Genomic DNA, 71,912 nt, shown 5'->3' with positions numbered 1-71,912 from the left:
ATAAATGGCCCTGGCCGAGAAAAAAAAAAAAAAAACTCGCTAAAAACGCAGTTATTCTCACCTAATTGGCCCATCGCAACTTCTGTAGTGTTTCACATCATTCAGTTGGTGTTAATTTGAAATAAGTGTCAGTCAAAACTGTTGTAAAAGCTCGTTGATTTAATAAATATACATATATATATTGTATAGATATAATTGGTAAATATTTGATTTTATTTTTATCAATATTAAACTCTTTATTAAGTACTTCTTGCATCGGGGCTAGAAAGCACTAATATTTTATAAATATTATTGGGGCTATAGTAGTGCATGCATGACAATTTTAATTTTAGAAGTATAAATTTCCAGAAAATTTTGTCAAATGGAAAAAATATAGATACCTTTTGATTTGCGGTGGTAGTGTAGTAAATGTGTTATATCCATTTAAATAAATATGAATTTTTTGTATACGTTTACTCTATTTTAACACATATTTTAATATTAGTTTTTGTTTTTTTTTTTCATTTTTCTGAAGCTGGAAACAGGGAGAGACAGTCAGACAGACTCCCGCATGCGCCCGACTGGGATCCACCCAGCACGCCCACCATGGGGCGACGCTCTGCCCACCAGGGGGCAATGCTCTGCCCATCCTGGGCGTCGCCATATTGCGACCAGAGCCACTCTAGCGCCTGGGGCAGAGGCCACAGAGCCATCCCCAGCGCCCGGGCCATCTTTGCTCTAATGGAGCCTTGGCTGCGGGAGGGGAAGAGAGAGACAGAGAGGAAAGCGCGGCGGAGGGGTGGAGAAGCAAATGGGCGCTTCTCCTATATGCCCTGGCCGAGAATCGAACCCGGGTCCTCCGCACGCTAGGCCGACGCTCTACCGCTGAGCCAACCGGCCAGGGCAATATTAGTTTTTGGGTTTTTTTGTTTGTTTGTTTGTTTTTTTAATTTTTTTTTTTTTTTTTACAGGGACAGAGAGTCAGATAGAGGGATAGATAGGGACAGACAGACAGGAACGGAGAGAGATGAAAAGCATCAATCATCAGTTTTTCATTGCAACACCATAGTTGTTCATTGATTGCTTTCTCATATGTGCCATGACCGCGGGCCTTCAGCAGACTGAGTAACCCCCTGCTCGAGCCAGTGACCTTGGGTCCATGCTAGTGAGCTTTTTTGCTCAAGCCAGATGAGCCCACACTCAAGCTGGCTATCCTGGGGTCTCGAACCTGGGTACTTCCGCATCCCAGTCTGACGCTCTATCCACTGCGCCACTGCCTGGTCAGGCAATATTAGTTTTTAATTGATCTTATTTTTATTTCTTATAGCCCATAGTAAAATGAGTGGTGCAAGCAAGAAAAAAACTCGTCAATATTCGGAGGAATATTTAAAATTTGGGTTCATACCCGCTGTTCACGATGAGTGGATTCCTTTTTGTCTTTTATGCCAGCAATGCTTGACCAACGAATCAATGAAACGAGGTCGTCTTGAGGCGCATTTGAAGGCGAAACATAGTGCTCATATTTATTCAGATTTGAGTTACTTTAAAACTTTAAAGAAAAATTTTGAAAAAAGAACAACATTAAAGTCTCTGTTTACTGCTCATACTTCAACTAATAATCGTGTTCTTGAGGCTAGTTATCAAATTTCTTTATTCATTGCTAAAACTGGAGAAAATCACACTATAGGAGAGAATTTAATAAACCGTCAATATCAGCATTTCTTAAAACGGTTCTTGAAAAAGATGACAAAGATGTAAAAGCTATGCCACTCAGTGACAATACTGTTAGCAGAAGAATAGACAAAATGAGTGAGGATATTGAAAAACAACTTATTGAAAAGCTGAAAACAAGAAAATTCTCCTTGCAAATGGATGAATCAACTTTGAGAGACAGTGAGGCAGTATTGATAACTTACGTAAGATATATTGATAAAGGACATTTTGCTGAAGAAATGTTGTTCTGTAAAAGATTAGAAAGCACCACTACCTCCAAAGATATATATAATAAGCTAAAAAACTACTTAGATGTCAATGATATACCAATGAAAAATATAACATCTTGTGCTGCAGATGGTGCTCCCAATATGATGGGCAAGAAAAATGGCTGCTTAAAATTGATGAAAGATGCGAATCCAGAAATGATTCTTGTGCATTGTGTTATTCATAGGGAAAACTTGGTAGCTAAAAACATCTCGCCTGTTCTGAATGAAGTATTACATACAGTAATAAAGTGTGTTAATGCTATTAAAGCTAGTGCCAAATGTGAGCGTCTTTTCAAGCTATTTTGTGAAAAACAAAATGAAGACCATGTGAGACTTTTACTTCATACTGATGTCAGATGGCTATCTAAAGGAAACTGTTTGAAAAGATTTATGGAACTGTTTGATACTCTTAGTGATTTTTTAAGCGACAAACCTGAAATGAAGTATCTGTTAACAATAGATGGTAAAGCATTTGTGAGTTATTTAGCCGATAGCTTTGAAAAACTAAATATATTAAATAAGCAAGTTCAAGGAACAAATAAAACTCTTGTCGATGCAAAAGCAAAGATATTTGGTTTCATTACCAATATTGAGTTATGTCAGAAACATATTAACAACAAAAACTTTAAAGTTTCATTGGCTCCAAAAATGTGAAGTAACTGATACCGCTTTACTTGTTATTGTCAATCATTTGAATATTCTATCAGCTGATTTAAAAGAAAGATTTTCTGATTTAAAACAAATTGATTTCCCAACATGGATGATGCAGCCAATGTTAGTGGATTTGTCTGATATATCAAATATGCAGTATCAAGAAGAACTCGCGGCCCTCGCCGGTTGGCTCAGCAGTAGAGCGTTGGCCTGGCGTGCAGGAGAACCGGATTCGATTCCCGGCCAGGGCACATAGGAGAAGCGCCCATTTGCTTCTCCACCCCCACCCCCTCCTTCCTCTCTGTCTCTCTCTTCCCCTCCCGCAGCCAAGGCTCCATTGGAGCAAAGATGGCCCGGGCGCTGGGGATGGCTCCTTGGCCTCTGCCCCAGGTGCTAGAGTGGCTCTGGTCGCGGCAGAGCGACACCCCGGAGGGGCAGAGCATCGCCTCCTGGTGGGCAGAGCAGCGCCCCTGGTGGACTTGCTGGGTGGATCCCGGTCGGGCACATGCGGGAGTCTGTCTGACTGTCTCTCCCCGTTTCCAGCTTCAGAAAAAAAAAAAAAAAAAAGAACTTGCAGAATTGCAAAATGATGAGTCAGTTAAAGCTTTATTTAATATCAAAGGAGCGATGGCATGGCTTTGTGAGGAAACAGAAATCAAATACACAAATTCAACCAAATGTGCAAGAAAACTATTGCTATCGTTTCCATCTTCATTTTTAGCTGAATGTGGATTTAGTGCTGTAAATAATTTACTGGTAAAAAAAAGAAATCGGCTGGATATAACACAACATGGAGACTTGAGACTAAAGCTAACCAAATTGGAACCTAATATAAAATCTCTGTGCAGCAAGCATCAAGTGCAAGGATCACACTAAATTAAAATAATAAATTAATATAGAAAAATCTGTATTAAAATTATTTGGAATTTAAATTTGTTTTTCATTATATGTTTTGAAATTTTACTGTGTTTTGTTAACAATTTCATAGTGATTTCTTCCTAGAACCTATCATTTATGTTTATTAAGTGAAAAAATCAATTTTTTAATGTTAAAAATTATGTATGTTACATAGGGGGGACATCAAAATTTTAGAAAGGCCTGACCTGTGGTGGCGCAGTGGATAAAGCGTCAACCTGGAACGCTGAGGTCGCCGGTTCAAAACCCTGGGCTTGCCTGGTCAAGGCACATATGGGAGTTGATGCTTCCTGCTCCTCCATCCCCCTTCTCTCTCTCTCTCTCTCTCTCTCTCTCTCTCTCCCCTCTCTAAAAATTAATAAAAGAAAAATTAAAAAAAAAAGAAAAATTTTAGAAAGGTTAAGGTGGGGCATGGCACAAAAAAGGTTGGGAAACACTGCAATAGAGCAATGCCCCGGAGGGGCAGAGCATCGCCCCCTGGTGGGCATGCTGGGTGGATCCCGGTCAGGCGCATGCAGGAGTCTGTCTGACTGCCTCCCTGTTTCCAGCTTTGGGAAAATGCAAAAAAAAAAAGGCTCTTGTTGCAAGGGAGCAACAGCCCCAGATGGGCCGAGCATCACCCCCTAGTGAGATTGCCAGGTGGATCACAGTTGGGTGCATGCGGGAGTCGGTCTGCCTCCCCACTTCTCATTTAAGAAAAATACAAAAATAAAATATTGTATTGCCTTCTTCATGTTCTTAATCATTTTCATCCAAAGCCTATCGTCTATATCTGATCATTATTTAATATTCTTAGGGGTCTAATTTTTCAGTTTGTTGTGTCTGTTGACATTCCCTCCTGGAGGATTCTCATGTGTTTGTAATTTTACATTGGGAACTCATCTTTTTTTTTTTTTTTTTTTGTATTTTTCTGAAGCTGGAAACGGGGAGAGACAGTCAGATAGACTGCCGCAAGCGCCCGACCGGGATCCACCCGGCACGCCCACCAGGGGGCGACGCTCTGCCCACCAGGGGGCGATGTTCTGCCCCTCCGGGGCGTCGTTCTGTTGCGACCAGAGCCACTCAAGCGCCTGGGGCAGAGGCCAAGGAGCCATCCCCAGTGCCCGGGCCATCCCCGCTCCAATGGAGCCTCGCTGCGGGAGGGGAAGAGAGAGACAGAGAGGAAGGAGAGAGGGAGGGGTGGAGAAGCAGATGGGTGCTTCTCCTGTGTGCCCTGGCCGGGAATCGAACCCGGGACTTCTGCACGCCAGGCCAACGCTCCACCACTGAGCCAACCGGCCAGGGCCTGGAGCTCAACTTGAATAGGGCTTTATCATTGTCATTCCTCAAATTGACTTGTGTTGACTTAGCTTCTGCCAACACATCCCAATATTATTGTTTCATGACTGTACTTTATGTTAGTTTACAGAATTTGGGGAATTCCTAAACTATAAAGATAATAATGGGTATGAAGAACAAAGGTATGTGCCATGAAGATAACTGATGTTCCTGAAGTAAAGACCCTATAACAAATAAAGCAGACAAATTATTCAAAGAAATATTTTTTAATTTCTCTTTTATAAATGAAGAAATTAGTAATAGATGGAAATAACAAATCACGTTCCAGAAAGAAAAATAAACTGACACAGAATGGTAGACACAGATCTCTGTCCCAGTCGAGTTCGCAAACATAAAAGCTAAAGAAAGAACTCTTTGGCCTGACCTGTGGTGGCGCAGTGAATAAAGTGTCGACCTGGAAATGCTGAGGTCGCCGGTTCGAAACCCTGGGCTTGCCTGGTCAAGGCACATATGGGAGTTGATGCTTCCAGCTCCTCCTCCCTTCTCTCTCTCTCTGTGTGTCTCTCTCCTCTCCCTCCCTCTCTGTCTCTGTCTCTCTCCTCTCTAAAATTGAATAAATAAAAAAAAAAAAAATTTAAAAAAAAAAAAAAAAAGAAAGAACTCTTTGGACAACCAGAGAGACAAAGCAAGGTGACTGAAAGGGTTGAAGTGAAGTTCGGAATCAGGCTTGTCTCAGACTTCTCGAAGGCAAGGTTCAATGCCAGAAGACAATGAAATAATGCCACAAATTTGAAAAGAAATAAAATGTAGCCTAAGAAGCCCTGGCCGGTTGGCTCAGCGGTAGAGCTTCAGCCTGGCGTGCAGGAGTCCCGGGTTCGATTCCCGGCCAGGGCACACAGAAGTGCCCATCCGCTTCTCCACCCCTCCCCCTCTCCTTCCTCTCTCTCTCTCTCTCTCTCTTTCCCTCCCGTAGCCAAGGCTCCATTGGAGCAAAGATGGCCCGGGCACTGAGGATGGCTCTGTGGCCTCTGCCTCAGGTGCTAGAATGGCTCTGGATGCAACAGAGCGACGCCCCAGAGGGGCAGAGCATCGCCCCCTGGTGGGCATGCCAGGTGGATCCCGGTCGGGCGCATGTGGGAGTCTATCTACCTCCCCGTTTCCAGCTTCGGAAAAATGAAAGAAAAAAAAAATGTAGCCTAAGAATATTACACCCAGTCAAGATATTGTTCAAATAGGGAAATACAGATATTCTCAACATGAAATAAATAAGGGAATATAGGACAACCTAAAAAAGCAGGGAATATAGATGCTTTTCTAAAAAAAAACTTGATAAAGACCTAATTTAATGATGGATCAAAACAATGGATTCAGTAATGGGAAACAGTGCTGGTGGTGAGCAGCGATTCCATTTAAATATAGGACTGAGACTAAACAGGACATAAAATGTAATAAACTTCAATCAGTAATAACAGAACTACCAAAAACAAAAACAATGGGACAGGGACAGAAAATGGAAAGTTTATAAGTGTTAAACTTTTCGGCCCTGGTTGGTTGGCTCAGTGGCAGAGAGTCAGCCCAGCGTGTAGATGTCCTGGGCTCAATTCCCGATCAGAACACACAGGAGAGGCACCCATCCACTCCTCACCCTCTCACTTCTCTCTCTCTCTCTCTCCCCCTCCTACAGTCATGACTCTATTGGAGCAAGTTGGCCCCAGGCGCTGAGGATGGCTCCATGGGCTTCACCTCTGGCCTTTAGAAGAGCTAGGTTGCTGAGCAACGGTGCAATGCTGCAGATGGGCAGAGCATTGCCCCCTAGTGGGCTTGCCATGTGGATCCTGGTCTAGGCACATGCAGGAGTCTGTCTCTGCCATCCCCTCCTCTCACTGGATAATAAAAAAAATTTTTTTTCATCTTTCCATAAGATGTTAAGCAAACATGTAGCTTAAAAATACACTGATTCAGCCCTGGCTGGTTGGCTCAGCGGTAGAGCGTCGGCCTAGCGTGCGGAGGACCCGGGTTCGATTTCCGGCCAGGGCACACAGGAGAAGCGCCCATTTGCTTCTCCACCCCTCCGCCGCGCTTTCCCTCTCTGTCTCTCTCTTCCCCTCCCACAGCCAAGGCTCCATTGGAGCAAAGATGGCCCGAGCGCTGGGCATGGCTCTGTGGCCTCTGCCCCAGGCGCTAGAGTGGCTCTGGTCGCAACATGGCGGCGACGCCCAGGATGGGCAGAGCATCGCCCCCTGGTGGGCAGAGCGTCGCCCCAGGTGGGCGTGCCGGGTGGATCCCGGTCGGGCACATGCGGGAGTCTGTCTGACTGTCTCTCCCTGTTTCCAGCTTCAGAAAAATGAAAAAAAAAAAAAATACACTGATTCAATTATTTAATGGTTTCAGTATTCCTTTTATTAACTTTGAAGAGACAATCTGGGGAAAATAGGATATAAAGTGATGTGATGTATAAAGTTGAAATGATTAAATTGCTACCTCAGCTGTCTTTTGGTTACTATATTCCTGGTATAGATTTTCCTATTTAATATTTATGTTCTCTGTGTTGTTTTACATGTGTCTCTCTTATTTATTTATTTTGTTTTACAGAGACAGAGATAGAGTAAGAGAGATGGATAGATAGGGACAGACAGGAATGGAGAGAGATGAGAAGCATCAATCATCAGTTTTTCGTTGCAACACCTTAGTTGTTCATTGATTGCTTTTTCATATGTGCCTTGACTGTGGGCCCTCAGCAGACCGAGTAACCCCTTGCTCGAGCCAGCCACCTTGGGTCCAAGCTGGTGAGCTTTTGCTCAAACCAGATGAGCCCGCGCTCGAGCTGGCAACCTCGGGGTCTTGAATCTGGGTCCTCCGCATCCCAGTTCGACGCTCTATCCACTGCGCCACCGCCTGGACAGGCTGCTTTTACTTCTTTTGACTTCTGCCCTGCCCCAATATATCCACCATGTTGAGATGACTGGAATTATAGTTCAGAACTACACTAAAACTTTTTATTCTAATTAATATTTGGACAATAAGTTCCACTAATTTATTTGCTCACTATTTCTTATACCTCATTTTTTCCTCCTACTTTCATTTCTCTTCTTGTAGAGCACATATCAAAGAAATCCATAAGTGTATATTCTATTCCATAGGTGTATTCTTTGCATGCACCAGGTTGAAGCATTCCTAAGTTGAAGCAAATGTTTCACTTCTGAATAAAACTGAACCTGGACTCTTGTCCCCAGAAAATGTAAGAGTGAGTGTATAAATGGCAAATATTCTAAGCTTATGTGTGCCTCTAATTATTTACATTTCCTCCCCAAATTTGAGTAATGATTTGGTTAGAATAGAATTTCTAGTTGTCAACTTTCTTTTTCTTTCAGCACTTTGAAGAAAGTGTTTATTATACTAGAAAGAAGAATTCTGTCTTAAATAAGAAAAAGGTGACACAAAAAGATTTAAGTCTCTTGTTGAAGGAAGCGATCTGTGGGCCTAAAAACACTTTGTTTATACAGGAGTTATAATATGTGTTGCCATTTTTTATATAGATAAAAATTGCAAAGATACAAAATATAAGGTCTACTAGAAAGTTCTGTCTGTTTTTGGAATAAAACAAAATACAAATTTTTCTTACCATCAATAAACTTTATTAAATAATTGCCATTATTTTAAAGATTTCTTGCCAGCGTGAGGGCAATTTGTATATCCCATTTTTGAAAAATGTTTTATCTGTTGATGTGAAAAATTGAACCAGTGCTTGTTTGATATCTTCTTCATTTTTGAATTTTTTGCCCTTCAAAAAATTTTGTAAGGATGCCCTGGCCGGTTGGCTTAGCGGTAGAGCATCAGCCTAGCGTGCGGAGGACCCGGGTTCGATTCCCGGCCAGGGCACACAGGAGAAGCGCCCATTTGCTTCTCCACCCCTCCGCCGCGCCTTCCTCTCTGTCTCTCTCTTCCCCTCCCGCAGCCAAGGCTCCATTGGAGCAAAGATGGCCCGGGCGCTGGGGATGGCTCTGTGGCCTCTGCCTCAGGCGCTAGAGTGGCTCGGGTCACAACATGGTGACGCCCAGGATGGGCAGAGCATCGCCCCCTGGTGGGCAGAGTGTCGCCCCATGGTGGGCGTGCTGGGTGGATCCCGGTCGGGCGCATGTGGGAGTCTGTCTGACTGTCTCTCCGTTTCCAGCTTCAGAAAAATGCAAAAAAAAAAAAAAAATTTTGTAAGGACAAGAACAAGTGATAGTCGGAGGGTGCTAAGTCCGGGGAATATGGTGGATGCGACACACATGCTTCTGTAGCATTTCTTCCTTGTTGAAATTCGTAAAAATTACAGTGGCATAAATGAACTTTCTCAGTAGCCATGGGTACACTATGGCTTCACACATAAGACTAACGTGAATCAACGTTGTTTTAGTTAATTTGCTACGTCAGTATGTATACATTAAGTGATAAAAATAGAGAGGCACACATGCACCAAATAAACATGTGCTTACGTGTCGAAAGTTGTGATAGAAACGGACAAAAGTTTCCAGTAGACCTTATACATATTTAGTACTCAGCCAGCTAAAGAGCAAGCCTTGGTCAACCAAATTTTTTTGTTTGTTGTTGTTTAGCACTCAAGAGAGCCAATAAGCTCCAGACAGACAGCGAGAAGATGAAAAGAATCAACTTATAGTTGCGGCACCTCAGTTGTTCACTGATTGCTTTCTCATATGTGCCTTGATGGGGGGACGGGGGTGCTCCAGCTGAGCCACTGACCCCTTACTCAAGCCAGTGACGTTAGGCTCAAGCCAGCGACCTCTGGGCTCAAGCCAGCAACCATGGGGTCATGTCCATGATCCCATGCTCAAGCCAGTGACCTCATGCTCAAGCTGGTAAGCCCGCACTCAAGTCCGTGACTTCGGGTTTTAAACCTGAGTCCTGCCTGACCTGTGGTGGCGCAGTGGATGGAGGGTCGACCTGGAAATGCTGAGGTTGCCGGTTCAAAACCCTGGGCTTGCCTGGTCAAGGCACATATGGGAGTTGATGCTTCCAGCTCCTCCCCCCAGTCTCTCTCTCTCCTCTCTCTCTTCTCTCTAAAAATGAATAAACTAAAAAAAATTAAATTTAAAAAAAAAAAATTAAATTAAAAAAAAAACAAAAAAAACCCCTGAGTCCTCAGTATCCCAGGTCAATGGTTTATCCACAGCGCCATCAGGTGGGGGGGTTGATTTTGATAATGAAAATGTTCTAAAACTGATTGTGGTGATAGTTGGACTCTGTATTTATACTAAAAGTCATTGAATTTACAAATTAAATGAGTGATTTTTATGGTATGTAAATTATATTTCAATAATGCGGTTTAAAAAGAAGGAACTAAAAAATAAAAAGGAACTACAGTAGTTGCTTACACACCTGCCTCTTTGTGAGGAGTATCCAGACTTTTCCTTGGGCTTCTACAATTACATTCTATATTAGGAAGGCTACTTTGGAAACTCATCCTGTGCAAGAAGTATGACATTATGAGCATCACACCATTTATGAAGGGCTTCACGATGTCCATAATTTGCTCCATTTGTTTTTCCTCCACTTGGTAGAAGTCAGACGATTAAAAATAAAGATCACAGGTAAGGAAAGAACCCGAAATGCTAGTGCTATTGTTGCTAGAGGCCAGCAGTGAAGCAACATTATACTCCCCCAACTGTTGCAAGAGCTCCTTAGCATGGGGAGCTTATCAAGTAACTGATAGTAAAATTTTCACATCTATTACTTCACTTGATCTTTAAAACAACCTTTAATAGCAGGTAGTGTGGAGCTGTGTTTTACAGATGGGGAAACAGACTATCTTAGAGAAGCTAACGAACTTGCCAAGAATCCACAATTAGGAAGTTGTAGAGTCACTGTAAAGCAACAGGGAATTATATATCAAAATTCAAAGAGTGAGAAGATATGAACTTACCTCCCTGAGGACAACTCCAACAAACAAAGACAATGAGATGTCACCATTCAATGCCTATGTTCTTGCCAGCCATTTCCATAAACAGGCATTTGGTAGCTTTATCTTTTCTGGAAGTTACCATTTCTCCTTGATTATTCTTTTTTTTTTTCAAAGACCTTTTTTTCTGGCTTTTTTATTACCTGTACTCGTCAAAAAAGCATTTCACTGTCCTTTTTATTTTATTTTTTTAAGCAAGAGGGACACAGAGAGGGACAGACAGGAAGGGAGATGAGAAGCATCAATTCTTCGTTGTGACACCTTAGTTGTTTTTTGGGTTTTTTTTTTTTTTGAATTTTTCTGAAGTTGGAAACGGGGAGGCAGTCAGACAGACTCCCACATGCGCCCGACCGGGATCCACCCAGCATGCCCACCAGGGGGCGCTGTTCCGACCATCTGGAGCGTTGCTCTGTTGCAACCAGAGCCATTCTAGTGCCTGAGGCAGAGGCCATGGAGCCATCCTCAGCGCCCGGGCCAACTTTGCTCCAATGGAGCCTTGTCTGTGGGAGGGGAAGAGAGAGACAGAGAGGAAGGAGAGGGGAAGGGCTGGAGAAGCAGATGGGCGCTTCTCCTGTGTGCCCTAGCTGGGAATCAAACCCGGGACTCCTTCACGCCAGGCCAACGCTCTACCACTGAGCCGACTGGCCAGAGCCGTGATACCTTAGTTGTTCATTGTTTTCTCATATGTGCCTTGACTTGCAAGGGGGTGGGGTGGGGGTGGAGCTCCAGCTGAGCCAGTGACCCCTTGTTCAAGGCAGTGACCTTAGGCTTTAAGGCAGCAACCTTGGGCTCAAGCCAGTGACCTTGGGCTTCAAGCCAGCGAACTTTGGGCTCAAGCCAGTGATCATGCGGTCATATCTATAATCCCACATTCAAGCCAGCAAGCATGGGGTCATGTCTATGATCCCATGCTCAAGCCAGAGACCCCATTCTCAAGCTGGTAAGCCCGCACTCAAGGCGGAAGAGCTCATGCTCAAGCCAGCAACCTCGGGGTTTTGAATCTGGGTCCTCTGCATCCCAGGCCAATGCACTATCCACTGCACCACCACCTGGTCAGGCTGCACTGTCCTTTTTTGAAGAATCTTTTCAGTCAAATAATTTTTCCATCTTTACCACAGGGTCTGGAGCAAACTAGTAAATTCCAGGGAGTTTTTAACCTGCCTTTGCTTCTCAGGACCTGATAAACATTTCTTCAATATATGTCAACATAGAATTACCAGTATAGCGTTAGATCTGTGAAGTCTAGTCAGGATATTATATATCTCAGGGTGGGGGCACACAAACCCATGTTTATTTTAAGGAATTACAGTGAGTCTGCTGTTCTTTACAGATTGGATGTTACTGCTTTAGTCAGTCTTAGCCATTTTTAGTAACTTATCCCCTCACCCCAACACACACTGATATACAGAGTTGTAAGGTTTTGTTGTGCACAATGCTTCTGATCAGCTTATATTTTACCATTGTCTTTACCACAGTAACAAAACCCGTATAATAGAGGGATGTTCTCAGATAACATCAGAACTTGAGTCCAGTTCTTAGGACTGCTAGCCCAGGTTCACTTTGCATTAATCCACACTGCACCTTATATAGATGATTCTGACAATTATGAGTAAAGTCTTGATAGAACTGCATGGTTATGAGACAAATAAGAAGTTTGCATTAAGTCAGGTAAAACTACAAGCTATGTTTTCAGAATATTTCTCTTCTCACTTGTCTAATTTAATAATACACATATCAGCCCAAATTTTGAGCAGGAATTTTGTACTGTCAGAATGAATTTTCTAAGTAGAAATTGTTTCTAGTACAAATATTGGTAGCATTTCCATTATATAATGTATATCATAAATGTACCTATAAACTGAGCAACGAATGACAGCTTTTCCTGATATCACACTGTATTTCTTTTTTTTTTTTTTTTTTTTGTATTTTTCTGAAGCTGGAAACGGGGAGAGACAGTCAGACAGACTCCCGCATGCACCCGACCGGGATCCACCCAGCACGCCCACCAGGGGCGATGCTCTGCCCCTCCGGGGCGTCGCTCTGTTGCAACCAGAGCCACTCTAGCGTCTGGGGCAGAGGCCAAGGAGCCATCCCCAGCGCCTGGGCCATCTTTGTTCCAATGGAGCCTTGGCTGCGGGAGGGGAAGAGAGAGACAGAGAGGAAGGAGAGGGGGAGGGGTGGAGAAGCAGATTGGCGCTTCTCCTGTGTGCCCTGGCCAGGAATCGAACCTGGGTCCCCCGCATGCCAGGCCAATGCTCTACCGCTGAGCCAACTGGCCAGGGCCGACACACCTAGGGTTTTAAGGAGGAAAATAAAAAAAAATATTCTGAACCAAATGGTGTGTTAAAATACTTAATAAAATACTGTATTTTTCGCTCCATAAGACGCACGGGCATTTCCCCCTTCACTTTTGAGGGGGAAAAGTGCATCTTATGGAGCGGAAAATACACTAGTTTCTCTTTTTTTTCATTGGTTTAATCAGTCAGATTGAAAGATGGAGATCCTATATATGACTCCTTGTACACTTGGCTTTTCAATTCTATCCAGTATCTATACATTTCTCCTTTCCTTTCCAAACTACCTCCTTAGTATCCTTAGCAGAGAAAAAAGAACAGAAATTCTGCACCATTAGACTGTAGCCTGCAGATGGACAAATGATGAAAGGTACTTAATCTTCCTAACAACTCAATGGAATTAGATATATGACAAAAAGACACACTGCTAGAAAAGATAAGGGCTAGTATTCAAATCCACATATTTCCAACCTAGAAACTCTCTACCATAATTTATTCATTTTTTTTTTTTTTCTTTTTACAGAGACAGAGAGAGAGTCAGAGAGAGGGATAGACAGGGACAGACAGACAGGAACAAAGAGATGAGAAGCATCAACCATTAGTTTTTTTGTTGTTGCGCATTGTGACACCTTAGTTGTTCATTGATTGCTTTCTCATATGTGCCTTGACCGCGGGCCTTCAGCAGACCGAGTAACCCCTTGCTGGAGCCAGCGACCTTGGGTCCAAGTTGGTGAGCTTTGCTCAAACCAGATGAGTCCGCGCTCAGGCTGGTGACCTTGAGGTCTCGAACCTGGGTCCTCAGCATCCCAGTCTGACGCTTTATCCACTGCGCCACCGCCTGGTCAGGCTCTCTACCATAATTTAAGAGCCAGATGCATTCAGCCCTAGCTGGTTAGCTCAGGTGGTTAGAGTGTCATCCTGAAACACCAAGTTGTGAGTTCGATCCCCAGTTAGGGCACATACGGGAAACAACCAATGAATGAACAACGAAGTGGAGCAACAAAATAAATTCTCCCCACCCTCCAACCCTCTCTCCCCTCCCTCTCTGTCTCTCTAAAAGCAATCAATTTAAAAAGAGAGAGAGAGAGAAACATTAAGGTTGTAGGTTCAATCCCCAATTAGGGCACACACTGGAACAGATTGTTTCTCTCTCTCTCTCAAATTAATAAAAAAATTTAAAAAGAATACATAGTTTTAAAAAGTGGAAAAATTGGTTGTTACAGAATAGTCATGGGGATGTGAAGTACAGCATAGGAAATATAGTCAATAATATTCTAATAACTATGTATGGTGTCAGATGGGTATGAGATGTATCAGAATGATCACTTAGTAGGTTATGTAATATCTAACCCCTGTGGTGTACAGCTGAAATTAATAAAATCTGTATGTCAACTATAATTGAAAAATAAAAAATGATTAAAACAAAAAACATGAAGTAGAAGAAGCCAGTCACAGAAGACCACACATTGTGATTCCATTTTTTAAAAATGTCTAGACTAGGCAAATCCAGATTTAAAAAGTAGATTAGTGGTTGCCTAAGTCTGGGGTGAGATGCGATAATCAGGAGTGAATGCTAATAAGTATGGATTTCAAAATAAATTTTCTTAAAATAAAGAACTAAGCATTTGCTGCTAACTTGAGTAACAGGTTCTAATTTGCCTTCTACATCTGCTTCAAGCTGTTCATCCCTCTGAATCCCTATAAACTGAGATTCAACTAGACCTCTCCAGTGCCTTCTAGTTCTAATATCTTATAAGTCTACAAAGACAGTGGTTGTAAGTAGGATAATACGAACTCCAGTCTTCAAACCAGATCAGTAGTTCTAATCTCAAGTTTAAAAAATTTAAGCCTGGTAGGGTTAACCTAAAATACAAGCTCCATGTGTCTCCCTCTCCTGGTGGGAGGTGGAAAGAACCAATTCAGGTGTCTAGGGTTCCCCAGGCCTAAGGGTTTCCCACCCCTAGAGAACAGTGCTTCTCATCAGAGCCTCACGCAGGAGAGAAATACCAAGGTTGAGTTAGAGGAACGATCCAAAGAAGGCAAAAGTAAAGATCAGAGACACAAGAGCAAAATAAAGGCAATATGAATAAATATCCAAGTAAATATCCTAATAAATATTTCATTTTGTAGATAACAAGTATTCTAATATTTTATTTATTTATTGATTGATTGATTGAATTTTTCTGAACTTGGAAATGGGGAGGCAGTCAGACAGACTCCCACATGCGCCCAACCAGGATCCACCCGACATGCCCACCAGGGGGCGATGCTCTGCCCATCTGGGGCATTGCTCTGTTGCAACCAGAGCCATTCTAGCACCTGAGGCAGAGGCCATGGAGCCATCCTCAGCACCAGGGCCAACTCTGCTCCAATGGAGCCTTGGCTGTGGGAGGGGAAGAGATAGAGAGAGGAAGGAGAGTGGGAGGGTTGGAGAAGCAAATGGGCGCTTCTCCTGTGTGCCCTGGCCAGGAATCGAACCTGGGACTCCTGCACGCCAGGCCAATGCTCTACCACTGAGCCAACTGGCCAGGACTATTTTTATCCCTTTAAACTACTTCCTACCCACTGTTTTGAAGTTTCCTTTTTTTTTTTTTTTACAGAGACAGAGAGAGAGTCAGAGAGAGGGATAGACAGGGACAGACAGACAGGAACGGAGAAATGAGAAGCATCAATCATTAGTTTTTCGTTACGCATTGTGACACCTTAGTTGTTCATTGATTGCTTTCTCAAATGTGCCTTGACCAAGGGCCTTCAACAGACTGAGTAACCCCTTGCTCGAGCCAGCCACCTTGGGTTCAAGCTGGTGAGCTTTTGCTCAAACCAGATGAGCCCACGCTCAAGCCGGCGACCTCAGGGTCTTGAACCTGGGTCCTCGGCATCCCAGTCCAATGCACTATCCACTGCACCACCACCTGGTCAGGCTCCTTTTTTTAAAAAATTGATTTATATAGAGAGGAGTTGGGGGGAAGCAGGAAGCATCAAGCCATAGTAGTTGTTTCCCATTTGTGTCTTGACTGGACGAGCCCAGGGTTTTGAACCAGGGACCTCAGCATTCCAGGTCAATACTTTATTCACTGCACCACTACAGGTCAGGCTTGAAGTTTCTTTAGGTGATAATGAAACACCTCAAATTTACTTTTGAACTGTGCAAAGGGACTCTTAAATATGTTTGAATGAAAATCAGAATTCTGTCTATATCCCTGAAATACAGATTTTTTTTCCCCCTTTTACAGAGAGAGAGAGTCAGAGAGAGGGATAGACAGGGACAGACAGACAGGAACAAAGAGATAAGAAGCATCAATCATTAGTTTTTCATTGCGCGTTGCAACACCTTAGTTGTTCATTGATTGCTTTCTCATATGTGCCTTGACCACGGGCCTTCAGCAGACCGAGTAACGCCTTGCTTGAGCGAACGACCTTGGGCTTAAGCTGGTGAGCTTTTTGCTCAAACCAGATGAACCCACGCTCAAACTGGCGACCTCGGGGTCTCGAACCTGGGTCTTCTGCATCCCAGTCCGACGCTTTACCCACTGCGCCACCGCCTGGTCAGGCTGAAATACAGATTTGATAAAAATTTTCAATACAGTCATCCCTTGCCATATTGTGGTTCACTTTTTGCAGTCTCACTGTATTGCAAATTTTTAAATTTTATGTCTAATTTTGTATCACAGATTTTTTTGTTATCGTGGAATTTTGCAGTATATAGGCATTTTTATATATTATTTTAATTATTTTTTTGGTAAAATAAACATTTTTAACCTAAAAAACTGAAAACAATATAAAAACTATTTATTAGACCCTGGCCAGTTGGCTCAGTGGTAGAGCATTGGCCTGGCGCGTGGAACTCCTGGGTTCAATTCCCAGCCAGGGCACACAGGAGAAGCACCCATCTACTTCTTCACCCCTACCCCTCTCTTTTTTATCTCTCTTCCCCTCTCGCAGTCAAGGCTCCACTGGAGCAAAGTTGGCCAGGGTGCTGAGGATGGCTCCATGGCCTCTGCCTGAGGTGCTAAAACAGCTCTAGTTGCAATGGAGCAACAACGCCCCAGATGGGAAGAGCCTGGCCCCCTAGTGGGCGTGCCAGGTGGATCCCAGTCAGGAGCATGCAGGAGTCTGTCTCTCTGCCTCCTTGCTTCTCACTTCAGTAAAATACAAAAAAAAATTTTAAACTTCATCATTCAAGTTGCAGTATTTTCACTGGTGAGTACCCATATAGAATTTTATATGTTGTTAAAATTACGTAGGATTAAGAGTGTAAAAAGTATTTGACCAAGTGGTGGTGCAGTGGATAGAGCATCGAACTGGGACACGGAGGACCAAGATTCAAAACCCCAAGGTCGCCAGCTTAAGCACAGCTCATCTGATTTGAGCAAGGGGTCACTTGGTCTGTTGTAGCCCCCCGGTCAAGGTATATATGAGAAAGCAATCAATGAACAACTAAGGTGCCACAACAAAGTATTGATGCTTCTCATCTCTCTCCCCTTCTGTCTGTCCCTCCCTCCATCTGTCTCACACACCCAAAAAAAGAGTGTAGGAAGTGTTTAAGAGCCTGACCTGTGGTGGCGCAGTGGATAAAGCGTTGACCTGAAAATGCTGAGGTCGCCGGTTCGAAACCCTGGGCTTGCCTGGTCAAGGCACATATGGGAGTTGATGCTTCCTGCTCCTCCCCCCCTTCTCTCTCTGTCTCTCTCCTCTCTAAAATGAATAAATAAATTAATTTTTTTTAAAAAAGAAAGTGTTTAAGAGCATAAAAAATGTTTGTGAGTGTGGGAAAGGTTAATAACAGTATGGGAAAGTATCTTACCAATAAGACCAAGTTTGCAGTTTTGATCCCGTCAGGGTATTTACAATAATCAACCAAGAAATGCATAAATAAGTAGAACAACAAATCGATGTGTGCGTGTGTCTCTCTCTCTCCCGCCTCTGAGTCCCCATTCCACTCCCCCTCCCTATTCTTCCCTTTCTCTCTCTAAAATCAATCAATCAAAGAATACTACCCAATGGAAAAACGGGAAAAAGGTATCATCTGACAGTTCACAAAGGAGAATAAAATGGCCAATATGAAAAGATGACTCAACTTCACTTGCATGAAGATGCAGGTTAAAACAATGGAAAGCCATCACAAAAGCCTATCAATTGGACAGAAATTAAAGTCTGATGATGAGAACATGTTGGCAAAGATATTGGAACAACATACAGTCTTTTTTGTGTGTGTGATTTTCCGAAGCTGGAAACGGGGAGGCAGTCAGAAAGACTCCGGCATGCGCCCGACAGGTATCCACCCAGGATGCCCACCAGGGGGCGATGCTCTGCCCCTCTATGGTGTTGCTCTGTTGCATCCAGAGACATCCTAGCGCCTGAGGCAGAGGCCAGAGTCATCCTCAGCGCCCAGGCCATCTTTGCTCCAATGGAGCCTTGGCTGCGGGAGGGGAAGAGACAGAGAGGAAGGAGAGGGGGAGGGGTGGAGCAGATGGACGCTTCTCCTGTGTGCCCTGGCCAGGAATCGAACCCGGGACTCCTGCACGCCAGGCCAACGCTCTACCACTGAGCCAACCGGCCAGGGCCATACACTCTTATATACTGCCAATGGGATTGTTTGGATACATGTTCTTGCAGTTACAACAAAAACCCAACTGTGGTTAATAAGGTGGAAGTTTTCTTTCCTGGCAGTACCAGCATAAGGCCAAAGTGTTTGTGACATAGATTCCTTTCAATTTCTTGATCTGTCAACTTTAAAAGGTACTTTATTTTCTGGTTTCATGATATCTACTCGTTACATTATCATATTCAGAAACCGACCAACAAGAAGGGAAGGGTTCATCTTGTATTTTTAAGGATATAGCCTAGAAGTGGCCCAATTGCTTTAACACATAACCACAGTTACAAGAAATGATGGCCCTGGCCAGTTGGCTCAGTAGTTGAGTGCTGGGCCGGCAGGAGTTGGTGAGATTTCAGGACAGAGTAAAAGGGGTTATTAGTCATAAAGAATGGATACCTAGTCCAAAGCACTAAGAGTGTAAATACAGGTTTATAGCTGTATTATGTAAAAGTTAAATACTTTGGGCTTTTACTGTGTTCATGAATTAGAAAGCAAAGTCATCAGGCCTGACCAGATGGTGGTGCAGTGGAGAAAGCATTAGCCTGGGATGCTGAAGTCCCAGGTTCGAAATCCCAAGGTCACTGGCTTAAGCCCAAAGGTTGCTAGCTTGAAGACCAAGACCGTTGGCTTGAACAAGGGGTCACTGGCTCAGCTGAAGCCCCCCCCCCCCAATCAAGGCATGTATAAGAAAGCAATCAATGAACAACTAAAGTGTTGCAATGAGTGGATACTTCTTGTCTCTCCCTTCCTTTCTCTCGCTCATTAAAAAGAAAAAAGAAAGCGAAGTCATTAGATAAGTGCACGTGTGGTGGCAAAGTGATGCAAGTGAACAAAGATTTGGAGAGATGTGGTACAAATGAGTGGAAAAGGTGACTACTGTTATAAAGTATTCCTTTGTACCATCATGAACCCAGCAAAGGTTGAAATGTATGGTAATATATGTTCTACAATGTATGATTATCAATTGTTAGAGACACCAATTTGCAAGGTTATATGATTGACTTCAGTAGTATGGGACTATAGGCAATGTTCTTCAAAGAGAAAAAACACTCATTTAAAACATTTATTTAGCACCTGTTACATAAGTAATGCACTGAAGACTTCAAAGAACTTCCAGGAGTCAGCAGATTAAAGCAGAGGGGTGAAAGATGCCGAGACCAAAGAGAATACAGTGGCACCTTGAGATACGAATTTAACTTATTCTGTAACCAAGCTCGTCACTCAACTCATATATCAAACTGCTGACACTGGATCCTTGCACCAACGCGCCAACTAGCGGCAGCTCCCCGAATCGACTTATCTCGGAAATTCGCTCAAATCTCGAAAAAAATATAACCCGAGTCGCAGCTTGTATCTTAAAAAAAATTGCATGTTGGTCTGTCCGTATCTCAAGGTACTATTGTAAATATATTTATAATTAAGGGCTTGTTTTGGGTAATAAGAGGCTCACCAGACTTTTCAAAGTCCAGGTACAAAAAATCTGAAAGAATGAATAGCACATTCACTTCATACCAGGCCAGTTGGCTCAATGGCAGAGCGTTGGCCTGGCGTGTGGATGTCCTGGGTTCAATTCCTGGTCAGGGAACACAGAAGCGCCCAACTGCTTCTCCACCCCTCCCCTTTCTCTCTTTCCCCCTCCTGCAGCCATGTCTCAATTGGAGCGAGTTGGCCCCAGGTGCTGAGAATGGCTCCATGGCCTCCTCTTCAGGTGCTAAGAAGAGCTCGGTTGGAGCTGTGGAGCAACTATCCTTATGGGCAGAGCATCGTCCCCTAGTGGGCTTGCCGGGTGGATCCCAGTAGGGGAGCATGCAGGAGTTTGGCTCTGCCTCCCTTCCTCTTACTGGAAAAAACAAAACAAAACTGCAACTTCGTGAAGAACTAGTTATCAGTAAGGTTCTTTGACAAATACTACTAAAGGGGGATTGTTATATGAAACTGCACTCACGTGAGCATTACCAATTGAAGGGAGTAGTGTTACAGTTAGGAGAAAATGGAAGAAAAATCAAGTTATTTATACGAAGGTGACCAAGGAAAATATAGGTCTAAGATATAGAGGGTTTCCAAAAACATTTTCAGGTAGCCATGGTGAAAAGCAAATTAATTTTATTGATTTTTAAAAATATTTTGATTTTTAGGGAGAGAGAAGGGGGGAGAAGTGGGAAGCAACTACTAGTGCCTTGACCGGGCAAGCCCAGCACATCGAAATGGCGACCTCAGCATTCCAGGTCGATGCTTTATCCACTTAAACCACCACAGGTCGAGCCCAGGAAATATTATAACCTGACCAAGTCACTAACAATCAGGACCAATTAGGTTTAGGTCCTGAATCCTGTTACTCCACATCACCAGGCCAGTAGTGATGAAAACAATACCCCTGGCCAGTTGGCTCAGTGATAGAGCACTGATCCAGCATATGAACATCCCAGGTTGGATCTAGTCAGAGCACACGAGAAGTGACCATCTGCTTATCTCCCCCTTATCTCCCTCTTCCTCTCCTGCAGCCAATGGCTCAATTGGTCCAAGTATCATCCTGGATGCTGAGGATGGCTTGGTTAGTCCAAGAATCAGCCTCAGATGCTGAAAATAGTTCAACTGATTCAAGCATTGGACAGAGACAGGGTGGGGGGTGGCTTGGTGGATCCCGGTTGAGGTGCATGTGTCTCTCATTTAAAAACAAAACAACCTGACCTGTGGTGGCGCAGTGGATAAAGTGTTGACCTGGAATGCTGAGTTGCCGGTTCAAATCCCTGGGCTTGCCTGGTCAAGGCATGTATGGGAGTTGATGCTTCCTGGTCCTCCCACCCTTTCTCTCTACAAAATAAATAAAATCTAAAAAAATTATAACCAAAACGAACCAATGACAGCCTCTGGTAAAGCGAATACATTTTGGATGGTTCCAGAGAGATAGAATTCAAAACCTTATCTCTAGTCAGTTTTTTTTTGCTAAAAATCAAAGGCACTCCTAAGAGAAAATTTTTATCCCTATGTAGTGTTCAAGGACTTTTACATGTTAGCTCAAATGATCTCATCTTATCTCACTTTCTAATAACTTTTATTCATATACCTCTATACTGTTGTTTTCCAGTCTTACCTCCAACAATTTCACTTTGTCCCAAACCTTACAATTCATCAAACTGTTCATTTGCCACCTTTCTCACCAACAATAAAGGTTACTTTTCTCTAAACTTGACTTCTGTTAGTAGCATTTTCTTTTCTTTTATTCAGTGAGAGGAGAGGAGGCAGAGAGACCCCCAAATGTGCCCTGACAAGAATCTTCCCCACTGGGACAGTACGAGATGATGCTCTGCCCATTTGAGGTGTTACTTCATTGCTCAGCAACCAAATTCTTCTTAGCACCTGAAATGAAGGCCATGGAGCCATACTCAGCCCCCAGGACTTAACTTGCTCCAATTGAGCCATGGCTGTAGGAGAGGGAGAGACAAAGAGATGCAACAGGGAGAGGGATAGAGAAGCAGAATGGTATTTCTCATGTGTCCTGACCAGAAACAGAATCCAGGACACCAACTGCCAGGTCAATGCTCTACCACTGAGTCAACCAGCCAAGCCACAGGGCATTTTCTTGTTAGCATTTCTTTCTTAGACTTATGAGGAAGATGTGTATTTAAAAAAAAAAACACAGCCTGACCTGTGGTGGCGCAGAGGATAAAGCGTCGACCTGGAATGCTGAGGTTGCCGGTTCAAAACCTGCACTTGCCTGGTTAAGGCACATATGGGAGTTGATGCTTCCTGCTCCCCCCCCCCCCAAAATGAATTAAAAAAAAAAATTAAACACAAAAACCTCTCATCTTACTATTAAAAAACATTTCCTAAAGCCTTAAAGGTATGGACTAACAACCCATGTGTAAAATAGGTTTCCATCTTTTCACCTTTTGGGTTTCTTGTATTGAGTACTAGCATCATCTCATTTCCAGTCACAGTAATTCATAACACCAATTGTTTTGAGCCAGGTTCTTCTAGCCTTGTAACAAGTCCACCCACCAACCAACTACCCTCACACAACTTAGAATGAACCTTTAAAAAATCATAAACTGTGTATTACTCACCAGCTCACAAAGTCCTTCAATGACTTCCATTGAATAAAATTCAAACCACTGTCCTGTGTGCTTTGGTCAATCTGAGCATTCCACTTTCCTCTCACACACACCCTTCCAATCCACCTCTCATGCACTTCATCTTTCTGTTCCTCTAAGATGCTATTTCTGCAGCCATTATTCCGACTGGAATACTGTTACCCAACCAACACTTTCTCCAAGGACTGACTTCTTAAATCCTTAGTTCTAAAATCCCTTTCCAGGGACCACTTCCTGTCTATCTGTACATAGGATAAATCTCTAGGTTTTCAGTAACTGCCTACATCCCCACCCCACTCCTATTTCTACTGTTTGACAAAGTTAACTTTTTACATATACTTTTTCTCACAAGCCTAGAAAATTTATAACCATCATTTTAGATGTTACTTGATTAAGGTCCTAAAACTAGTAAATGATTAAGAATCTAGATTAGACCCTGGCTGTTTGCTCAGTGGTAGAGCATCGACCCACCTGTGGATGTCCATCTGTTTCTCCACCCCTCCTGCAGCCAAGACTCAATTAGAGCTAAGTTGGCTCCAGGCACTGATGGCTCCAAGGCCTCAAACGCTGGTGCTAAAAAAATTGACTCCAGTTGCAACTGAGCAAGGGCCCCGGATGGGTAGAAGATCACTTGCTGGGTGGATCCCAGTCGGGGCACACGTGGGAGTCTGTCTCTGCCTCCCTCTCTCCTCTCACTGAAAAAGAATTTAGATTGCAGGCTCTGATTATGCTTAGTCAAAACCACCATACTACTTCTGGCTACATCTACCTTCAATCTCAACACATACCCAATATATCTGCAATCTAAACACCTTCATTTACCCATACCTGCTCCCAATAGGCATTCCCTATTTAATAAAAACAACACTCTGCCTTATATTTTCCAAGGCACACCAAAAACTGCTCAGTTTATGTTAACATTAGAATTTACTCTCAATATAAATTGTTCAGAATCCAACTTAATAAAATGGGCTCAGACAAGTATAAATAATAAATGAAAATTTTTATTCATCTTTGTAAACAGGCATTCAAATGTTCTTAATGTCCAACCATAATCTTGGAACAAAAAGATGCTTGCTTTTAAAAATGCACAAGTAAAAACCCTTCAATTTCCTTTTTTTCTTTTAAAGAGACAGGGAGACGAGAATCATCAACTCATGGTTGCATTACTTTAGTTGTTCACTAACTGCTTCTCATGCGTACCTTGGTGAGGAGGATAAGGTTGCTCAAGCTCAGCCAGCAACTATGAAACCATGTCAATGATCCTGTGTGTTCAAGTTGGTGACCTTGGGATTTCAAACCTGGGACCTCAGCATCCCAGGTCCACACTCTATCCACTGGTCAGGCAATCCTTTAACTTTTAAACACACAAACTGAAATTGTTGAGGCCATGAAAATAAAACAGCTTATTTTCAAATGGTAGTTCTGGCTTTCTCAAAGTACTACTAACATGCCTGGACCACTTCAAAAGAGAAACAAAAAAACTTCAGTGCCTTGAGTTCCAGTTTTTTACACAGTGCCACACACTAAGGAACAGCTCTCCCCTCTAAACCCTACCAGTAGATGAAAATTCAACATACAAAAACACTGTCAATGTGAGTGATCATTCATTTTTTTGCATTAGCTTCCAAGTGATACATCAAAGTGACAAAATGCACTATATTACTTGTGAAGAAAATCTTATTTAAAAAAACTCCCACAAAATGAAGTTATTGCTAGTCAATGTTAATTTTAAGCTACTTAATTACAACTTTGTTACAAGTTCACTTACATTAAAAATCATGCCACAGGCCCTGGCCGGTTAGCTCAGTGGTAGAGCGTCAGCCTGGCGTGTGGGGGTCCCAGGTTCGATTCCCAGCCAGAGCACACAGGAGAAGCGCCCATCTGCTTCTCCACCCCTCCCCCTCTCCTTCCTCTCTGTCTCTCTCTTCCCCTCCCGCAGCCAAGGCTCCACTGGAGCAAAGTTTGCCAGGGCGCTAAGGATGGCTCTGTGGCCTCTGCCTCAGGCACTAGAATGGCTCTGATTGCAGCATAGCTACACCCCAGATAGGCAGAGCACTGCCCCCTGGTGGGCGCGCGGGTGGATCCCAGTTGGGTGCATGCGGGAGTCTGTCTGACTGCCTCCCATTTCCAAGTTCAGAAAAATACCCAAAAAAAAAAAAAAAAAAAAAAAAATGCCACTAATTCATTTTTTGTTTGTTTAGACAGACCACTTAATCATAAACATGGTGTAGCCATTTATCCTCCCTCGTTTTGTTCAGGTCCTCCTTACCATCATATCCCTTGTATGACTTGCCAGTACAATGCTGGAGTGAAGCCTGGAGACTAAACTGAGGAGTGGGTTCCCTATAACCCTTTTGGGTACTGTACCCTTATGTCACTTTCCTTGATGAAGCAATTAAATGTTCTCACTTTAACTTCAATATATGTACTATCTTCTTATTATTAAAAACGTTCCAGGGAGGAGGAAAGGACCCCAAGTCTTATCACCTTTTCTTAATTTAAAAAGCACCGTTTCCATGAAAACCAAGCACTGGATTAACAACATTTTACTCTAGTTCAATGATCCCTACAAATATTCCCCACAAAAAGCACGAAGACCCTCTCTCCCGTTTTTGCGAGCAGCTGCCTATTGTCAGTTTTAACAGGAGCTAGAAAACAGAAGGCTTAAGTAAACTGAAAGTCATCACTGGGTTTTTTAATTGAAACATTTAAATAATTCTTCTTGAAGGTATTTTCTTTACCAGCCACTTATTTTTACCCTGAAAGAAGCTTGAAATATAAAATTAGTATTTCAAGTACTATACAAAAGAAAAACAAGCCAGACAAAGGAGTAAGATACATTTCAATTTAATCAATGTGCACACAAGTTTATAAAACTGCTAGCTAAACAGGCAGACATTAGGTTGCAAAGGAGACTCAAGAATTTTTGTTCACATCTAAATATTATCTTAAACTACAGAAATTTGGCTACTTACTCTCATCACTATCATGCATTTAAAGTTAAATACTTACCAAATTTTCAATGTCTGTTTATCCTTGCTAGGAAAGGAAAGGACAGAGTTCCTTAGGAATTTACTTCATTTTAAATCTTAAAGACATAAATTGAGGGTCCATACTTTGTTTAGTACTTATCTAGAAAAATACATCACCATTACCACATACTTATATTTCAATTTTCAGATTTATTTTAGAAAGCTATCATTGTTCATACTAGAAAGTATTAGAATTGACTGTTCATTATTGGTTTACAAAGATCAGGAGATAGATACAATGTGAAAACATCCTTAGTGTATATTACATTAGCTAGGATGTAGCAAAAACACTAGAGAGGAAGTTATTAAACAGGATTTAAATTAACTAAAAATATACTCAAGAGGCTAATTTTCACTGAAACCAGTATTTCTCACCCATGTTTTTCATGCAAGGTTATTTATTTAAGGATGCACTGGAATTTTTCAAGCCTCAGTCAGAAAGAATCAATTAGCCTCACTCCAAGAGAATCAATCAGCCTGTATCACCACCATATTTTAGGTCAGCCCTCCTTCAATCCTATTTATCCTCAAGCTTAACTGCTCACAGATCATTGCAACAACTTCAACAACAGACAAGAATTCTAGTATTTAAGTTTTAAAGCAATGTAATGTAGGAGCCAAAGATATAAGAGAAAAATATTTTGGTTGTCAACTAAAGATATTAACCTTAAAATTATAAATGCTAGACAGTTTTGAGTAAAAACCTTTTTTTCCATCTCACCAAAAGGAAATAATTTATGTTAAAAGTTTTTGCAATTACAGTCTTTTACGTGGAGGTCAGAAGAAATGTCAGGAGGTAAAATAATTACCATCTTATTCCTACTGTTCCCAAATCAGGTAATATCTGGAGTGTTAGAAATTCAGATTGCTCACTCTTTTGATGACAGTGTCCCCTTTTCCATTAAGTGAAAAAAAAAAACCCCCACAAACCTGTGATATACCAATGTGTAACATAGTACTCACCAGAAAGGCAGCTTTAAAGAGATGGTTTTAAGGAAAACCATTTCCAATTGTATCTATGCCATTTTTGGTAGATTAAACTGTGAAAGGTAATGAAACTTAAGCCTTTAGGCAATTTTATATTAAATACCAAGTGGATCGCTTATAAACTACATTTTTCAACAATGTTTTTTGGGGCTCATCACCATCCCAGTCAGTTTAACAGAGGTACAAATCAGTTACTTTTATGAACTGTCTTGTTCAAATTAGACAGCATTACACCTAGACGGATGGTTCAGTCTTTTATAAACTAAATATATGCTTTATTCTTCTCGATATTTAAAATTTTTTATCAACATAAGAAAGAGCACAATATCTAACGGCTAAAAGAAACCTCTCGTTGATGGTTCAAGACAACAACGAACTCTGGTAAAATAAATGAAAATAAAAATAAAAACTTTAACATTTTTTACAATCCATTACATCCCTGCTGCCCCTCAAAAGATATACAGAAGAATCTATCTAAGTTTATTGATGGGTAGTCAGCTTTCATTTGAATATTAAAAAGTAAGGTTATTCTTGGTTCAAACTAAAAGAAACCCATGGTGGTGGTACACCACAAGATAGGTTATAGCTTACAAAAGATGAACAAAGTTAGTACTTACTTACAGCAAATTACTAAAAACAACTTATGACCAACAGAAAACCACTTATCATTGCTAGAGGTGAGGAAACTGGATTTTTAGGTTGATTCATACTGTAAAAAGTTAAAAGACAAATGAATAACACCATAGAAGTAGTTTAAGTAAAAAACTCTGGACTCAAAGCCCTGTCTGTACTCATGACATACAAAAATGAACATATAGCCAGTAATAGACATTTTACTGTATTTTCGTTTATGTACAATATATCTACTTAGGTTCAACCAAAACCAAATAATAAAGAAGCAGTACTACACCTTTATTATAACTGAGGTTAGCAAACTTAAGAGGTAATCCGCCCAAGTACTGGTGTCTGAAAGTGTCCAATGGATCTATTATAACTACTCACATTTAAGCAACTGCAGCTTTCTTCCTTGTGTGGGTTATATGGATATGTTTGAAAAAAATAGGAACATCAGGTACTTACAGATTAAACTAACCTGTACTGGCAGGGCTGTGGGATTTTTCTTCTCTACCAGTAAGTAGCAAATGCTGAAATTCTGCTGCTAGTTAACAAAAACACAAATTGTATTAAACTGAGGAGTTCAATCCATACTTTAAAAAGTCAATGTGCATTAAATTTCCTCAGAGCCTGACATTAATACATTTTTTTAACTCTCCCTATTTCTTACAAAAAATCAGCTTAAATTAGCTATTAAATTTAGAGTGACCTTAAGAGAATGAGTTAATAACACTGTATATCTCTTGGGCACAGCTGAAATGTAATAAAACTATGTACCCCAATGTGTTATGTGGAAAATTTTCTTACTCTAAAAAACGGGGGAACATATCTAGAAAAAAATATTTCTTCAATGTGGTAATTTCTAAATTTAAGTATATGTAGACACACCCCAGCAGCAAATAATTTTCAATAGTTTATAATTTAATTCAGAAAAAAAAATTGATTTCTTTCTCAGAGACTTTAAATTATAAAAACATGGGCTGGAAATTAAATTTTATTGCTTCTCCTGGAAATACAGAAACAAATAGCTAAAAGTGAGGATCTGCTCAATAATTACATGTCCCATTTTTTTTAACTCAAACTTTATTAACTCTTCCATTGGTTCGCTTGGGTAGCTAAGCAGTCTTGTTTTATTAGTAGAGACTGGGAAATGATGTTGCAAATCTTTTAAGTAAAATATTGAGAATGAGCTACATTATAACAAATGATTTGGTGAAATCTTAACCTTAACAACAAATGCAAACCAATAGCAAGAATGCTGTTATCTTTCATTACATTTAAAGTTCTTTTAAGTCCAGCAAAACTATACAATGGCCTCTCCCAAAAAAATCACTATTGGTCTGTATATAATATATGCTGGGGAGAACATAACATTTTTCATTTTTATTAAAGATGGGCATCAATGAATTTCATTGCCGGTTACCCAAAATTAACCAATGGTGAAGGATACAGATTCTTTAAAAATCCCAGACACAGTAAGAATGCCAAAGGGCTTCGAGAATTCCAGAAGGACTTTTTTTTAAATACACATAGCATTAAACAAATCTCTGACCAAATGCATAGCATATTGTCAAAGTTATGCCATATTACCACTTTACACATCATTAAAGAACTTAAATAGGTGGGGTCCAAAAGTTTACTCACATGTATCTTCTCTGTAGTTAATTTCATCAAAATAAAACATAGTCTCACAATATAGCAGATTATATGCCTCCTAAAGAATCTAACATGAACTAGTCTTGATTTATATTAAATTTATTTCAAACAGAAATAGTTCAAATTAGCTTCACTGAAGATCTCCTTTGCATCTCCAATATTTGCCTTAATATGACACTTCTACATCTTGCTTAGTAAAATCAAGATATTTCCCCCTGCAGATACATTAATTGAAAAGATTTAAAGACAAAATGGTTCAAAAATTTGAAACCAATATAGTTTCAAGCTATTATTTTTCCAGAGTTGGGAAAATGAAAAGCTCTTCCTTTTATGGCCAAATTATGCAAAAATATATAGAACCCAGGAGGAGGAAAAAACAAGAACAATTCTCTTCTGAGCCTTACTAAAAGAATATAGCTTTGGTTTTTCAGGGTTTTTAAAAGATTTTGATTTTAGAGAGAGGAAGGGGAAAGACAAGCAGAAAGCATCAACTCGCAGTAGCTGCTTCTCGTATGTGCCTTGACCAGGAAAGACAGTAGTTTCGAACTGGCAACCTCAGCTTTTCAGGTGGACGCTTTATCCACCACACCACCACATGTCAGGCAGGAATCTAGTTTTAAAAATACTACTTTCAAACCTATTATGTCCCAATAAAAATGTCAAGGAAGAACACAACATGGAAAAGTTTTGAAGATACTTAAAATATAGGGGGCTCAAAGTCCTGCTTTCCTCATCTGCTACGCATTACTATGAATTAGATTCAAAATAGGGAAATACGTAAGAGCCAAGATAGTTCTGGAAATTCAACATTACAGAATTGTGAATATGACCATGTTCATGACACTTATTATACATCATTAAAGCAACTGCTTATTTTGCCAGGAAGTATCACACAGAAAACTTAGTTTCTATGCTAGAAAAACAAAAGTTGTTTATTAAAATGATCCAGATGACAAAATACTAATGGTTAAAGGGGGGTGGGGGCAGTAACCTTCACTAAATATTCAAGTAATAAGAGAGCAAGCAGAAATATAATTAGGGGACTGTTTACTTAACAAAAATCTGCCCTTAGTCAGTAGTCTTAGAACTGAACCCCTTCCTCATTTTAGAACTTTTCTGTAAATTACAGCAAGAGAACTGGTTTCATTTTAGAACACACAAAAGTCATTGAATATTTAGGTAGGTAAATACCACCTTTTTAAAAAGAGATGCCAGGCCCAGGCCAGTTGGCTCAGCAGAACATCGGACTGGCGTGTGGAAGTCCCAGGTTCGAATCCCAGTCAGGGCACACAGGAGAAGCAACCATCTGCTTCTCCACCCCTCCCCTCAACCCTCTTCCTTTCCCGCAGCCCTGGCTAGAATGAGCACGTTGGCCCCAGGCACTGAAGATGGCTCCATGGCCTCACCTCACGCACTAAACAACTTGGTTGTAGAGCAATGGAGAAGCGGCCCCAGATGGGCAGAGCATCAGCCCCAGATGGGGGTTGCCAGGTGGGATTCTGGTCTGGCCGGATGTGGGAGTCTGTCTCTCCACCTCCCTGCCTCTCATTTGATATTAAAAAAAAAAAAAAAAAAAAAGCATGCCTGATGTATACAAAATTTTGGGTGTATACGTTTAATTTTTTAAAGTCTCCTAACCAATACAAGTATATATTTTATCTCAGTAAAGAGGTGACTTCACTATTTCCTTCCATTTACCAGGTTTTACCAGTAGATATAATAGACACACTTGAAAATTGTTAATTCTTAAAATCGAATTTGTTTGAGTCACAGAACAGTGTCGTCAAAGAAATTACATCTTAAATTATATATCTGTATCATCTCCAACAAATTATACCGTTAAAAAATTCCTTCTACTCCTAAGTACAAGTATGTAAAGAACTTATTTCAATTATAATTATTTCAATTATAACTCTTAGAATTAGAACAAGCAGCTTCACTCTTAAATATTTCAGAATATTGGGGGGATGATGTACAACAAGAAAACTCCAAATAGGAGTCTTAAAGGGTGTAATTATTTAGGTTATAAAATACTCCAATGGGTTATTTTTGTGACAAAATTCTTTTCAAACATTAAAATCCTTTTCCTCCATGATCCAGTTACAGAGAAAAGCATATGAAAGTTAATTAAACAGGTAAAAATTTGGAGTTCATTTAATGCATATTTTTTCTTTATGCTTCTAAGAATTAAAACCACATAGAAATACAATCCCAGGTTCGCTCAACATTGTACTGTAAGTTGTTACTGTTAGTGGAAAATGCTATCTGGATTGAATGGTGGTTCAAACACAGGAAGGAATAAAATCCATGTTTATGTTTTTGCCTGTCTTCCAGTTTCCTCTTTACCCCCTAAAATATACAAATATAAACACATCTTTTCTTACCAAATAAAAGCAAACTTTAGTTGGGTACAAATACAGATACTTCTCATGTTTATGCAGATTGTATTAAATACTGTTCAATAAGGCTGAAAATGAACCTCAAAATAATCGATTCAAAATCACAGTTCAATATACTAACTTGACAACATAATATAATTTTCATTTGGCTACCTGAAAATTAGTACTCTATCCACACTGACAGGTCTGTAATACCCAAACTCATTATCTCAAATGTGTAGTGTATACTCGTACATACCACACACATAGCACCTTCCCACTTTTTACAGGGCTCTACATTAACATTTGCTCTAATGTGGTGAGGTTTGAAAAATATTAAAAATTACAAGCATTTCCAGATGACCTTTCAACCTTAATGTTCAATGCATAACTTTGGGATTAAGAATGCATATATCTCAGTATCCAGTAGCATTTCCAATAATTAAACTTATCCTTGTAGTTAAATTTAATAGTTTGAAGAGAAATAACCAGTTAAGATTTTCCTGAAAGTGAAAAGTGGAAAATTTGATTGAAACATTTCATGCCTCAAATCAAGAACAAATTTTGTCAATACTAAACTGCAATACAAGCTTTACTGAGGCTGTTAAATATTATGTAACAATGCAAATTACATGTATCAAATACTTATTCATGTTTACTAACACCACAGTCAAACGTGAATATTAATATAGAGCCTTCTCTGCCAAAAGAGTATAAAAATCCTACGTTTAATTAAATTTAGGGGCCTTCACCAAACTTGCTGCAAGTTTGGGGACATAAATATCCAACAGCCATCAAGCTGTGAAAGCCCCTATAAGGAATAAAATAAATCCCACTTGCCTCAGACTGAACAGGGCAACACTGAGACTCAGCCTCAGCCTGTCCTATGGCAGGGCTATAGGAAGAAAAAAATTTTAATTTTAGAAAAACATTACCCAATTAATTTAAGACATGCAAATAAAAAAAATCCCAATGATCAAGCAAGCAAAGAAAAAAATGTAGCTTTAAAAAAAACAAAAATAACTATTGTCCACTATAATTCTAGTCTGAGACCGTAATTGTTTTTGAGATCTATTCCCAAATACCTGTTTAATTAGGCTGAGTTTAAGTTCAAAATGTAACTTGATCAGTGGAATAGAAGCACACTAAGTATCTTCCCCATTCCTACTAGTAAATGTGTGAGATATTACTAATATAATAAGTACTCAAATAAAATAGTTCCAACAGCCACTCAAAAGTTGTTCCTCACCTGCTGGTCTTGTTGTACAGTCATACAGTAGTAAAATCTATACAATAGAAACTAGTGCCAGACAAATGTTTAAGTCATTTCTTTTCAAAAGGTAATAAAGAGTAAACGTAAGGCAGAGCCAGAGCTGGCAGTGCCATTAATCTCGCAACATCCTGAAATTATACAATCACAATGCCTGCCTAAAAATACCAAGTCTCCAAAGTCTTCTGGGAGGGCAGATGAAGTTTACTTCATTTAACTCTTATTTAGGGAGGCATGTGTCAAAGTAAGAGTTAATTATTTTAATGTAATTTGTTCCACTTGCGATTTAACCACACTATGGACCCCAGAAGCAGTTAGGTAAAAGGCATTTTCTAGAAGCTTAATTATGCTCTGATGATGCAGATATTATACTTTGAATATATCAAATGAGCACCACCTGAGCCATATACCTACAAAACTCAAGAGGTGGTGTAAGTTCTTAAAGTGCCATGCATAACACTTTGAATTGTCTTTTAGTAACAGTTTACAATTACTTAAAAATAGTATTTTTCTCCCTTCAGACCTCAAAAAGCAATTAATGGTGACATAAAATATCAGGGTTTTTTGCATTAAATACAGATAAAGCTTTGCATAATTTCTGAAACTTTATGCCATTTTTACCACAAAGATTTTCAACAGGTTTTTCTTTGGCAGTATAAATGTGCTGTCAAAGTCCAAAACTATTTTAGTAGGCAGGCATTTGAGGATGGGGGGAGGGTATAAGGCTTGGCTGCTAGAAGGAGAATGAAATGCATCTCTTTGTGATACAAGCAAGGATGCTGCCTTTTCCAACTATGGAATTTTTTGAACCTCAATGGCACCACAGCACATATAAAACCACTGGAGCAAAATATCAGATTTAAAATATCACTCAGCTCTATATAATACTTGTAAATGTTTTGTTTAAACAAATGCCTTTTACTTGTCTTTTAAATACATAGATCCTTTTATAATGATTAAAAGAGTTTCCAAGGAGGTTAATGCTTATACCTGTGTAACGTTTGTATCATAAAAGTTAAAAAGAAATGTTGCCATTGTCTTAGAAGTTTTATCTTTGAATTGAGGAAACATTCTACTTCTGGTCCATATATTAATAATTACACTTTGTACAAGTTATTTGATATTTAAATAAGCATAAATCTACCCTTTAAAAGATTTTTTTAAAAATGGATGCCAAAAAAGGTCAACAGAGATTATTATGAGACTTGCAACACAAAATAAAATAGCAGTCACACTTACAGAAAAGTTCTCCATAGGAACACAGTAAAGCCATTTAGGCTTAATAACAGAAGGTATCCATCTAATCAAAGATACAGTGCAATCTGCCAAGTATCTAATGTAATAAAAAATGCGAATCTATCTCTTAACCATGAGAAACACATTTAGATTCTCAGCATTACAGTTAGAATAGATACCAATCAATTAACAGCTCAAAAAGCTATTTCTGCTTGCACCTAATCTTCTAGCACAGGTTGAGAATCGCTGTTCTAGAAGTTTGCACCTGAAATGCTTCTGAGGTCCATGTAGTACTGCAGTCTCATAAACAGAAAGGAAACCAGTGGTCTGGCACTAGGTTCTAAATATAATCAGCAGGAAGGAACATTAATTACATTTTAATTATCTATGACATCTAATGAGTACTGACACCATGGGAGTAAAAGGTGACTAAGATTTCAAACCCATTATATAAAAATGACTCATGTATCTGAGTTTTTCTATTAACTAAAGCACTAATATACAACTATATATACTGCCTAGTTTAAAACATGCAGCTAAGAAACAATCTATAATTCAAAGACAGAATCCAATGACGTATCAAAACTGCACTGGTAACTATTAATTTTATTATGTGGACATCTAATGTGGCATGCATCTGTACAAACCTTTCAGGCAGTGGTCCACAGCTGGGTTATGAATGAAAAGGCATAAATTTTTCTCTCATTTTATTACAATGAAGTTTAACAGTACAGAAAAGTTACATGACCTTGGTGGGTCAGATTTTGTAAACCCTGCAACATCAGGAACTCTAAATACATTAAATATCGTTACACATTCAGACTTCTAATGTACAGGTACTTGGAAATAGTTACAGCCCTCACCAAGCTAGGTTGGGGACATGAAGTCCAACAGCATCTGAAATGCTGTGAAGGCATAACTTTACAAATAGCAATGTAAGCTTACAGAACTTGCCTTTATTAAGATGGTATGTTCATGTAATTCCAGCGCCTTCACAATATAACGAACCAAATTTACTATACTTCACTTCTAAAACCTAGATGAAACATGAAAAAGAAGCCATACAGTATAAATCGCAACTTCAGGAAAAGTTCCTGCTTTATTATTCCAAATAATTTTTCCCATGTAAAATAAATGTCCAATAGTTCCTGGTATGTGGGAAGATAATGTTTGTTAAAGTCACAATGAAGCCTTATTGACGGAAGCTTGGCTATATAAACAGCACAAGTTGAGAAAAGGTTTAATCTCCAAACCTATTAGATTGGATGAAGTGAGATCAGTAACGGCCACCTTGCGACATTACAGGAGGTCTCATTCCCATCGGAGGTCGAGGAGGCCCACCTTGGTAAGGCGGTACCATTGGCGGTCCCTGCCCATATGGCGGCATGGCACCAGGAAGGTAACCTGGCATGCCTTGATGATGACCACCGTACTGACCTAAAAAACATTTAACACAAAAATATAGACTGAGTTAGTCCATGCATTGTACCTTTAAATACAATATATTTTGCAGATAAATCTATTTTTATGTGGATACTCAAAAGATCCACTAAAGACAATAAACAAATCAAGAGGAATACCATGAGGCGGCATTGGGGGTCTCATTCCTTGTTGCTGTGGGATGCCTGGCTGTGGTGGCATCATACTTCCTATTGGTCCAACTGGTGGATTACCAATGGGAGCCTGTCCTGGACGAGGAAGATTACGCTGATATTTAGGTAACTGTGCCCTTCTCTCTTCCTAGAAATAAAAATAAGCACAATGTTCAACACCCAAATGCAGAGACTCAAGTATAAAGGCAAGCAGCTAAAACCTTATTTACAGAATAATTTTTAAAATAATGTATCCTTACTTTCCAACAAATTACTTTTACCACACAGTGTAAGTTCAACTACTTAAAATTGCAATGCCTTAAGAAAACCATGTCTATTTTTAAATTTTATTTTGAGAGTACATTTATTAAAGCTAAGGACAGTGAAACAAGGAAGGGCTTAGGACAGAAGCCGCACCAGAGGAAAGACTATGCAGAGCTGCCTTGGCTCTCTAAACCAGTGGTTTTCAACTGCCAGCCTGCCAAAGAGTTAATGATGTATGAAGACCACAGAATGTATAAACATTGGATCTATAACCATACAACATCAAATGGTCAGCTCATTTTTACAAAAAATTATTTGATTTGAGAGAGAGAAAGAGAGTGAAGCATCAAACTGTTTCTGTATGTGCCCTGACTGGGCAATGGACTTGGTATATCAGGCTGACTAAACCACCCAGTAATGAAGGACAGTTAACTCTTTCACAAACCTGCACAAAATTTCTGGCAGATTAGCATGATCTCAGAAATTTCTCACAGACCAATGGTTAAAAATCACTGCTCTAAATCTCATCTATATGTATACTTAAGCACAGATAAACACTTTAGGATACACACAGTTTCAGTAAGAAAGTGTCTAATGAAGACAAATGGGCTTCAAGGGATCTGTAGATTCCCCCTTATACTTCACCGTTTCTTCAATTTGCAAATTTATGTCTAAATTAAAATGACTTTTAAGAGTAAGAGCCCAACTTACTGTCTTCTTTTAGAAATAGTCTGGTGGGAGGGAAAGCATCTAAGATCAAAACATGCACTGTTCACTTCATTTTGTGGTTCTCAATAGAATGGTAAAAACCAGTTAGCTCTAAATCAGATCAGTAAGAACATCGGTATACATATTTACTAACACTTCACACGGACAAGCTGCTACAATATTTAATCAAACTCAGCTATTTAAAAAATGTAAAATAACTTACCAGCGATATATCCTCATCTGGATGGATCAACTTACTGGTTGCACTGGTTGTCGTAAGAGTAGCTGGCTTACTTGTTATGGAAGCTGCTGGTTTAGCTGCAGTGCTATTTGTTGTACTAGTGGTTGAAGCTGTAGACTGTGTATAAGCAGGGAATGTAGGCTTTGGGGGTTCTGTAGTTGTTGCAGGGGTACTATTTAAGGGCTTGAAATCAGTACCAACAGGTCCTTGGACAGCTGCCTGAGCCTGTAAAACAGTGTTTCATTAATAAAATTCAAAGATGAGTGTATCTATTAACAACTTAAAAATAAGACACCAACATTTAATAACCAACCAAACTTTAAATAAATGAAATTAAAGTTTACATGATAAATGCTCCACAAAATTCAAGACAACATATTATATCAAAAGATGCTGGGTGATTCATATCCAAAACACACAGCATTTGGAACAATCATAAAGTAAGACTGCATATTTTTAACTTATCAGAAGTGATCTACCTCCTCCTCACTAAGTTCTTTAATTTAGAAAGCTTTATATTTATTCCAGATTGATGAACTATATAACATAATAACTTATTTCTATTTTTCTATTCTAAATTATTTGTTTAATCTATGAAGCAGCTCAAAAAAAAGGTTAAAAATTATAGAGTACAAATGTTTGGATAAATTTCAGCTACTAAGCATATCATAATTATTATCTATGGTGACACATTAAAAATGTCCTTCAGAGATATTATTTATATAGTAATACAATACCCTCCCCCAATCAACAATGGCTGGATGATTATCATGGTCAAAAGGGTTTAAAAGGATCTGTTAAGTATAAAATTATCAATAATGAATGTTACTTTTTGTAACATCAAACATCTGAAACATGTAGACTAGGACAACTATAAAACCAAATGAAGAATACTAATTTCCTTACATTATATGTGATGCATTAGATTAAACAGCATAAATCAAAATAGCTTAATCATGCATCAGGCTAACCATTGGCTACTATAAGGCATTTACTGCTTTCATGCTTTTAACCCTTTAGAACCATAAGCTTGAGGTATTTTTTTTCTGAGTTCAATTTTTAAAATATCACTGATTTGTATACCATTAACCTTACATTAAAAAAATTAAGTAGTATATTTTGGGGGAAAAAATTTAGTTTTAAAGTAGGGTCTAAAGGGTTAAGTTATAAAGCCATTTTAAAAACTTTAAACTGCAACTTCCTGCGTACTTGTGCTGTGCTAGGAAACAGAGCTTTAGAAGATGCAGACAGACTTTCTGAATTGGATGAAGCTGTACTTGAGCTTGTTACAGGTGTCCCCATCTGTAGCATAAAAGAAAGGAAACAATGAAAAGTCTCCAAACAAATGGGTGAAAATAAGCCATGTGGTAGACTTTTTTTTAGTATAGATTGCATATTTGTAAATGCAAAATATAATGCGATCAAGTATTTGTTTAATGAGGAAGGCAGTTAATAATGCATTTACATTAAACAAAGTGACAGAATGAACCTCAAAAAAATTTAATTCTACATCAATGAACCTAGTTAACCAGTTTCTTTTCTAAAACTGTTTTTTCAAAAGTGACCTCAAACTGAGAATAAAGATTAATGACACTTTAATCCAATTCTCTATCAAATGACACCACAAAAGATTTTTGCTAAATTTAATATCCCTCAATAAACAAAATCCCTACCCACCTCAAAAGCATAAGTTAATGTGCATAAAGGGCACTAAAAAAGTAATGCTCTTAATTTAGCAACTACAAACAAAAAATTGAAAAAAGAAACATCTAAAGGATAATTTTAAAGTGAAAAAAATAAAGAAAATACATCCTGATCATCTAAATTCTGAAATACATGTTTAATTCTGAAACTGAGTACAAAAAAAGAAAAAGGTAACAAACATTATTACATATTATGCATAACAGAAACAACTTTTGCTTCTGAGTTCTGAAGACAAAATCAGTACAAAATTAAATGTGACTAAGTCAAAAGCAGTTAAATGATGCCCTTCCAGCAAATGTACAGCTATGTATTCTGTCACTGTTCTAGATTATAAGAGCCCAACAAATGATTTGCTACGGTCTTAGAATGTTCTTTGCTTTCATTCCACTTACAGTTCAATAGGTAAAAAAGGACCACTAAACATTATCACATATTGAATTCCCTAGAAACTAAACTTTCATTTCTAACTAGAATAACCAGTTCATAGCAATGAAAAAATAACATACTACACTATTTCTGGCTCCAATATTTTGAGAAAATCAATGTATGCAAACATGAAAGAATATAGGCCCCTTCTTAGCACGCTTAATAAACTATACTAAAATAATAAACAGAAAATTGACCTATGACAATTTCAAAGATTTCTATAAATGACTGCATTTTACCTTTAAATGTAAGTATTCTCCTTTTCAGAAAATTCACCTTACCTGTCCAGCACTGGGGAAAAGAGGCTTAGTTACTGGAGGCTGTGGAGCAGGTACTGTCGCTGTTGGTGCAGGTGGTCTAGTAAGAATACCTGGTGCTGAAACAGCCTGTGCTTGAGTCATTGGAGGAATTCCAGGTCGTGGAACAGGAGGAGGCATACCTGTAAAGAAGACATGTTAGAACGGGGGACTCAGTTGCTGAAGCATTTAATTCAGAAAAAAGTACTCCCCCAAATATTTGTTATTACAATATACCATACTAAAAATGCTCCTGCGCTGGCTTGAGCACAGGCTCACAAAATTGAGCGCAGGGTCACCCGTTTGAACATGGGACCATGGACATGACCCCATGGTTATTGGCTTGAACAAGGGGTCACTGGCTTGGCGGAATCACCCCAGTCAACGCACACATGACAAAGCAATCAGTGAACAAGGTGCCATAACAAGGAATTAATGCTTCCTTCTCATCTCTCTCCCTTCCTGTCTCTGTCCCTTTCTGTCCCCCTCTCTTGCTTAAAAAAAAAAACCTTTCAGACTACAATGTTACTAACAATTGCCTTATGAACTCAATGAAAACCAAAAAACGTAGTTATTAGTGTCTTGGAACAACCTTTCCTCAAACTTTCTATTCCTTTGCATCTCCTCAGAATTTTGGGAAGTGAAAGATAACAGCAGAGACCCTGCCTGTATGAGGGCAAAGCAGCAGTTCAGCTTAACTGATAATGATTTAGCAAACCTTTAATTTTTTGAGACAGAGAGAGATGATGAGAAATATCAACTCCTAGTTGTGTCACTTCAGTTCATTGATTGCTTCTCATGTGTCCCTGGTGGCACTTAAGCCGAGCCAATAATCCCTTGCTGAACTATCACTCGGGTACTTCTAAACCTTCTGTAAATTACAAACCGAACTAGTGCATTCTTTAAGCTACTTCAATTTAACTTAAAACTTTTTCTCCACATTATCAAATGAACACTGGTTATTATTCAGTATCATTTTAAAAGCCCAAAATTAACGCCCCTGGTGGGCGTGCCAGGTGGATCCCGGTCGGGCACATGCGGGAGTCTGTCTGACTGTCTCTCCTCGTTTCCAGCTTCAGAAAAATACAAAAAAAATAAATTAAAAAAAAAAAAAAGCCCAAAATTAAGAGTACAGTGGCACGTTGAGATACGAATTTAATTCATTCTGTAACCGAGCTTGTAAGTCAGTCAACTCATATATCAAACTGCCGATACTGGACCTGTGCGCCAACGTGCCAACTAGCAGCAGCTTCCCAAATCACAACTTGTTATCTCAGAATTTCACTCGGATCTCGAACAAAAATAAGAACAGAGTTGCAGCTCATATCTTAAAAAATTTGTATGTTGGTCTGTTTGTATCTCACTGTATTATGTATGCAGAGCTGTTGCCTATAAATTAATGACTGTGGAAGCAATTATTACAATTTTGCTGCTGCTAGATTTTTCCTTTTTTTTTTTTTAATTCAGTGAGAGGGAGGCAGAGACAGACTTCCGCATGTACCCTGACTGGGATCCACCTGGCAAGCCCATTAGGGAGTGATGCTCTGCCCATCTGGGGTCCTTGCTCCGTTGCAACTGGAGCCATTTTATACCGCCTGAGGTGGAGGCTATGGAGTCATATTCAGTGCCCGGGCCCAACCTGCTTTTTTTATTTTAGAGACAAGAAAGAGAAAAGGGGGAGGAACAGGAAGCATCAACTCCCATGTGTGCCTTGACCAGGCCAGCCGAGGGTTTCGAACTGGTGACCTCAGTGTTCCAGGTTGCTTTATCCACTGTGCCACCACAGGTCAGGCCCAACTCGCTCTAATCGAGCCATTGGCTGCAGTAGGGTAGGAGAAAAGAGAAGTGAGGGGGAGGGGTACAGAAGCAGATGGGTGCTTCTCTTGTGTACCCTGACTGGAAACTGAACCCGGGACTTCTACACGCCGGGCTGACATTCTACCACTGAGCCAATGAGCCAGGGCCTCTGGTTCATTTTATATCAACTATCGCTTGAGTACCTCTAAACCTGCTGTGGATTACAACCCAAACTTGCTCTTGCTAGGATTAAATATAAAAAAGCAAGGAAATTGACTGAGAGCCTTTTGAAGAGCTCTGTGACACTTGTTGGCTAACCAAATCCCTTTCCCAAAGACACTTCATTTCCCATGCTCCCTTATAAGAGTCCATTAAACCTATTTCTTGTCAATGATATATAAGGGGCTAAGGATCTTCTGGGAAAGTTACTTTGCTCTCTAGGAAAAGAAAAAGGAAAGAACATTGCTTTTGATACCCTTTCTTGCCTGAGTCATCTTGTTATTGCTGAGTGACATGCTTGAGGGAGAAAAGTTCAAGTGGCAAAAAAAAACTTTGTTTAGAGAGAGAAGGAAAAGGGGGGGGGGGAAGAAAAGGGAAAGAGAGAGAGAAGAGAAAGATACAGATAGGAACAGATCTGTTCCTGTATGTGCCCTGACCAGAGATTGAACCAGCAACCTGTGCATTTTGGGATTACACGTTTTAACCAATCAAGCTATCTGGCCAGAGCATTTTAAACATTAAAAAAAAAAAAAAAAAAAAAGAAATATATAAATATATGTATATGTATGTATTTTATTGCCTGGGCTGTGGTGGCACAGCACTGACCTGGAAAAATGAGGTCGCCAGTTAGAAACCCCAAACTGACCGGTCAAGGCACATACAAGCAAGCAACAACTAAAGTAAAACAACTATGATTTGATACTTCTCTCTCTCCCCACCTCTACCCCTTCTGTAAAATCAATAAAATCTTTAAAAACATATTTTTAATGAAGTAGAAATTTTTTAAAACATGGGTTCTTGACATCATCAAGCCATTGAATCTACCACTTTTTTTGAGTGAGATGACCTCTTGGAGTTCTCTATTACTTGTTAAAAAGAGTTTCTTATCTAAAATAGTCCTAACAAATATAAGTACTCTTAAATACATGAGCTTCAGGGCACAGGCTCTGTGACTCATTTTGGCTGCCTTGAAGCCGATTTTTACTATTTTAAAACTAAACCAATCACAGAACACAGGAGAAATAACCATTTCCTTCTTTCTCTTTCTCCCTTCCATTTCCCTCTCTCCCTCCTGCAACCATGGCTTGACCGATTAGAGCAAAGTTGGCCCCAGGCACTGAGGATAGCTTCAGGGCCTCACCTCAGGTGCTAAAATATAAAATAGCTCAGTTGCTGAGCAACGGAGAAGCAGCCCCACATGGGCAGGGCAAGCATTGCTAGTTTAGAAGGCTTGGCAGGCAGACTCCAGCCAGGGCACATGTGCAAGTCTGTCTGTCTGCCTCCCAGTCTCACTTCATAATAAAATATATATAATATAAAAAAAGGGAGGAAAAGGAAGGTCCATAATAACATTTATGGTCATTTAAAAAAGAAGTCACCAACCTACAGAAACTTTAAAATAACACTGCACCAGTGCCCACAAATCTATTGTCTAAAATACTTAAGAATAAAGCATGCCAGTCATATGAGAAAGGAAACCATCTAATATTTCATACCTGGTGGCATGCCAGGCATTAGAGGTGGTATTCCTGGTCCAGGTGGCATCATTCCACCCATTGGCATCATTCTGTTAAAAAGAAAATGTCAAGAAACAACTCAAGTCAATTAACAGTATAAACCATGTAAAATATTTTGGCTAAATCCTGAAACAATAGGTAAGACTTGAATTTGACCCTAATATTGAAATCAAGCTGAAAGAACAACACACTAAAACAATCCCATCAAAATAAATCCTCTAAAAACCAGCACTCGAGTTTATCAGTAAGATGGGAGAGAAAACTTCAGTTTTTTGTTGACAAAATATTTTAATACATGTAAAGACAGAAATATTGTATGCTAATATTGTACTCTCAATATAGATGAGAGGCTTCTAAAGTATGCAACCGGGAGCTTTTTTTTTCCACTTGAAAAATTTCCACATAGAATGTCTATATATGAAAAAGAAATCTCTATTTTAGAGTCATCAGATTTTTCAAAAGGAAAATACTAAATGTACATTGTAAAGATTTTTTAGATGGGCACAGAAAAATGAGAACCAATATTAAAGATAGTCAAAAGTAAAATCAAAAACCAATGTCCAGTGCACTTAAAAAATCACAACTTTGTGAGTCCTTGATTTAGGACTTTTTTAGAAGATTAAACTTGTATATATAAATTTTACTAGGAAAGAATCAAAAGCTTCCTATAATAATAAAGCATATAATTTGGCAACATATTATAAATTCTTCCTTAAATACCAACCCTTTTTACTAAGTCCCATTACTTTTACCAGTTAGGAGAAAATAGCTACATATTTAGAAAATACTCTGTTTACATATGGATTTACTACTATTGCCTCAAAGATGTTTTACTTTCCTCCTTTCAGAGACCTGTGTCAACTAGCTTGCAAGTTGTAGAAAGTCTGGTGAGGAAGATTAGAAAATTTCTGAAGTCAACTGAATTGATACCATTACACACACAAGAAAATGACATTATGATTATACCTCCTGAATTACATCATGAATGAGATGCTTACATGTTTTCACCGCAAAATGACTGGGTGTATTTTCTCTGATGATGCAATCTGTGAAAATGTATGACAAAATCAAAATCTAACTGTGATTTTCAAAATACAGTGGGAAAGTGTATTTTTTTACCTGTCACATCCAACAACATTTAAGTGATGGGCACAAGCACCTCATATTTATTTCAGTTCTCGATGATTTGATAAACATTTAAATCATTTACAGGATTTGCTTCTTGTCACAACTAGGAAGTGTCATGGACAGCCCTGAACCTCAGAAACTCAAATCTACAACCTACTACTTTAATTATATCAGCTGCAATTGAAGCTGATGGTTGCCTGCATACATCCTAAAACCCACAAATCTATTCTCCACAGAGACAAATTTATATATTCCTTAAACTAACTGATAGACCCCTTTATTAGATAATTTTAATAGTTACAGAGCCCATACCTTTTAGAAGCAAAAAAATGGAAAGTCATATTTAATTCATTTAACACCCTAGTTGAAAAATTATTACTAGGTACAAACTATTTAAAATAGTTTTCTTACCCAGGTGGCATGCCTGGCATAACTGGTGGCATTCCTGGCATCAGAGGAGGAACACCTGGCATTAATGGCGGTATCCCTATAAACAATTTCAACAAAAAAATAAAAAATTAACATTAAAGAGTTAGGAGAAAGAATTTAATACTTCCACACTGTATCAATAAAGTCCTAAGAATGTTAAATTGTAAGAAACCCTATATGCTACCTGGAGGCATTCCTGGTGCTCCTGGAACTGGTGGTAAACCTGGCTGTGCCATTGGGGGGATATAACCTTGCTGAGGTTGAACAGGCTGTGGCTGAAATGAAGTAGAAGCTGCGGAGTCATCATCATCATATTCATCAGAATCATCTTGTTGTTTCTTTTTTTGACTCTCTGTTTCAATTGATTTTCCCATAAAGTGAGAGAGGGGGGGAAAGAAAAAAAACCTAAGCAAGTTTAAGACATTCAGCATTTTAAAAAGTTATTTCAATGCAATTAGCTCATGAAATTTTTCTTCCAAAAACTTTTCAGTTAATATTGTTCTTTATTCTTCAAATGTATTTTCAACATATATTAAGCAATCATATAGTCTATGACAGGTAAAAATAATTCTCCAAAATCTGTTTTATTAAAAAAACAGCTTTCTATTCCATCCCAAAAGATGGAAGGACAAAAAGATCTGACCTCTCTGTAACACTTTTCAAAACAAAAATTTTCATGGGTGATTAATAACAGCTCCTAACTGGATCATACATGGTTGCAAATTCTAAGAGAAATTTTAAAAATATATATGCAATTAGTGGCTACATAAATCAAAACAAGCTACCTTCATTTTCAAAGGCCTCAACACTTATTCCACTTGGAATTCAGTTATGAATAAAAATATTATAGTAAAACATTTGCGATGATCCAAATAGTATTATATATATACAAATCAACACACAACTTCAAAAGACAAAGAAAAAAAAAGAACTCAAAAATGGAATTCTGATCTACCATTAAATTTATACTTCAAAGTAGTAGTAATAATTCTCTCACTAATGAAGCTTTATTAAGAAAAAGTATACAAAAAAGAAAAAGTATCTTAATATTTACCCTGTGTTTTCTGTTCAAGAAGTCGCCTTCTCTCGTCCATGTCTTTTTCTGGAATACCTTCCATACCATATATTTCCAACTCTATGTCTGTTCTCCCAGGTATTGCATTTGGTACAGCGTCTATTGTCTCTTTATGCACCTAACAGTTAAAAAAAAAACAAAACAACTTCCATCAAATAGGCAAAAATGCCAAATAAAAGTTTGTTAAAGAGTAATTTCAGGTCCTGGCAGTTGACCCAGTGGTAGTGTTGGCCGGGAGTGTAGATGTCCCAGGTTCAATTCCCAGTCAGGGCACACAGAGGAGTGCCCATCTGCTTCTCCACTCCTCCCCCTCTCACTTTTCTCTCTGTCTCTTCTCCCTTCCTGCAAACACGGCTCTACTGGAATGAGTTGACCGTGGGCACTGAGGATGGCTCCATGGCCTCTGTCCAGATGGGCAGAACATCAACCCTCAAAGGCTTGACAGGTGAATCCCGGCTGGGGCACACTCAGGAATCTGTCTCTCTGCCTCCCCTCCTCCAGTAAAAAAAAAAAAAAAAAAAAAAGAGTAATTTCAAATTACTCTGAGACCACTTACTATGATAGTTAAGTGGCCTGACCAGGCGGTGGCGCAGTGAATAGAGTGTCGGACTGGGATATGGAAGACCCAGGTTCGAGACCCCAAGGTCACCAGATTGAGCGAGGGCTCATCTGGTTTGAGCAAAAAGCTCACCAGCTTCAGCCCAAGGTCGCTGGCTCAAGCAAGAGGTTACTCGGTCTGGTGAAGGCCCGTGGTCAAGGCACGTATAAGAAAGCAATCAATGAACAATTAAGGAGTTGCAACGCACAACGAAAAACTAATGATTGATGCTTCTCGTCTCTCTCTGTTCCTGTCTGTCTGTCCCTCTCTATCCTTCTGACTCTGTTTCTGTGTAAAAAAAAAAAAAGGGGGGACTGGATCTAGGGAAAGAAAAAAGTGGCTCTATAGTGAGACTATGTGGATTCAATCTCCAGTTTTGCGGCTTACCAGCTATGTGAGATTGGACAAATCATTTGACCTCTCTAAACTTCAGTTTACTCCACTTATACAGTACCCAATCTCTAGAGTAATTTTTAAGACTAACTACAATGTATATAAAAAGCACTCAGCCCTGGCCGGTTGGCTCAGTGGTAGAGCGTCGGCCTGGCGTGCAGAGGTCCCGGGTTCGATTCCCAGCCAGGGCACACAGGAGAAGCGCCCATCTGCTTCTCCACCCCCCACTCCTTCCTCTCTGTCTCTCTCTTCCCCTCCCGCAGCCAAGGCTCCATTGGAGCAAAGATGGCCCGGGCGCTGGGGATGGCTCCTTGGCCTCTGCCCCAGGCGCTAGAGTGGCTCTGGTCGCAACAGAGCGACGCCCCGGAAGGGCAGAGCATCGCCCCCTGGTGGGCGTGCCGGGTGGATCCCGGTCGGGCGCATGCGGAAGTCTGTCTCTCCCCGTTTCCAGCTTCAGAAAAAAAAAAAAAAGGGCACTCAGTAGGATGTCACACACTAAGGGCTCAATAAACATTATTTTTAATTTACTGTGCAATTTTACTTGCTTGAATTATCAGTAATTCAAGCTGATAAAACTACCCAAATCAGAGAAATTTCAAGTATATTTAAGTACAGCTTATGGAACAGCCTCATTTTATTGATAACTAGACTAAGTAAAATTTCCAAGAATGGGTCTTGAGACAAGCCTGTAGTTACAAACCACACAAGTGACATTCACAATTAGCATCACCAATAACTAATAATGAGCCACCTGTGACACTTAACACTGACACACTAGTGAGCTGGTCAGTATGTGATTTTATTTCCCAGGTCAAAAAGAGGAAAAGAAGCCCTGGCCGGTTGGCTCAGCGGTAGAGCGTCGGCCTGGAGCGCGGGGGACCAGGGTTCGATTCCCGGCCAGGGCACATAGGAGAAGCGCCCATTTGCTTCTCCGCCCCCCTCCCCTCCTTCCTCTCTCTCTCTCTCTTCCCCTCCCACAGCCAAGGCTCCATTGGAGCAAAGATGGCCCGGGCACTGGGGATGGCTCCTTGGCCTCTGCCCCAGGCACTAGAGTGGCTCTGGTCGCGGCAGAGCGACGCCCTGGAGGGCGTGCCGGGTGGATCCCGGTCGGGCGCATGCGGGAGTCTGTCTGACTGTCTCTCCCCGTTTCTAGCTTCAGAAAAATACAAAAAAAAAAAAAAAAAAAAAAAAAAAAAAGAAATAAAATTACATTCACATACACAGTAACCAGTCCTCACTACATTTCGAAGTGATAAGGGCAAGAATATACTCATTAAAAGGTGTTGGGGTCCTGGTCAAGTAGCTCAGTTGGTTAGTGTCGTTCCAACATGCCAAGGTTGTGGGTTCAATCCCCATCCAGGGCACATACAATCAACCAATGAATGCATAAATAAGTGAAACAACAAATTGATGTTTCTTTCTCTTTCCCTCCTTGCTTCTCTAAAATCAATGAAAAAAAATTTAAGTTGGAAAGAGAAAAATAACATGATTTACTTAGAATTTTTCTTGCCTAGTATGAGTTAGGATGCTCTCGGTTGAAAAGATAGGGGCAAGTGTTATGTGAGCCATCTAAAATACTAATGTCCTAGGTTTATCATTATTTTAACTGGAGAATGTATCTGAATTAACATGCTCATTTAACAGACTATGAAATTATAGTAAGACTATATAAAAACAGAAGCACTTAGTCAATTAAAGATATTACTAATAGTTTCTAACAACCCTTTCAGCTTCCATTCATCTGCTCTCCTCTACAGCAGTGGTCCCCAATCCCTGGGCCGCAGACCAGAACCGGTCTGTGGGCCATTTGGTACTGGTCCGCAGAAAAAGAATAAATAACTTACATTATTTCCGTTTTACTTACATTTAAGTCTGAACAATGTTATATTTTTAAAAAATGACCAGTTTTCCGGCCCTGGCTGGTTTGCTCAGTGGTAGAGCATCGGCCTGGCGTGCAGGAGTCCTGGGTTCGATTCCTGGCCAGGGCACACAGGAGAGGCGCCCATCTGTTTCTCCACCCCTCCCCCCCTCCTTCCTCTCTGTCTCTCTCTTCCCCTCCCACAGCCAAGGCTTCATTGGAGCAGAGTTGGCCCGGGCACTGAGGACGGCTTCTGTGGCCTCTGCCTCAAGCGCTGGAAAGGCTCTGGTTGCAACAGAGCAAGGCCCCAGAGGGGCAGAGCATAGCCCCCTGGTGGGCATGCTGGGTGGATACCGGTTGGGCGCATGCAGGAGTCTGTCTGACTTTAGAAAAATACAAAAAAAAAAAAAAGAGACCAGATTCCCTGTTACATCCAAGACTCACTCTTGACACTTGTCTCGGTCACATGACACATTTATTCATCCCACCCTAAAGGCCAGTCAGTGAAAATATTTTCTGACATTAAACCAGTCCGTAGCCCAAAGATGGTTGGGGACCAGTGCTCTACAGCCCTTCTTAAAAGAATGCCTCTCCTTTCTCATTCCCCCCCCTTTTTAACTAAAGAACAATTTGTATATAAGCAAAAACTGGAAAGAGCTGTAGTGTCCAAGGTAATTGGGCTTAAGAATATTAGTGATCTCTACTTTACCAGATCTATGAAGAAAATATGAAAAAGCGGTCATAATATAAAATAACTCCCAGTAACTGCAAGTTTTATCTTCTGAAGTTGACTTAATTCAATATGCTTCATTATTGGAAGGCAGATCAAAATTCTCCACAAAACCTGCCTGACCTGTGGTGGCGCAGTGGATAAAACGTCGACCTGGAAATGCTGAGGTTGCCGGTTCGAAACCCTGGGCTTGCCTGGTCAAGGCACATATGGGAGTTGATGCTTCCAGCTCCTCCCCACCTTCTCTCTGTCTCTCTCTTCTCTAAAATGAATTAAAAAAAAAAATTCTCCACAAAACCTGGAACTTCATATTCATTCCCTCTGATAGCAAGTGGTGCTTTCCCACCCACAAATTGTTTGGGCAGTTTCAGCCAGTCTTCTTAAACTAGTCAGACTGTCTGCATCATACTCGTTTAAGATGCTGGATAGCATTTCTCTCGGCATGGCCTATAATGGTTAAAAGGGTTTGCACCAGAGATGCCTGAATTTTAAGACTGTTAAAATGGACCACTATTCGGCCCTGGCCCGTTGGCTCAGTGGTAGAGCATTGGCCTGGCGTGTGGAAGTCCCGAGTTTGATTCCCGGCCAGAGCACACAGGAGAAGCACCCATCTGCTTCTCCACCCCTCCTCCTCTCCTTCCTCTCTGTCTCTCTCTTCCCCTCCCGCAGCCAAGGCTCCATTGGAGCAAAGATGGACCGGGCACTGGGGATGGCTCTATGACCTCTGCCTCAGGCGCTAGAATGGCTCTGGTCGCAACAGAGCGACGACCCGGATGGGCAGAGCATCGGCCCCTGGTGGGCATGCTGGGTGGATCCCGGTCGGGCACATGCGGGAGTCTATCTGACTGCCTCCGTTTCCAGCTTCAGAAAAATACAGGAAAAAAAGAAAAGAAAAAAAAGGACCACTATTCTTTGGTTTGCAAACACATTCACCTCTTCAGTACACTAACATCTTTAAGGATAACTGAATTAGTCTTTTTATTATCTGCTATAGCTATTCTGTGAACCACCCTTCTGCAAGCAGTTCCTTTCCCACCACTGTACACTTGTACCCACAGTTCGACAAGTTTTTCCTGGTTCATGCTAGTTCCTTTCATCTTGCTGGAGAGGAAATGGGGCGGCACTGGAGACTAGGGTTGGTGTTCAAGGACTTTGGGCAGGCCAGCTGAGAATAACCGCACAAATGCAAGGACATGAGTTGATGGCTCTTATTTTCTCTCTCTTTTTTTTTCACTTTTCCGAAGCTGGAAATTGGGAGGCAGTCAGACAGACTCCCGCATGCGCCCGACCGGGATCCACCTGGCATGCCCACCAGGGGGCGATGCTCTGCCCACCAGGGGGCGACGCTCTGCCCCTCTGGGTCATCTCTCTGTTGCCTCTAGAGCCATTCTAGCTCCTGAGGCATAGGCCACAGAGCCATCCTCAGCACCCGGGCCATCTTTGCTCCAATGAAGCCTCGTCTAAGGGAGGGGAAGAGAGACAGAGAGGAAGGAGAGGGGGAGGGGTGGAGAAGCAGATGGGCGCTTCTCCTGTGTGCCCTGGCCGGGAATCGAACCCGGGACTCCAGCACGCCAGGCTGATGCTCTACCACTGCGCCAACCGGCCAGGGCCTCTCTCTCCTTTTTTTGAGCAGAGACAGAGAGAGAGTCAGAGAGAGGGATAGATAGGGACAGACAGACAGAAACAGAGAGAAATGAGAAGCATCAATCATCAGTTTTTCATTGCGACACCTTAGTTGTTCATTGATTGCTTTCTCATATGTGCCTTGACTGTGGGCTACAGCAGACCAAGTAACCCCTTGCTTAAGCCAGAGACCTTGGGTCCAAGCTGGTGAGCTTTTGCTCCAACCAGATGAGCCCGTGCTCAAAATGGCGACGTCAAGGTCTCGAATCTGGGTCCTCCACATCCCAACCTGACGTTCTATTCACTGCACCACCACCTGGTCAGGCTCATTTTCTCTTGAAAGCACTCCAATCAAGCTTTCATCCTCATCATTCTAGGAAACCGTTCTGGGAAAGTGACCAACAGCATCTACTTTAATCTGATCTTAGTCCTGTTTTAGTTGACCCACCATCAGCATTTGACTCAGTTAAATAACTCACTCTAAAACATTTCATTTGGGGCCTTGGCCAGGTTGCTCAGTGCATAAAGTGTCATTCCAGAGATTCAAGGTCACTGGTTGAATCCCCAGCCAGGGCTGTAGTACAAGAAGCAATCAATGAATGCATAACTAAATGAAACAACTAGGTAGAACGAAAAATTGATGCTTCTCTCTCAAATCAATTAAAATTAAAATTAAAATAATAAGAAAACCACACAACCCACAATACACACACTTCATTTGGCTTCCAGGGTACTACTCTCTTGGTGTTCCTACCCTTTCAATCTCCTTGGCTTCTTTTAAATTTCTAATCTCTAAATGCTGGGAATGACCAACATGGGAGTCCTTGTACCCCTTTCCTATTTCTAAGAAGAAAAGACACGGCTTCAAATAGCCATCCTTATACTGTATCCTTCCAAATCTCTATCTCCTCCTCCAATTCTTCTGAACCCCAGATTGTAAATCCAAATGCTTGTTTAACATCTCCACCTGGATATGTTTTGGGTTTTTTGGGGGGGAGGGAGATAGACAGGGACATACAGACAGGAAGGGAGAGAGATGAGAAGCATCAAGTCATAGTTGCAGCACATTAGTTGTTCATTGATTGCTTTCTCATATGTGCCTTGATCGGGGAAGGGGGGGCACTTCAACTGAGCCAGGGACTCCTTGCTCAAGCTGGCAACCTTGGAGTTTCAAACCTGGGTCCTCAGCATCCCAGGCTGACGCTCTATGCACTGCACCACCGCCAGGTCAGGCTCCACCTGGATATTCAATAGACCTTAATCTTGGTATCTTCATCCCATAGCCTATTCTCCCTGCAGCTTTCCACATATTTAGTATATGGAAGCTTCATTTTTCACATTGCTCAAGTCAAAAACCTTCTGATCGTCCTTAACTTCTCATTTTCTCTCATATTGCACATCTAATCCATCAGCAAATTCTGGCTCTGCCACCATCATCTTTAGCCCGAATGGAACACTTGTCTCCCACCTTGTCTCACTACACCCTGCAGTCTATTCTCAAGGCTGCAGCCAGACAATCCTTTAAAAAAAGTGTACCAGAGCTCGTTACACTTCTATTCAAACCTTCCATTTCACTCACAATGAAAATAGCCTACACTAGCCTGCAAGGTCTCCAATATAAAGTAGCACAGTGCTGCCTTTTCCATTTCCTTCAATGTAGAAGAATGCTCCTGATGTTGAGTGAGGGCCTTTCATTTGCAGTTCATTAGAAGCTCTCCCTCACATCCTTTCAGATGTCAGCTTCTCATTCAGGACTGTCTTGTGGCCTTTCTTATTACCCCTACCTGGTTCTAATTTTCCTTATTAATTATCACCATAAAGGCAAACAACGAAATATTTACAGGTTACTGTCTTCTACAATGGTGACTATTTTATTCACTTCTGTATATCTAGTGTTATCTCACAGGTGAACTTTCTGTGATAAATGGTAATGTTCTGTACTTCTACCATCGAATACAATAGCTATTCACCAGCCACATGTGGCTACTAAGCACTGGACATGTGGTTGAGATTGAGGAATTGAATTTTTAATTTTATTTTAAATAACCACCTGTAACTCAGTGACTGTCTAAGCATGTAGTATGCTTTCAAATATTTTTGAATAGATATTAAATTGTTGTAGTGACATAACTAGACTGAGAAGATCTATATAAACTTATTTTTAAACATCTTGTTTCAATTTACCCCCTCTTCTTCCTACCAATAGTAGTTTCCAATAAACAGAGATTTGCTTTTCTCAAACCTAACCTCCAATCAGGCAAAAATTCAGGAAACTCTAAAACTGGCAAAAGTAGAATAAATAATGTTCAATAGGACATTAAGGCACTCTTTACATCTTTAAAAATCACAAAGCTCTCCCTACCTGGTAGTAAAAGGACCCAAGAAATCAATTATTTGAAACAATGTTGCCCCTCCAAGAGGTTTTGGAATAAATGGTTGCAATAAAGCTGGCCCCAGGAAACAAGATTAGAATCATCCTTAAATGACAGTGAGTGAATTAATGGCAGCTAATTCTTACGGAATTAGAACTGGTCAGATTGCCCACAAATTTAAAATTGATCCTTGCTCTTAACTCAAATACTGAGGAAGATATATTTTGTGATCTCAATCTAATTGTCACCAACCTAACCTAGAATGAAATACAATAATTAAAATACCAATATAATCTCTCCTTAAACATAATAGTTTTATCTTCTTGATGGCTAAATAACAGGGTTGCTTTTTCTTTGTTTTTTTTAAAGCTGACTGGCCATCTTATTTGATCTTTTGCAATAAACAACCAAAAAACGCTACAATTTCCAAAGAAATAGTCATGCTTTTTCCCATGTTGTTTCCATACAAGGGAGTAAAAATTAAATACCAAAGAAAAATCCTTACCTGCATGCAATGTATAGCCAAGCCAGGTCCTGTGTACAATTTCTTATGACATATATGGCATTTAAAATGTTTTGCTTTTTGGTGCTGTATAAGGATCTTCTCATCATCAAAATCTCTATTACAATACCTGATCAATAGTTAAGGTAAAAAAATTTACACCACGCACAGCCTATAAGAAAAAATCTGTCATGGGTTAAAAGAATAGAAGTAACACTAAAATATGAGAACAGCTAAAACCAAAAAGGAATCTTGCTTTTGATATTAATTAATTAGATTAACTTGCATTGTAATTTTAGCATATTTCCTGGAACCCCACAATCTCTCTTCGCCACCCCTAAACACATTTCAATATAGTTTTGCAAGATTTCTGTGTTTAACAGAGATTTATGTGAAATTCACTATTCTTTTGTTCACAATTTCAGCACTTACAAATGCATATTGTGGACTTAGAAGGGTTCAACGTTAAAAAAAAAATCCCCACTTTCATGAAGACATAATTTCGAAATAGAATTCACTCATTAGATAGATGAAAAACAACTGGAAACATTAAGATTCACCTAATGTTTAGAATTTAATTTTAGAATCTAAGAACAAGTTCACAGCGAGTAAGAACGACACAATTCCGCACGGACGTGTGTTGCCAGGGAAGGTGTTCTGAAACGATAGCTGCCTCACTAGGAAGACTTTCCTAAAACAACGTTGCAAATTCGGAACCGTTAAACTACCATATAAATAAAGGCAGTTCCGTAGCAAACTGTTTTTCGGTGCAAGAGGCATTTTTTTGTAGCCCTACAAAGCCACGTGAGGAAGACAAGAACCTCCATCCCGCAAGAGAACACTTCTACAAGATCAAGGCGCCACTTGGCGAGGAGCAGCACAGCTTAGTCCTTCCCCTGCCCGCGCAAAAAAAAAGAGAGAGGGAGGGAGGGAGAAAGAGAGGAAGAGGAAAAGGGTTTGAAATCCGGGTTGACTCACGTTGAGCTTTACTAAACCACCGATTTTACAATAAAAAGGGGGGGGGGGTGACTGACTCCAAGAGCTCTCCCCTAATCCTCCGTAGAGTCAAAGCAGAGTATTTTCCTCGAAGAAGGTCCCTTTGTTGACTCGTCACCGAGACGATCGGGTACAGCAGGACAGTCCTGCGGGGGACACAGTCCTCGATGGAGGGGTCCCAGCCGCCTCCCAGCCGGCCGACGCTCGTTCCAAGCCGAGAATCTCCTGAGTCACGGAGTCCCACTGCTGCCAGAGCCTCTGGCCCGGGACACCGCACTTTCCGGTATTTCGCCAATCGTACTCCAGCCACCAAGCCACCCACCCCTGGGACTAGACCTCAAGACACTCTCCGCCCTAGGCCCAAGCCGGGCCTCCCGGTCCCAGTCACCAGCAACCGGAGCTCCAGCTCGGCCGGGATTTCAAACTGACAAAGGATACCAGCACCACGGCTTCAGCTGCTTCTTCTTCTTGCGACCCATAACCGCGCTCTGCTGAAAAAAGTAAAAAGGGAGGAGAAAAATATGCGGGGAAAACGAGATTAAAACCGCTCACTTTCCGGACCCAACTGGCACCGCCGCGTCCCACAGGAAACAGGCACAAAATGGCCGACGCCCTCGTTCGCCGCTCTGTTTCCCATCAGGCACTGCGGCAGGCGATGCCAGGAGGTTCACATGACTCAGGCCTCCGCCCTGAGTGGGCGGGGACTTGCAGTCGCTGTGAGGCGGCCGCCATCTTGTCTGTTTAAACGGGTCCCGGCTCTCGCTGGGAGTGGTTATGGATCCCTTCGGGTTTCTTTGGTAAAGGAGCCGGCTCTGTGTGTACGCTGAGAAACGCGCGAAATGAAGGGGGTCGGGAGGTACTGAAAACAGTACCAGCTTACTTAAGGGCGGGCTACAAATAAAGGATGATTGAGGCAGCGTCTAATTTTCAACTTTTTTTCATTGTCGGATTAATCTTTTCTGTAGTAAGAGTTGGGCATCTGCATATTTAAATGCTGAATCACATAAGTAGCATGCATAGATTGGCGACAGATGCCTAAGCAACGCCGTGCCCTGCGGTCAGCGCAGGTGCTGGGGAACCCCAGAAGAAAACCCTCACACGTGGCTGTCCCTGGGTGTCATGAGAGGCTTCCGGAAGGGTCAGTGGGAACAAGCGAGGCAAAGAGAGTATCTCATTAACGGAGCAACGTGCAAGCTTTTGATTCTGAGCACTCGGAAAAAAAGTTGTGGGGCTGGAGCTCATAATAGGGGGCTGGTTGCAAAGGCGACTTCTGGAGAGCCCAGAAGCAGTTTGAGGAGTGCGGCTTTGCGCAGAAGTCTTTGCGAAGCAACAAGAGTTTTAAGAGGACAATTAGAGAATAATGCAAATTTAGGAGAGAGTTTAGGTGTTTAAGAGTCCAGGTCTTGGCTCCATTTTCCACAAGTGCCACTGCTTACCTGTATTGCATGGCTTTGGGTGAGCCATATAAACCTCAGCTGCAATTAGAACAAAGTTGGCACATAGAAATAACTATTAATGTAAATTTATATTACTACTAAAAAGAAAAAATAATAGCAAACATCCAAAAAACACTGTGTGTCAGACTTTGTGGTAGGTTTTAGGTGACTTGTGTCAACATGCCTGTGATGAAGATGTCATTGTTATCACCCTGTTAATATAGATGAAAAAGAGGCTTAAAAAAGTTGAAGTAGGCCAAAGTGACTAATTGTCTTCCTTTAGGGAGGACAGTCCTTTTATAAGTTCTGTCTTCCCTTGAAAAATATCCTCCTACATATCTTCCTTTTTGATATTGGAAGACTAATCTGTAAATGTCTATATTCGATCAATGCAGAGTCAACCCATTGCGTGTGATGTGACGTATTTGTATCTAAATTGTTAATTCTGGCCCTGGCCAGTTGGCTCAGTGGTAGAGCATTGGCCTGGCGTGCAGGAGTCCCAGGTTCAATTCCCGGACAGGGCACACAGGAGAAGCACCCATCTGCTTCTCCACCCCTCCCCCTCTCCTTCCTCTCTGTTTCTCTCTTCCCCTCCCGCAGCCAAGGCTCCATTGGAGCAAAGTTGGCCTGTGCACTGGGGATGGCTCTGTGGCCTCTGCCTCAGGCACTAGAATGGCTCTGGTTGCAACAGAGCAACAACCGGGATGGGCAGAGCATCGGCCCCTGGTGGGCATGCCAGGTGGATCCCGGTCGGGCACATGCGGGAGTCTGTCTGACTGCCTCCCTGTTTCCAACTTCAGAAAAATACAAAAAAAAAAAATTTTTTTTTAATTTAATTGTTAATCCTAATCCAGAGGGACCCGAAACATTGAAGACATGAACAAAGTCCGTCGATTACACATCAAAGTTTCCAAACAGCGGCAACTCCATCTGAGGGAGAGCGCACTGGCCCTTTGTTTTACCTAGTTTTTATAGTTTTGTAAGTGGAAAGTACAGAAGCAAAAATTGTAATTAGGAGCCCTTTACCACTATTGGTTATAGTCATATGTCCTTTAACATGATAGGACCATGTTCAATTTGCAAGCCATACATCATTTTGCAGAAAACAAAATTTACAAATCAACACAATGGTAGAAAGATGTCTCTTTACATATTAAAAGGCATTCCTATATTTTCTAGAGTTCATCTGCTATCTCTCTGTCACATGTGTTAACCACACGCATTTACATAGGAGAGGTAGTTTCTGTGGGGACAAATGCCCGCAAATGGTTCATTGCTATGAGAAAAGGTTTATTTTGGCTTTTCTCTCCCTGCACCTGGCTAGCCATTCACCCCTTTCCCCACAGGCATGGTGGAATGTCTGGGAATCCATGTCTTCGTCCCCTTTGCCTTTACAATACAATGCCAAGGGCCACCCTGGTCATGCCAATCACACAGTACAGAGACTATTTTTCACAATTTCTCTGCACACCTTAACCCAAATTAATAAAATGTTCTTCAAGCCTCCCAAAATATTAATATTAATTCTGTAGCTTTTGGTACTTTACAACACCTGCGGGTGAAGTGGCACAGTGGCTCCACATAAATTAGTACTTTTTTCTTACAATTATTATTAAAAATTAATAGGCATGTAAGCATAATTACAATATAAAATATTACAAATGTTTTTATTATGCATTTATACTATACTGTGTTATTGTTGCAATGAATAAAATGTTTCTTTTATTTCTGATATTGTTTTCTTCAATTTATTTTTGTCTTCCTTTTCATTGTAAAAAAGTTGGTCACCTTAAATAGGCCCTAGCCAGTTGGCTCAGTGATAGAGCATTGGCTGGCATGTGGATGTCCCAGGTTCAATTCCCTGTCTGGACACACAGGAGAAGTGGCCATCTGCTTCTCCACCCCTCACCCTCACCCTTTCTCTCTCTTTCTCTCTCTTCTCCCACAGCCATGGCTCTATTGGTTCCAGCTCACTGGCCCCAGTGCTGAGGATGGTTTAGTGGAGCCTGCACCTCAGATGCTAAAAATAGCTCAGTTGCCAGGGTGGTTCCAGATGGGCATAGCATCGGCTCCAGAAGGGTTGCCAGGTGGATCCTGGTCTGGGTACATGTGGGAGTCTGTCTCTCTATCTCCCCTCCTCTCACTTGGAAAAAGAAAAAGAAAAAAAAAAGTTGAAGTAATTTATTCAAGGTCTTAGAATTAAGAAGTATGGAGCTGAATGAAATTTAAGTTTTAGAAAAACAATTTTGGCCACATTTTGAATAGTAGATTGGTGGAGATTAAGAGAAAGGCCAATCATAGAGAATGAGACAGTAATCTGGGTGAGAAGAAACATCTCAAATAGAGTAGTGGTAGGAGGAAGTCATTCATTCATTCTTCCTAAAGTAAGCAAGCTAAGAAAAATTTTTTTTAATTTTTAACTTACTTTTTTTAGAGAGAGGAAGTGGGAAAGAGGGATACATTGATTTGTTATTTCACTTATTTATGCATTCATTGATTGATTCTTGTATGTGCCCTGATTGGGGAGGGGGGAATCAAATAACCTTAGTTTATTGAGATGATGTTCTAAGCAACTAAGCTACCCCACCAGGGCTCAAGCAAGGTAATTTTATTTCTTTTTAGAGAGGAGAGGGAGAGACAGAGGAGAGACACAGAGAGAGAAGGGGGGGAGGAGCTGGAAGCATCAACTCCCATATGTGCCTTGACCAGGCAAGCCCAGGGTTTCAAACCGGCGACCTCAGCATTTCCAGGTCGACGCTTTATCCACTGCGCCACCACAGGTCAGGCAAGCAAGGTAATTTTAAATAGTGCCCAGTGCTCTACCAAAACCAAAAATGAAAAGTGATGGAACAAAATAAGGATGTCCACTCTAACCTCTTCTGTTTAACATTGTACTGGTGGTCTAGCCAAGGTGACTTGCCTGGAACGCTGAGGTTGCCCTTTTGAAACCCTGGACTTGCCCGGTCAAGGAACACATGGGAAGCAACTACAAGTTGATGCTTCCTGCTCCTCCCCACTTCTCTCTCTAAAAAATGAAAAAATGGCCTGACCTGTGGTGGCACAGTGGATAAGTGTCGACCTGGAACGCTGTGGTTGCTGGTTGGAAACCCTGGGCTTGCCTGGTCAAGGCACATATGGGAGTTGATGCTTCCTGCTCCTCCCTCTTCTCTCTCTCTCTCTCTCTCTCTCTCTCTCTCTATCTCGCCTCTCTAAAATGAATAAATAAAATCTTTTAAAAAATGAATAAATGGAATCACTTTAAATATATATATATATATATATATATTTTTTTTTTTAGAAAGAGGAAAGGAGAGAGACAGAACATTGGTCTGTTTCCCTGACTGGGGATCTAGCTGGTGTCCTGATAAGGGACTGTGCTCTACAACCAAGCTATCCAGCTAGGGCCGATGTAGTTTTTTTAGGAACAAAGCCCTAAAAAAACCCAGAGCAAACAATCTGAAAATAAAATTAAAACCTTTCCAGCCTGGCCTTGGTGGTGCAGTGGATAGATCATTGATCTGGAGCACTGAGGTCACCAGTTCGAATCCCTGGGCTTGCCTGGTCAAGGCACAAACTATAAGCAACCAATGAATAACTAAAGTGAAGCAACTATGAGTTTATACTTCTTCCTCCCTGCCTCCTCTTTCTGTAAAATCAAGAAATAAAACCTGAAAAAATAAACCCATTTCCATTTATAATACCATCAAAAAGAATAAGACAGGTATACATTTAACAAAAGTTCAAAACCAGATATTGTTGTAAGAAATATAGCATTGTCATTATATAACATTAGTTTTGGTGCATAACATGATTTTTATATATTGTACATATTACAAAAAGAAAGAAATTAAATATCTAAATAAGTAAAACAAAAACAACCCTAAAATTAACAACTGTTCAATTAAATGGCTACAAAACATTTTTTTTTTTTGATTTTTCTGAATTTGGAAATGGGGAGGCAGTCAGACAGACTCCCACATGCGCCCGACTGGGATTCACCCAGCACGCCCACCAGGGGGCGATGCTCTGCCCATCTGGGCCGTCGCTCTGTTGCAACCAGAGCCATTCTTGCACCTGAGGCAGAGGCCACAGAGCCATCCTCAACTCCCAGACCAACTTTGCTCCAATGGAGCCTTGGCTGTGGGAGGGGAAGAGAGAGACAGAGAGGAAGGAGAGGGGTAGGGGTCGAGAAGCAGATGGGCACTTCTCCTGTGTGCCCTGGCCGGGAATCAAACCCAGGACTCTTGCACACCAGGCCGACGCTCTACCACTGAGCCAACTGGACAGGGCCTACAAAATATAATTTTAGGTCAACAAGTCATCCTCAACTCAAGTTTGTGGTACTAAGAGTTCTAGAGCCTGAGTGGGTTTGAATGCCTCTTTACCCATTTGTTAGCTATTTTACCATGGACAAAAGTAACTGACCTCAGCTTACTCATCTGTAAAGTGGGATAATAACATCTACCTCAAGGAGTTGTGAGAATTAAATGAATATTTGTAGCCAGACCTGTGGTGGCACAGTGGATAAAGCATTGGCCTGGAATGCTGAGGTCTCCAGTTCAAAACTCTGGGCTTGCCTGGTCAGGGCACATACAAGAAGCAGCTATGAGTTGATGCCTCCCGCACTTCCCCGCTGCCTCTCTCTCTCCTCTCTCTAAAACCAATAAATAAAATATAAATGAGTATTTGTAAAGCACTTAAATGAGTCCTCACACATAGTAAATGCTCAATAAATGTTAGCCATTATTTTTCTATGTCAAGTTAACATGGCATATAGATGTACTTTAATATCTTTTTTATTACCTGACTTGTGGTGGTGCAGTGGATAAAAGCATCGACCTGGAATGCTGAGGTCTCTGGTTCAAAACCCTGGCTTGCCTGGTCAAGGCACATATGAAATTGATGCTTTCTGCTCCTCCCTTCTTCCTCTCTCTCTCTGTCTCTCTCTCTCCCCTCTCTAAAATGAATAAAGTCTTAGGCCTGACCTGTGGTGGCGCAGTGGATAAAGCGTCGACCTGGAAATGCTGAGGTCGCCAGTTCGAAACCCTGGGCTTGCCTGGTCAAGGCACATATGGAAGTTGGTGCTTCCAGCTCCTCCCCCCCTCTCCCTCTCTCTCTCCTCTCTAAAAATGAATAAATAAAAATAAATAAATAAGTCTTAAATATATATCATTTTTATTTTCTTTTAGTGAGCGAGATAGAGACAGAAACAGGCAGACAGGGAGAGAGATGAGAAGCATCAACTCATAGTTGCATCACCTTAATTGTTCATTGATTGCCTTCCCATATGTGCCTTGATGGGGTGGGCTCCAGCTTAACTGTCAACTCCTTGCTCAAGCCAGCAACCTTGGGCTTCAAGCCAGCAACTTTTAGGCTCAAGCCAGAGACTATGGACTCATATCTATGATCCCACACTCAAACTGGCAACCCCTTGCTCAAGCTGGTGAGCCCTCACTCAAGCCAGGTGTATCCAAGCTCAAGCTGGCAAGCTTGGGGTTTCAAACCTGGGTCCTCAGCTTCCTAGGCCAATGCTCTATTCATTGCACCACTGCCTGGTTAGACTGTATTTTAATATCTTTAATATAGTGTAAGGTGAAATATGCAAGAAAATTATGCTGAGGGGGTTGCAAACTCTTTAATTCAACAAACAGATCTTGAGCACCACAGACCATATGCTAGAATAGAGGATATAGCAGTGAATAAGGTGACATTCTAGTGGAGGAGACAGACATACAATTACTGTCTGGTGTGATAATTGTGATGAACATAGGATAGAAACCTATGGGATAACAGTAGAGGTGTGTGTGGGATATGTTTTGCATAGGACAGTCAGAGACTGTTAAACTGGGGGAAAAAAAACTGGAGTATTTGAGAAACACCAAGGAATGTGACCAAGCCAGGGGAGCAAGGAGAATAGTATTAGAAAATCAAGTCAGAGAGAGAGGTAGAAGCTAGATAATGAAGGTCTCTGCATGCCACACTATTAGACCCCTATTCTCAGGGTTAGTTCTAAAACCCAAGCAGGTGAACACAATATAAAAAATAACAGTTAAGAGTGTGGATTTTGGCCTGACCTGTGGTGGCGCAGTGGGATAAAGCGTCGACCTGGAACACTAAGGTTGCCGGTTCGAAACCTTGTGCTTGCCTGGTCAAGGCACATATGGGAGTTGATGCTTCCTGCTTCTCCCCCTTCTCTCTCTCTCTCTCTGTCTCTCTCTCTCACTCCTCTCTCTCTAAAAAATCAATAAATAAAATATTTAAAAAAAAAGAGTGTGGATTTGGGTATCAGATAAACATAGTTTGATCACTTATATTGAGTGAGCCTCAGTTTTGTCATTTATAAAATGAAGATAAACCCCTCTGTTACAGAGTTAATACAAGAATAAGTGAAATAAAATTGTCAAATATCCCCCTCAAGACCCAGGTTCGAGACCCCGAGGTCGCCAGCTTGAGCGCGGCTCATCTGGTTTGAGCAAGGCTCACCAGCTCGAGTCCAAAGTTGCTGGCTCGAGCAAGGGGTCACTTGGTCGCTGTAGCCGCCCAGTCAAGGCACATATGAGAAATCAACCAATGAACAACTAAGGAGCTGCAATGAAGAATTGATGTTTCTCATCTCTCTCCCTTCCTGTCTGTCTATCCCTCTCTCTCACTCTCTGTCTCTGCCACAAAATAAATAAATAAATAAATAAATATCCCCCTCAGCCTGACCTGTGGTGGCGCAGTGGATAAAGTGTTGACCTAGAACACTGAGGTCACCGGTTCAAAACCCTGGGCTTGCCTGGTCAAGGCATATATGGGAGTTGATGCTTCCTGCTCCTCCTCCCTTTCTCTCTCTCTCTCTCTCTCTCTCTCTCTCTCTCTCTCATTCTAACTCTCTCTCCTCTCTAAAATGAATAAATAAATAAAAATTAAAAAAAAATAGTTAAAAAAAAAAAAAGAATTCGAGTTTAAAAAAAAAATATATATCCCCCTCAAATAAAATAGGGTAAATATTCTGACCCATGGTTACTGCTAAGTAAGTAGCAATTGTTAAACAATAAATGCTGTATTGATATTACTGTTGTTGGTAGTTAGTTGACCAACTTGCAAAGCCTGTTGTCCTCAGATAATATTCATAGACGGTAAAGATAAAGAGCCCAGTAGTAAGATTCCCAAGATCACCCTAACTGTCTACATTATTTTTTAGCAATAATCACATTCTTCCCTTCCCCATGTGCATGTCTGTCACTTCAGTGTGTCGACAGCTCCTTTAAGACAAAACTTAAATACTGATTGTCATTCTGTATGTACACATATTCTAATTCATTCTTTTAAATAGCTATCTAGTCTTCTGATACACATGTGTATTATAGTTTCTTATTGCTGCTGTAGCAAATTACCACAAACTTAGTAGCTTAAAACAATATGAAGTTATTATGTTACAATTATGGAGGTCGGACGTTTGAAATGGATGGGCAGGACTGTGTTTCTTCTGAAGGATCAGAAGATCCACTCGTTCCCTTTTCTAGTTTCTAGAGCAGGGGTCCCCAAACTTTTACACAGGGGGCCAGTTCACTGTCCCTCAGACCGTTGAAGGGCTGGACTATAAAAAAAACTATGAACAAATCCCTATGCACACTACACATATCTTATTTTAAAGTAAAAATACAAAACAGGCCTGACCTGTGGTGGCACAGTGGATAAAGCGTTGACCTGGAAATGCTGAGGTCGCCGGTTTGAAACCCTGGGCTTGCCTGGTCAAGGCACATATGGGAGTTGATGCTTCCAGCTCCTCCCCCCTTCTTTCTCTCTGTCTCTCTCACTCCTATCTAAAAATGAATAAATAGCCTGACCTGTGGTGGCGCAGTGAATAAAGCGTCAACCTGGAAACACTGAGGTTGCCGGTTCAAAACCCTGGCTTGCCTGGTCAAGGCACATATGGGAGTTGATGCTTCCTGCTCCTCCCCCTTCTCTAAAATGAATAAATAAAATTAAAAAAAAAAGATTAAAAAAAATGAATAAATAAAAAATTTTAAAAAAACAAAACAAAAAAACCCCCAAAACAGGAACAAATACAATATTTAAAATAAAGAATAAGTAAATTTAAATCAACAAACTGACCAGTATTTCAATGGGACCTATGGACCTGCTAATAGCTAATGAGATAGTCAATGTCCGGTTCCATATTTGTCACTGCTAGCCATAACAAGTGATATGATGCGCTTCCGGAGCCGTGATGCGTGCATCTGGCGTCACCGGAAGTAGTACTGTACGTGAGCAGTGCTGAGCTTTGCAGCACCACCACACACAGTACTCCAGGAGCATGGGATGTGGATGCATCCACATCCTGTGCTCCCCTCACTGACCACCAATGAAAGAGGTGCCCCTTCCGGAAGTGCGGCAGTGGTGGATAAATGGCCTCAGGGGGCCGCATAAGGCCCGCAGGCCATAGTTTGGGGACCCCTGTTCTAGAGGATGCGTGAATTCCTTGGCCTGTGGTGCCAAATCACTCCAGTCTCCACTTTAGGTATCATAATTGCCTTTTCCTCTGTTGTCCCCTGTCTCCCTCTTATAAAGATTCTATGGGCCCTGGCCAGATGGCTCAGTTGGTTAGAGTGTCATCCTGAAGCATAGCGGTTTCCAGTTCAATCCCTGGTCAGGGCATATACAGGAACAGATCGATGTTCCTGTCTTTCTTTCTCTCCCTTCTTCTCTCTCTAAAATCAATAAAAAAGGGGGAAAAAAAAAAAGACTCTTGTGTTTCCATTGTGCACACCTGGATAATCCAAGATAGTCTTCCCATTTCAAGATCTTTAATTGAACCATAGCTTCAAAGTTTCTTTGCTACATGAGGTAACTCATACTCAGGTCTGAAAGATCAGGTCTGGACATCTTTAGAGGGGTTATTATTCTGCCTGCCATTGCATGTATTCAGTGGTGGGATTCAGCCAGTTCACACCGGTACACTAGAACCAATACTTAAGGTTTTGTTGAGTTCAGTGAACCAGTTGTTCAAATGGCACTTGTAATCATGGTTCTCTCTAAGGTGGGTGCCTGGGCAGCTGCCCAACATGGAAATCACAAATTTACATTCCTTACTCTTTGTTTTTAAGGTTCATCTGCACAACAGAATATTCTTTTTTTTTTAATTTTTTTTAATAAATTTTATTTATTCATTTTTAGAGAGGAGAGAGAGAGACAGAAAGGGAGAGAGAGGAGAGAGAGAAGGGGGAGGAGCTGGAAGCATCAACTCCCATATGTGCCTTGACCAGACAAGCCCAGGGTTTCGAACCGGCAACCTCAGCATTTCCAAGTCAACGCTTTATCCACTGCACCACCACAGGTCAGGCACAACAGAATATTCTAAGCACCCGTACTGATGTTCATTCCATCCATAGGTGAAAAAAATTGCAAGTAAGGATGTCAATCAAGAAGCAATATGGAGGCCTTGGTTGGTTGGCTCAGTGGTAGAGCGTCGGCCTGGAGTGCAGGAGTCACGGGTTTGATTCCCGGCCAGGGCACACAGGAGAAGCGCCCATCTGCTTCTTCACCCCTCCCCCTCTCCTTCCTCTCTGTCTCTCTCTTCTCTTCCCACAGCCAAGGCTCCATTGGAGCAAAGTTGACCCTGGCGCTGAGGATGGCTCTATGGCCTCTGCCTCAGGCGCTAGAATGGCTCTGGTTGCAACAGAGCAACGACCCAGATGGGCGGAGCTTCGCCCCCTGGTGGGCATGCCGGGTGGATCCCAGTCAGGCGCATGAGGGAGTCTGTCTGACTACTTCCCCATTTCCAACTTCAGAAAAATACAAAAAAAAAAAAAAAAAGGAAGCAATATGGGCCTGACCAGGCAGTGGCACAGTGGATAGAGCATTAGACTGGGATGCCAAAGGACCCAAGTTCAAGACCCCAAGGTCGCCAACTTGAGCGCGGGCTCATCAGGTTTGAGCAAGGCTCACCAGCTTGAGCCTAAGATCGCTGGCTCGAGCAAGGGTCACTCATTCTGCTGTAGCCCCCTGGTCAAGGCACATATGAGAAAGCAATCAATGAACAACTAAGGTGCTGCAATGAAGAATTGATGCTTCTCATCTCCCTTCCTGTCTGTCTGTCCCTCTCTCTGACTCTCTCAATTTTTGTCATAAAAAAAAGCATTAACGCCTGACCTGTGGTGGCGCAGTGGATAAAGCGTTGACCTGGAAATGCTGAGGTCGCCGGTTCGAAACCCTGGGCTTGCCTGGTCAAGGCACATATGGGAGTTGATGCTTCCAGCTCCTCCCCCCTGTCTCTCTCTCCTCTCTCTCTCTCTCTCTCTCCCTCTCTCTTCTCTCTAAAAATGAATAAACTAAAGAAAAGCATTAACGAAATATCTTAAATAATAGTTTTATTATTTTGTCAGATATTATTTAATATTTTTAATTAATATTTTAAAACTTTTAACAATCTAGTTTTGTGTACCTCTTTTATTGTTCTTATTTAAGTACTAAATGCATGAAATAATAAACTACCTTTTGGTATACCTTTTTTATACTTAAAACGGTCATTAGGGCAGAGAACCAGTTGTTAAATTATTTGGATCCCACCACTGCACTGCACGTATTATAACTTATTAATCACTCCCTATTGACCAGCATTCAGACTGTGTCTAGTTTCTTGTCATTATAAATCATGTTGCAAGGAATATGTGAATTCATATATTTTCACATATGTGAATGTATCTGTTTGATGACGTCCTGGGATTGCATTAATAGTCAAAGGGCATGTGCACTTAAAATATTGATAAATATTTTCAAATTTCTTTTCAAAGCATGTGCGTTAATTTTGTTACTATAAACTGTTTATGAGAATGATTGCTTCCTTACGCACCCCAACACAGGGAATTATCACACTTTTAAATCTGTGTTCATCTGCTAGGTGAAATGTAGCACAATATACCTTAAATTTTACTTGAAGTTGAGTAGTTTATGTATTCTTTTTTTATAATTGACAATGACAGCCCTTCATCTGTTACATATGTTGCAAATATTTTCCCTAGTTTGTCCTTTGTGGGTTTTTTTTTTTGTTTTTTTGTTTTGTTTTGTTTTTTTACAGAGACAGAGAGAGGAATAGATAGAGACAGACAGGAACAGAGAGAGATGAGAAGCATCAATCATCAGTTTTTCACTGCGACACCTTAGTTGTTCATTGATTGCTCTTCTCATATGTGCCTTGACCATGGGGCTACAGCAGACCGAGTAACCCCTTGCTCAAGCCAGCAACCTGGGTCCACGCTGGTGAGCTTCGCTCAAACCAGATGAGCCCTCACTCAAGCTGGCGACCTCAGGGTCTCGAAGCTGAGTCCTCGGCATCCCAGTCCGATGCTCTATCCACTGCGCCGCCGCCTGGTCAGGCTGTCATTTGTGTTTTTCACTTTGGTTGGGCCACACAGAAATGCTCAGTTTTTATGTAGTCAGATTTATTCATCTTTTCTTTGTACAACTTCTAAGTGTTTCATTATGTTTAGAAAGGCCTTCTTAAAAAAAAAAAAATCCCATGCTTTCACCTTTTTTAAAAAAGGGGTTGGCATAATTTTTAATTTTGAAGTCTTTAATCAAACTGGTGTTTGCGCGCCTGACAACAGGAGGTAGGAGGGCAGCTTTATCTTTTCCATGCACGGTAGTTCTCTCTCTCTCTTTTTTTTTTTTCAGAGACAGAGTGAGGGATAGATAGGGACAGACAGGAATGAAGAGAGATGAGAAGCATCAATCATCAGTTTTTCATTGCAACACTTTAATTGTTCATTGATTGCTTTCTCATATGTGCCTTGACCACGGGCCTTCAGCAGACCGAGGAACCCCTTGCTTGAGCCAGCGACCTTGGGTCCAAACTGGTGAGCTTTTGCTCAAACCAGATGAGGTCGCGCTTAAGCTGGCAACCTCGGGGTCTCGAACCTGGGTCTTCAGCATCCCAGTCTGACGCTCTATGCACTGCGCCACTGACTGGTCAGGCTCTACCATCTTTATCACAAAGAAAGTCTCCCAAACGGAAGAGGAAAAGGGAGTTTAAAACAAAACTGGTAAACATTTTTCCCTAAAAGCAATTTAGTCCGACCGCTAGCCCTGCGGGGAGAAAAGCTCTTCCAGATCCGCTTCCTCGCCTGAAAACCCAGGGAAACCGGCGGAACGCAGGCGCTCGAGAGCCGGGAGCCGGACGAGCCCGACCAACACGGACTGTACGGCACCGGGGGAGCGGTTTTTAGGGGACACAGGGCCGCTCAGAGGCCGCCGCGATGCTCTCTTCCTTGCAGGAATCGCTGGATGGAGATGAAAAGGAGCTAGAGAGCAGCGAGGAGAGTGGCTCCACCGAGGAGCGGAGAGTCGAGCCGCCACCCAGCAGCCACTACTGTCTCTACAGCTACCGCGGAAGCAGGTGCAGCGCCCGTCCGTCCCCGGGGCTCCGCCCCGGCCCCGCGTCTGCACCCCGGGCCCCGCGGTCTGGCGGCTCTCAAACTCCAATCTTTTCTCCCGTCTGAGAGCTTTGGGCCCGAGGGCCGTCCTCGCCACATGCCGTCCTTCCGGGCCCCATCCGGGACTTTTGTGTCTGGTGCTGGCAAGCCTCCGCGCTCCAGCTGGCCCCGTCACTTCCCCAGTCCCTTCTGGTCGGCGGTGCCCTTTGTGCAGCGCAGTGCCTCGCGTGTTCTGTAACGTCACTTTCCATCCCCAGTCCTTCCTGTCAGTATCAACCCACTTTCTTCCATTCCCCACCCCCCGCACTGCCTCACCCCTCCGCCCTCTGGTCATCCTCTGCCCTCGCTGCCTCCTTCCCCCTCTGCCCCGGTGTCTTTCCTGGGCCCTCTTGGCTCTTGAAAGTCTGATTATCCTCCATCCCTTATGTGGCCTGGAGGAAGAAGGGGCTCTTTATCAGCACGTTTTCATGGATTTTTCCTTGTCGTGAGGACAGGCACTTCTACCTTGCCGCATTTGATTGCTCACCCTTACCCTGTTTGCGTGGACACCCCCCCCCCCCATAGCGTTTGAATTAGAGCCCATATTGATAGTTCTGTTGCTTTTGCGGCATGCAGATTGGCACAGCAGCGAGGGGACAGTGATGATGGAAGCCCAAGTGGCACAAGTGCAGAAACTCCCTCTGGTGATGATTTCAGGTAAAAACCGCTTGACCATAACTCATTACTGTGTGGTTTTTTTTTTTGGTTTTTTTTTTATGCCTGTGCTTTTATCTGCCCTGCATCTTTGACCTGTAGATGGTCCCTGAGTGGAACCATCAAGTCCACCTGTTTCCTAGGAACCTCATCTTGTTTCCTCATTACCTCATTCATTCAAGGCTGCCACAGATCAAATACTGATAGTGCCCAGGGTGATTAGCCAGAGACAATTAATCTGAATTTCTTGATTGGAACTCCAGTAAATATTCAATATTATATGGGTACCAAGAAATTAAAATCCTCCCTTTTTTCTTTTTTTATCCTTAGAATACTCCTTTATTGTTTCTCTTCTGTACACTAAAATACAAACTCCAGACAGCAGGGATTGTTGTTTTTTTTTGGGTTCATTGATGTCTCCCTACCTTGTATCTGGAGTGGTATCTGGCGTAGTACTTACTAAGTAACTAAATGAATGAATGAACCTTAACCCTTAATGCAACAGAGATACCTAGTGATAAGTTTATCGTTGCAATAACATGATGCCAGGAACTTGCTTCCAAATAAATCTGGAAGGTGAAAGTGTACAGACAAGCATGGGGGTGCTGATGAAGCAAGACTGGTCATAAGCTGATGAGTGTTAAAACTGGATGCTGGACCTGACCAGGTGGTGGCGCAGTGGATAGAGCGTCGGACTGGGATGCGGAAGGACCCAGGTTCGAGACCCCGAGGTCGCCAGCTTTAGCGCGGGCTCATCTGGCTTGAGCAAAGAGCTCGCCAGCTTGGACCCAAGGTTGCTGGCTCCAGCAGGGGATTACTCGGTCTGCTAAGGCCCGCGGTCAAGGCACATGTGAGAAAGCAATCAATGAACAACTAAGAAGTCGCAAGGAGAAACTGATGATTGATGCTTCTCATCTCTCTCTGTTCCTGTCTGTCTGTCCCTGTCTATCTCTGCCTCTGTAAAAAAAAAACCAAAAAAACAAAAACAAAAACAAAAAAAAAACTGGATGGTGGGGCCTGACCTGTGGTGGCGCAGTGGATAAAGTGTCATCAACCTGGAATGCTGAGGTTGCCGGTTCAAAACCCTGGGCTTGCCGGGTCAAGGCACATATGGAAATTGATGCTTCCTGCTCCTCTCCTCCTTCCTCTCTCTCTCTCTCTCTCTCTCTCTTTTTCCCTTAAAATGAATAAATAAAATCTTTTAAAAAACCCACAAAATTGGATGGTGGGTAGCCTGACCAGGCGGTGGCGCAGTGGATGGAGCATCGGACTGGGATGCAGAGGACCCAGGTTCGAGACCCCGAGGTTGCCAGCTTGAGCGCGGGCTCACCTGGTTTGAGCAAAAGCTCACCAGCTTGGACCCAAGGTTGCTGGCTCGAGCAAGGGGTTACTCAGTCTGCTGAAGGCCGGCGGTCAAGGCACATATGGGAAGGCAACTGATGAACTAAGGCGTTGCAACGCGCAACGAAAAACTTATGATTGACTGCTTCTCATCTCTCTGTCTGTCCCTGTCTGTCCCTCTCTCTGACTCTCTCTCTCTGTTAAAAAAAAAATTATGAAAAAAAAAAACTGGATGGTGGGTATATGTGAGTTCATTCTACTATTCTCACTGCTTTGTATGTGTTTGAAATTTTCTATTATATAAAGCAAAAGTCTTTGAGAAATATTGGGTTCATAATCTCTATTGGGAAGTTTGGTGATAGAAGACCTTTTCTTCCTGCATATTCAAGTTATAGACTGCTTATATTCTAGTCTAAAGCAAACTAAACTTTATTTTTACCTCATAAATGACTGGTAACCTAGAGTGTTATTTATTAGAGGTAGATTAAAGGGTTGATGGAAAAAGGGGAAGTCACCTAGGAGAAGAGTGAGTGAGTGAACCAGGAAATGTAGTTATAACTGGGCCCACTTGAGGCTAGTGACCATTAATCTAAAATGAGACTAGACACTGTGGATGTGAGTTTTTGTCCAACCAGATTCGACTGCAGAGATGCATGGGCAGAGTAGGTAGGGAGCTGGATTAACCAGGGCTGAAAGTTTGCTAAGCAAGCACAGTGAGGTGAAAATAAGGGGGTTGAGTGAGAATGGGTGCAGGATCTGATTATAATGACTGACTATGGAATATAAGCTGGGTAAGGAGAAGGGAAGTGAGATGTAAAACTTGAGGGACTATGAAAAAAAGGTAAGGCCTGTGGACTGGGGGTCCCACTGGAGTCATAATAGTAGACAGAATGAGCTGGAAAGAGAGTACATTTTAAACAGTTTGATGAAGTAGCGCATACTTGATGACATACATTCCGAGAAGCTTCACCAACAGGAGTCAGAATGTTTTTTCAAGTCCTTAAAGCAGGGGTTGGGAACCTTTTTGGCTGAGAGAACGCCACATATTTTAAAATGTAATTCCGTGAGAGCCATACAACGACCTGTGTACGTTATGCATTATCCAATAAAAATTTGGTGTTATCCCGGAGGACAGCTGTGATTGGCTCCAGCCACCCACAACCATGAACATGAGCTGTAGGAAATGAATGGATTGTAATATATGAGAATGTTTTATATTTTTAACGTTATTATTTTTTAATTAAAGATTTGTCTGTGAGCCATCAAAAGAGCCACATCTGGTTTGCAAGCCATTGGTTCCCGACCCCTGCCTTAAAAGGACTCTGGCTTTTAATAATAATCTGTCTGACTTAGGGGGTGTGAATGCAGTAGTCCACTGGTAAGGGCTGTGTGTCTTTCATTTGTCAAGCCTCTCCTTGGCGGATACTAATCTGCTGTCTGAAGTGGAGCCCGAGCTGCGCAGTTTCATTGCTAAGCGCCTTTCTAAGGGAGCTGTCTTCGAAGGGTTGGGGAATGTTGCATCTGTGGAGCTGAGGTAAGTGTAAAATGTGCTGCATCCTGAGTTTTCATTTCTGAGCTAAACATGAGAAGTGATGAGAAACTCCTACAAGATCAGCTCCCACTAGACCTGCAA

At 41.4% G+C, this 71,912-nt stretch overlaps 2 protein-coding genes and 1 long non-coding RNA gene across 6 annotated transcripts in view; 2 read left to right on the top strand and 1 right to left on the bottom strand.

Annotated features, from left to right (window-relative positions):
* Positions 1–25,582: 25,582 nt before the first annotated feature.
* Positions 25,583–55,012, bottom strand: ZNF207 (zinc finger protein 207). Of its 4 annotated transcripts, none has more exons than XM_066363806.1 (13): positions 54,832–55,012; positions 53,401–53,527; positions 45,301–45,439; positions 44,431–44,598; positions 44,229–44,304; positions 43,688–43,735; positions 42,669–42,739; positions 39,142–39,299; positions 37,940–38,032; positions 36,713–36,955; positions 35,506–35,665; positions 32,260–35,362; positions 25,583–27,929 (listed from the first exon to the last, which is right to left on the bottom strand). In XM_066363806.1, the coding sequence occupies exons 1-12, from the start codon at positions 54,870–54,872 to the stop codon at positions 35,202–35,204; spliced, it is 1,485 nt and encodes a 494-aa protein (XP_066219903.1). In that variant the 5' UTR covers positions 54,873–55,012; the 3' UTR covers positions 25,583–27,929; positions 32,260–35,201. The 4 variants fall into 4 exon arrangements, with proteins under 4 accessions (XP_066219903.1, XP_066219904.1, XP_066219905.1 ...); XM_066363807.1 differs by having other exon boundaries at positions 25,583–27,926; XM_066363808.1 differs by lacking the exons at positions 25,583–27,929; positions 43,688–43,735 and having other exon boundaries at positions 34,618–35,362.
* On the top strand, positions 27,922–33,198 carry LOC136391907 (uncharacterized). Its single transcript, XR_010748898.1, has 2 exons — positions 27,922–29,538; positions 29,578–33,198. It is a non-coding gene; the product is annotated as an uncharacterized lncRNA (long non-coding RNA).
* Positions 55,013–67,758: 12,746 nt separating the features above from the next.
* The window catches only part of C2H17orf75 (chromosome 2 C17orf75 homolog), a 13,028-nt gene continuing 8,874 nt past the window's right edge, over positions 67,759–71,912 (top strand). The window contains exons 1-3 of the mRNA XM_066363805.1: positions 67,759–68,208; positions 68,861–68,941; positions 71,688–71,813. Coding sequence (XP_066219902.1) covers positions 68,069–68,208; positions 68,861–68,941; positions 71,688–71,813 — 347 coding nt within the window. The 5' untranslated portion in view covers positions 67,759–68,068. The remainder of the gene's footprint in view (positions 68,209–68,860; positions 68,942–71,687; positions 71,814–71,912) is intronic.

This window comes from Saccopteryx leptura, chromosome 2 (genome assembly GCF_036850995.1).
Source record: "Saccopteryx leptura isolate mSacLep1 chromosome 2, mSacLep1_pri_phased_curated, whole genome shotgun sequence".
NCBI classification, from domain to species: Eukaryota; Metazoa; Chordata; class Mammalia; order Chiroptera; family Emballonuridae; genus Saccopteryx; species Saccopteryx leptura.
The sequence above is the reverse complement of the archived record's forward strand: the minus strand, read 5'-3'. Positions and strand labels throughout refer to the sequence as shown.

Bases quoted from the DNA above. Each gene is read 5' to 3' on its own strand.
- ZNF207 (XM_066363806.1), bottom strand. From the start codon at position 54,872: ATGGGTCGCAAGAAGAAGAAGCAGCTGAAGCCGTGGTGCTG. The intron at 45,440-53,400 runs GTAAGGATTTTT...TTTAACTGTTAG, and splicing joins TGGCTATACATTGCATGCAG to GTGCATAAAGAGACAATAGA. The intron at 35,363-35,505 runs GTATTCCTCTTG...AATGTTTTTTAG, and splicing joins ACCCCCAATGCCGCCTCATG to GTCAGTACGGTGGTCATCAT.